The following is a 72,089-nucleotide window of genomic DNA, read 5'->3' on the forward strand; positions in this document are numbered from 1 at the left end:
TTCCTTCGTAGTGTGTCGTTACCTTTTTTTTTTAGATTGTACATAAAGCTAAGTAGTAGTACAGTCAAAGAATGGTAAACTTTTAATGAAAAAAAAGAAGATGAACGCAGATTCTGGTGGAAGGACATTCTACTGCTCAAAAAGATCAACTACAGGATACACAATCTCATGTGGGCGCTTACATTTCTTCTCAAGTTTCATACAAAAACATCATTTTTGTAGTTATTTAAGAAGACCAGAAAAATAATGCAATGGATGTGTTCATCCTATTTTTAGTTGAGAGAGAGAGAGGTTGAATAACACCAGCCCTCATGGCTATGTTAGTCGAAGCTAGATATCTCCATCTTATTCGCTATATGGTTCCAAACTGACCACTGAGAAATGCTCACTTTCATTAACATTCGAACAAATTTACGACGCGAGAACTTACTCTGTATGAACTTGACTCGAAAGCAATATGAAACGAAACTGATGTTCGTGGAATGAACAGATTATGCCAAAAGCATACAGCGATCCTCCCCAAACACACGAGGCACCATTTTGAAACTGCAGATCTGCATCCTCCTTCGTACAGTATGAAATCCAGCGCCAGGGTGGCTTCCTGTTCTCACCACATTGTCTCAAATCAAAATTTTCGCGGCAAGCACCCTGATTGAATCCAGCAGTTCAGTGTCCATGAGATCCGTAAGGCATAGCACACTACGCGGCAGACCAAGGTAGTTAGAATATCTCCTTGAAGCAGATATACAATCCAAAGATAGTTTGCAAAAACAGACTGGCGACCAGCGTGCTGATACGCTTATGTAACAAGTGAGTGTGGGAAGAGCCGATATGTTTCGGACTTAATTTAGCACATTTGCTGTCTAATTAAAAAAAATAGTACTATCATTAGTAGCACACTTACTGTAACTCAAATAGTACCGGGGATGTCAAAGTAAATATCTTTCACCCGTCAATTCTCAATCTTATTTTATTTGGCAACCAGTTTCAAAATTTTACTACGCCATCTTCAGGCTCCTGACCGACATGCAGGAAGAATCTACCTCGGTTGTGTTCAGAACAGGGGCCGGTAATACGGTAACTTTTATAATGTGTAGTGTGCGCTAAAGAGAGCATCCTTGATGACTTATTCCTCTAGGATGGGACGTAAGGATACAAGGAAAACCTTTTATTTATTAGACATTCAGTTAGGCTTGGGCACTCAATGGGTCCTTTAGCCTGTTGTCTTTGGTGATGTATATCTCCTGTGGAGGGTGAGATGTGTCTAGGCTGTTATGTGTGACTGCTTCCTCGTGTTGTGACAGATGGCCTATGGGGGTTGAAACAATATTGGCTTCGGTACTTGACACTTGTGCCATCTTGCAGGGTTTACCGTTCCTACCGATTCTAATTGTCGAACTTCGTCCCTAAGGGCATCTTTTTTATAGTGGTCTCGTGGAGTGCGGTGCTGATGTCGATGTTTCTTGTCCACCATGGAGCTCCTGTAATCCCTCGGTAGAAAATGTTTTGCTGCGCTTGGCGTTTGTTGTAGTTGGAGACGCACGTAGTTCCCCACGAGGTGGAGCCATATAACATTGTCGATTCCACCGTTGCCTTATACAATTGGAGTTTAGACGTAGGGTTGATATCCTTACTCTTCAGGAACGGAATCAATGACCTCGCCATCTTCTGGGCTGCCGCCTTCTTGTCGTCAATATGCTGCGTAAAGAGCAATTTTTTGTCAAGGTAGACACCGATATACTTCACTCCCGAGACCATTGTAAAAATTGATCAGCTATTTGGAGCCTGTAGTTCAAAACTGGTTTCCTCCGTGTGAACATAACGGCTGCCGTCTTCGTCGGGTTGATCGTTATCTTATTTTGCAGCGCCCAGCGTTCCATTACATCAAGCTGCCGTTGCATCCTAGCAATTAGCTGGTCCAAGTGTCATCCAGTTGTCAGAAAGGCCGTATCGTCCGCTTAAAAACTCGCCGTAACAAGGGGTACTGCAGGGATGCCATTTATATATAAGTTGAAAAGTAGAGGCGAAATGACAGAGCCCTGCGGAATTCCCGCGGAGATCAGTTTCATTTCGGAGTTTTTATCGTCGACTCGGACATACAGTTTCCTGTCCTGCAGAAAGTTGTCTATGAGTCCAATGTAACAATCCGCAATAGGGGTAGTGTTATGTAGTTTGATGTTAAGGTTGGGCCGTCACACCTTATCGTATGCTTTTTCAGTGTCAAGAAATACACCAATCGTGAAGTGCTGCTTGTTGTATTCTTCTCGTATCCGTTCAGTGATCCGTAGAAGTTGAAGTTCGGCAGAAAACTTGTCCTTGATACTGAACTGTTCGGGCCGAATAACATCATGCGCTGTAAGTGTGCCGTGGAGCCTCTTCAACAGCACCCTCTCGAGCACCTTGCCAAGGGTCGGCAAGAGGTTAATTGGCCGGTAACTGCTGGGTTCTGCTAGGTATATACCTGGCTTTGGGACTGGAACTATTCGAGCCGTCTTCCATGCCGTGGGAAAACATCCCTCTAGGAGACAGCTGTTGAAAATTCGGCTAAGGAGCACAATTGGCTTCCTGGGTAACTGTTTCAAATCGGTGTTGCTTATGAAGTCGTTGCCTGGCGCGTTATTCCGAGTCTTCCGGATAATTTTACGGATCTCTGCTGGTGTGGTGAGTTGTGGGCGTACTGGTATTAGTAGATATTTGCAACAGTGATCACCTCAACCGTCACCTGCCGGCAGGTGTTACAGTCGCGTTTCGCCTTTTATTTTAAGGCATCTTCACCTTTTTCTTGCTGAAACGTATTTTATTTGTTCGAGCCGCGTTTTGCCTTTTGTGAGGAACAAATAAAATACATTGCAGCAAGAATAAGACGGTTTTTATTTACAAAACGAATACTGCAGTGCTTGTTGCGAATGATGGTCACGCAAACAAACTTGTCATGTAACAATAATTAGACGCCGGAATACCGCATGCCAAGCCACAATATGCACTACTCAGTAGACATAAAAAATACGAGAACGGAGTTCGAAAACGTGAAAAAATTGGTGCCAGCGTAATTACTAGCGAACTAATTAAATCTATTTACATGGGTACTACTGATTGCTTTCCGACTTTGAAACTGAAGATTTCTAGTGAGCAGTTTAATTAAAATTCTGAGTCAGCTTAATGAGCAAGAAATTTGATTTGTAATTACTACTGGGAACAAATTTAGTGGCTTATTTGCATAAACACGTAGATTATTTCGTTAGCCCGATAACACTGAATTGTAATTAGGATTAGGCATAGAAACTTACCCCTGATGATAATGACATGAGGATAATGAAAGATGCTATTGAGCCACAAGTACACCAAAGCCACTGTGTTTTTGCTGTCACAGCACAAAAACACGCATTGGGGCGTCTTTTACTTGCTGAGCGGTATAAACGATGTTACTTAAATTCTCGATGTTTAGATTATGATGGCGTGAGATGTCGATCGTCTTCAACAATCTTTCGGGCTCCCGTGTACATCTTTCTGGCTCTGACTACGAACCATACAGTAATATTTCCTGCAGCTTCTGGCCCACAGCAACTGGTTCGTTGCTGCCCGTAGAGATCTCTTACAACGGGATCTCCAACCGATTCTCAATTATTCCAGCGCGCCTCGCACCCGATGGTTAGCGCTGAGTGCCTCCAGTTCACCACTTCCAGATCGTCACCGGAACGTTTCGCGCAGGCTTTTTATGATGTTTCCAAACTGCCTAAGCAAGCTCCAGTGTACACATTTCTTTTTTCGTCATCTTTTTTTCAAGTTTGGAACACAGCGTCAATTAATTTTCAGAATCAAATTTATTAAATTTGTATCGTGCCAGCTAGTCTCCTTCCCTGTCAATTTCGAATTCACACCTTATGTCGTTCCTCTGTATTACACGGTGTGTTTGACATGCTACGTACGCACGTTGCTGTGCGGTGGCGCTAGCGGCGTCCGCGGTGGCCGCGAGGTGTGGTACTCGCATAGGTGGCTCTCAGTTCCTAACCGCTCGTGCTCAAGGGCAGGCAGGTTAAAATGTTGGTGTTGGCCAGTGTCGTGGGTTTCGATAGCTCGGCTGTAGTCTGTGATAAGCTCTGCAGTGTGGTGCTACTAAGCGCGTCGTTTTATGAATTCTAACGTTGTTGCTCGCTGTTATGGTTATTGCCGTAGCCATAGTCAAGATACAGGTTTGCGTAATTTGTGGCCAAGAAAGGTGATTATTCAGTGGTCGGTCGCTTTCTGTAGTATATAGTTTCGCCGTTGACAGAAAGGTGGTTAACTGTGCCTTAAGGCAGTGAAAGACGACTCGAAAACGTTTACATAAAGTTATAAGAAGAAAACACAGATATAGCACGCCCCCGTCAAGAAGTTGTGTGGTGCTGACGTTGTGGATTATTGTAAGGACAGGCTTCGACAGTAAAGTGTGTTGTTGAGGTCTATTATTTGAAATGGTGTGTTATATCGCTGACCTGCCGTCGCAGACTCGCAGAAACGACCGTTACTGAGTTAGCGGTCACCTCTCAAGAGTGTGATACGCGTCGACTTTCTTTGTCGTTTTGTTGTTATCGTATTAATCAAAACTGGAAGATCTGGTGGGCTGCCGCCTTGGTACGGTTTCCAGAATGGTGAAACTTGGTGTGTGGAACATTGGCGCATCCTTGTGAGGTGTTGTCGCATGGTCAGACTGTTCACGACAGAGGATAGAGTTGTGAGATTAATCGTCTTGTTTTTCATTGGTGTTGGTTTGGTGGAGTCGACTTTTAGTTTTATAGTGTAGTTTTTTCCCCTTTTGTGGCGACTGTTATTGTGGAGCACGTTGTGTGAAGTAGGGCGCTTCGCTTGTGTAGCCTAGTGAAGTGGTGCACCACATTAGTCATTTATTTTAATAAAGGGTGCTTGACCATAAGTACTGATCTGGGTGCAGTGGCTTCTTATTTGACTTGTTCTGCACATCGCTCTAGGGTCAGTTGGGCTAAAGCCTGCCTTGCCTGCGCGACCACGTCCAGTTATGATTTAGTTTATCGGCATCTGTGGCTGGTTTTGTGACCCTGTGGGCGTGCTGGGCAGCCTTTGTGCCAGTAACTTATTTGTATTTGAGCAGAGTAGTTATAAGCTCGGCCAACCTTAAATATTTTCTTAAAGTATAGTAAGTTTTGCAAGTTTGTTGCTAAAGCCTTAGCCCTGCTTCTCCAGCAATTTAGGTTGTACGGTTGATAAAACTAAGCCCTGGTATTTAAGTTACCTACTGCCCTTGAGGTCTTTGATGCATAAACATATAGTAGTGCCAAGTTGTTGGGTTCCTTAAGGAGCATACTCGTAATATTTAAAAGAGGGCGTGTTGAATAATATTTATCTGTTTATTGAATTTTAAGCCCTTATGTTTATATTAGAGGAATGCTAAGTTTTCTTGCTATCGTCATGTTTGGGGATAGATATTTAGACTGCACTAAATCACTTACAACTCAGCGATAGTTTCAAGGGTGCTGCCGCAGCCTGTTGCAGTTTCGCCCTAGGTCAAGTATCACCAGCCGGTCCTGCGGGATGACTCTCTGAGGTTCGACCGAGATTCAGAATTCCGCCAGCAGAACCGAGAGGGCGGCTTCCATCTTCCCATCATCCAGCCGGTGCCGGCCATACCGTAGAGCTTGACCTTTTTATTACTTAGAGCTGTTTAAAGAAGTAATGATTTTTCATTCATTTCAGCCTCGACAGTTAATTCCCAGACCTCTACTTACATCAAAATTATTATTTGCATACATCAAATACACTTTCTAATCGAAGGTATGCCAACCGCCTTGCCGCAGTGGTAGCACCGGTTCCCGTCAGATCACTGATAGCGCTGTCGGGCTGGGCTAGCACTTGGATGGGTGACCATGTGGTTTGCGCTGTTGGCAAGCGGGGTGCGCTCAGCCCTTGTGAGGCAAACTTGAGGAGCTACTTGATTGAGAAGTAGTGGCTCCGGTCTCGGAAACTGACATACGGAAGGGAGAGCGGTGTGCTGACGACATGACCCTCCATATCCGCATTCAGTGACGCCTGTGGTCTGAGGATTACACGGCGTCCAGTCGGTACCTCCGCGCCCTTATGGTCTGTGCGGAAAGGGTTTAGTTTAGTTTATCAAAGGTATCCGACAGTCCTATACAGTGCCGAATCGACCATTAGAGACCACGAAAGGCGAATCCGCGAATATAAAAGGATGTGTGAAATATTGTGCTATCTGTGGAAAGCAGGGACAGCACAATGGACCGGCCAAGAGAGATCAGCGACTTCGACCGGTTCAAATGGCTCTGAGCACTATGAGACTTACCTTCTAAGGCCATCAGTCCCCTAGAACTTAGAACTACTTAAACCGAACGAACCTAAGGACATCACACACATCCATGCCCGAGACAGGATTCCAACCTGCGACCGTAGCGGTCGCGCGACTTCGACTGTTGTAGTATATCGAGAGGTTGTAAGAATGGAAAATTGTACTGAAATGCAGGAGGATCTGCAACGAATTGACGCATGGTTCAGGGAATGGCAATTGAATCTCAATGTAGACAAGTGTAATGTGCTGCGAATACATAGAAAGAAAGATCCTTTATCTTTTAGCTACAATATAGCAGGTCAGCAACTGGAAGCAGTTAATTCCATAAATTATCTGGAGTAGGCATTAGGAGTGATTTAAAATGGAATGACCATATAAAATTAATCGTCGGTAAATCAGATGCCAGACAGATTCATTGGAAGGATCCTAAGGAAATGCAATCCGAAAACAAAGGAAGTATGTTACAATACACTTGTTCGCCCACTGCTTGAATACTGCTCACGAGTGTGGGATGCGTACCAGATAGGATTGATAGAAGAGATAGAGAAGATCCAACGGAGAGCAGCGCGCATCGTTACAGGGTCATTTAGTAATCGCGAAAACATTACGGAGATGACAGATAAACTTCAGACTCTGCAAGAGAGACGCTCAGTAGCTCGGTACGGCCTTTTGTTGAAGTTTCGAGAACATACCTTCACAGAGGGGTCAAACAGTATATTGCTCCCTTCTACGTATATCTCGCGGAGAGACCATGAGGATAAAATCAGAGAGATTAGAGCCCACATAGAGGCATACCGACAATCTTTCTTCCCACGAACAATACGAGACTGGAATAGAAGGGTAACCGATAGAGGTACTCAAGGTACCCTCCGCCACACACCGTCAGGTGGTTTGCGCAGTGTGGATGCATGTGTAGATGTAGAACGTGAGTTAATCAAGCTGTGTTAACTGACTAACAAATCCATCAGGGACATTTCAACCTATCTAAAGCTGCTTGACTCGACTATTCACCAGGGACATTTGAATGCTTCTAAAGCTGCCCGAATCGAATGTTGGTGGCGTGATTGTGGAAAAAAAAAAAAAAAAAAACGCGAAGTAACGGCCACAGCTAAACCATACCTGGTGTACGTCATATACACTCCTGGAAATGGAAAAAAGAACACATTGACACCGGTGTGTCATACCCACCATACTTGCTCCGGACACTGCGAGAGGGCTGTACAAGCAATGATCACACGCACGGCACAGCGGACACACCAGTAACCGCGGTGTTGGCCGTCGAATGGCGCTAGCTGCGCAGCATTTGTGCACCGCCGCCGTCAGTGTCAGCCAGTTTGCCGTGGCATACGGAGCTCCATCGCAGTCTTTAACACTGGTAGCATGCCGCGACAGCGTGGACGTGAACCGTATGTGCAGTTGACGGACTTTGAGCGAGGGCGTATAGTGGGCATGCGGGAGGCCGGGTGGACGTACCGCCGAATTGCTCAACACGTGGGGCGTGAGGTCTCCACAGTACATCGATGTTGTCGCCAGTGGTCGGCGGAAGGTGCACGTGCCCGTCGACCTGGGACCGGACCGCAGCGACGCACGGATGCACGCCAAGACCGTAGGATCCTACGCAGTGCCGTAGGGGACCGCACCGCCACTTCCCAGCAAATTAGAGGCACTGTTGCTCCTGGGGTATCGGCGAGGACCATTCGCAACCGTCTCCATGAAGCTGGGCTACGGTCCCGCACACCGTTAGGCCGTCTTCCGCTCACGCCCCAACATCGTGCAGCCCGCCTCCAGTGGTGTCGCGACAGGCGTGAATGGAGGGACGAATGGAGACGTGTCGTCTTCAGCGATGAGAGTCGCTTCTGCCTTGGTGCCAATGATGGTCGTATGCGTGTTTGGCGCCGTGCAGGTGAGCGCCACAATCAGGACTGCATACGACCGAGGCACACAGGGCCAACACCCGGCATCATGGTGTGGGGAGCGATCTCCTACACTGGCTGTACACCACTGGTGATCGTCGAGGGGACACTGAATAGTGCACGGTACATCCAAACCGTCATCGAACCCATCGTTCTACCATTCCTAGACCGGCAAGGGAACTTGCTGTTCCAACAGGACAATGCACGTCCGCATGTATCCCGTGCCACCCAACGTGCTCTAGAAGGTGTAAGTCAACTACCCTGGCCAGCAAGATCTCCGGATCTGTCCCCCATTGAGCATGTTTGGGACTGGATGAAGCGTCGTCTCACGCGGTCTGCACGTCCAGCACGAACGCTGGTCCAACTGAGGCGCCAGGTGGAAAAGGCATGGCAAGCCGTTCCACAGGACTACATCCAGCATCTCTACGATCGTCTCCATGGGAGAATAGCAGCCTGCATTGCTGCGAAAGGTGGATATACACTGTACTAGTGCCGACATTGTGCATGCTCTGTTGCCTGTGTCTATGTGCCTGTGGTTCTGTCAGTGTGATCATGTGATGTATCTGACCCCAGGAATGTGTCAAAGTTTCCCTTTCCTGGGACAATGAATTCACGGTGTTCTTATTTCAATTTCCAGGAGTGTACTAACAGACAGGGTCCGTCGATCATTACAGACGATGATTATACAAAAAGAGCATGATATTGGTGGAAGGAACCATTCGTGGTTTTCAAATTGCTACCTACAGTCCACCTAACATAATGGCTACGCCTAGGGAGTCAGAAAGGAGTAGGTGCAATGATCAGGCAGCTCCTCGTAAGGAACACAATTCTGAAGTCAGTTCTAAGCGACGCTTGAGGTGATGTAAAGAGCGTCGCCACTGGAAGATGGAGGACACGAGTGATTAGGAATGAGGAATCACGCTATACCCTGTGGAAATCCGACGGAAGAATTTGGTTTTGCCGAATGCCTGGAGAACAACTGCCTTCAAACGAAGCGCCAACAATGAAGTAAAGGGGAATGGTGTTTCTGTTTGTTTTTTTCTTTTTTTTTACAGTTAGGGCGTTGTGATTAATAAACTGCTAAATGCGGAAAGATATGAACCCTTTTTGCAGCATTGTGTACTGCGTACATAGAGGAACTGTTCGCAGACGATGACTGTGTCAGCATGACGATGGCCACTGTCATAAAGCAGCATCTGTGAGGCAATAGTTTGCGAGCAACAACGTTTCGGAAATGGACCAACCTGCCCAAAGCCCCAACCTGAAACCAATGGAACACCTTTGGGATGAATTAGAACATTGACTTCGCTCCAGACCCCAGCGTCCAACACATACCGTCTCTGGTTTTGGATCTAGAGGAAGAATGGGCTGTCTTTCCTCCACAGACATTCAATCACCCGACTTAAATAGTCTCCAGCTGCGTTCCAGCCATCATGAAAACGAAGTGCGAACACACCACAAATTACTGACCACTAGTAGGGTCCGGACACTTTTCATCAGATAGAGGACTTGAGAAAACAGGGTCAAATTTAGCAGTTGTGGTTGATTCGTCACAAATCAGGCAGTAGTCGGGGCAAGTTAGGTTACTTTCATACACTTATGTTGCGCTCTTAGGTGTCAGGCTAAACAGCTGGTTACTTTAACTCAAGGTAATTACACTAGGTGATCAAAAGTAGCCGGACACCCCCAAAAACACACGTTTTTCATATTAGGTGCACTTTTCTGCCATTTAATACCAGGTACTCCATATCAGCGACTTCAGTAGTCATAAGACATCGTGAGAGAGCAGAAACGGACTTCCATCGTGGTCAGGTGATTGGGTATCACTTGTGTCGTACGTCTGCACGCGAGATTTCCACACTCCTAAACATACCTAAGTCCACTGTTTCCGATGTGATAGTGAAGTGGATACGTGAAGGGCCACGTACAGCACAAAAGCGTACCGCCCGACCTCGTCTGTTGACTGACAGAGACCGCCGACAGTTGAAGAGGGTCGTAATGTATAATAGGCAGACATCTATCCAGACCATCACACAGGAATTCCAAAATGCATCAGGATCCACTGCAAGTACTATGACAGTTAGACGGGAGGTGAGAAAACTTGGATTTCATGGTCGAGCGGCTGCTCATAAGCCGCACATCACGCCGGTAAATGCCAAACGACGCCTCGTTTGGTGTAACGAGCGTAAACATTGGACGACTGAGCAGTGGAAAAACGTTGTGTGGAGTGACGAATCACGGTACACAACGTGGCGATCCGATGGCAGGGTGTGGATACGGCGAATGCCCGGTGAATGTCACCTGCCAGTGTGTGTAGTACCAACAGTAAAATTTGGAGGTGGTGGTGTTATGGTGTGGTGGTGTTTTTCATGGAGGGGGTTTGCATCCCTTGTTGTTTTGGGTGGCACAATCACACCACATGCCTACATTGATGTTCTAAGCACCTTCTTGTTTCCCATTGTCGAAGATCAATTCGTGGATGTGGATTGCGTCTTTCAACACGATCGAGCACCTGTTCATAATGCAAGGCTTGTGGAGGAGTGGTTACACGTCAACAACATCCCTGCAATGGACTGCACTGAGTCCTGACCTGAATCCTTTGGGATGTTTTGGAACGCCGACTTCGTGCCAGTCATCACCGACCGACATCGATACCTCTCCTCAGTGCTGCACTCCGTGAAGAATGGGCTGCCATTCCCCATGAAACCTCCCAGCACCTGATTGAACGTATGCCTGTGAGAGTGGAAGCTGTCATCAAGGCCAACACCAAATTGAATTCCAGCATTATCGATGGAGGGCGCTACGAACTTTTAAGTCATTTTCAGCCAGGTGTCTGGATACTGTTGACCACATAGTGTGGGTGAGCAAAAGCTGCGTTTGTTCGGTTTGAGAAAACCATCTGCGACACAGTCTCTGGCAGGCTGCTCGAATATGTGCGTGCGACGACTTGACTGGCTAACTTCAATGCTAAACAACTTATCGATTTTTTTTCGTAACGATTATTTATCAACACAACCTGACCTGCAATACCCTTACAATCATTTCAGACTGTTTCTGACCACCCTATACACCAATTTAAATATAAGCTAGCGTATAACGGCTGGATCTCCAGGAGGCTATTAGCAGATACCAATTCTACATATAAAAGACGACAAATCAAGAAATTGTAGTGAAGCGAGAGGTTCGACTTTTGATCGAATGACTGGTAGTTGATCTTCGACAAAAAAGTAATTTATTACACTTTAACAGACGGAAAGATTGTGATTGTTCAATTATGACGATGAATGGTGAAACAGTCACTACCAAAAATTATATAGTAACATGTGACGGACACGATTTAAGTTGGAAAACCATATAAAACTTGTTGTAAGGGTGGCAGACGACGGACATATACGTAGGAAGAATCCACTGGTAGCGCAGTTCGTTCAAGAGCTTACAAAACTCTTGTTCTATTCCTTAGTATTGCTCATTACTCTAAGACAAGTGAGATGTACTCACATCGTGTCAACTTAGTTTTTAGTTTTAGTTATGTCACATTCCGTAGATCATTTTCCCGATTATTTTATCGATATGATGTGGAACAAGCCAGACTACAAGATACATATACGCACATGAATCGTGTTAATATTACTGAAATTTTTATTTCTACCCATGCAACTACATTTAGAGGTACAATTTTTTTTTTTTACCAGTTCTGAAACAGAAACTCGTCCATGGAATAGAACGAGTTGTCCAAAAGAAATGATTTTAAACTAGATTTAAAACTTGATCTGCTACCTGCCAGACACTTTATGTTGTTGGGCAAATGATCAAAGATTTTTGTTGTTGAATAATGTACTCCGTTTTGAGCAACTGACAGTTTCAATAACGGATAGGAAAGGTCATTTTTCCGTCTAGTGTTGTACATATGAACATCACTGTTCCTCGCGAATTGAGATGGATTATTTGTAACGAATTTCATTAGGGAATATATGTACCCTTATGGTGCAGTTAAAATACCTAACTCCTTGGAAAGATTCCTACATGACGTCCTTGGGTGAACGCGTCTAATTATTCTCGCTGCTCTCTTTTGTGCAATCAATATTTTGTGTCTAAGTGGTGAGTTACCCCATAAAACTATTCCATAAGACATTATTGAGTGGAAATATGCAAAGTACGTTAGGAGGCTGATCTCTTTATTACCAAGACTAGCGATAATATGAAGAGCGAAAGAAACTGAACTTAATTGTTTGATAAGCTCAGTAACATGGTTCTTCCAGTTCAAGTTGTCATCAATGTAAACACCCAAAAATTTGGAGAAATCTACCCTGTTGACTGAGCCCTGTTCATATGCTACATCAATTGTCAGTATGACTCTATTCGGTGTACAGAATTGGATATAGTGAGTTCTTTCAAAATCAAGGGAGAGTCCATTTTGTGAGAACCACTTAATAATTCTTTGAAAAATATCATTAACCATCATTAACAATATCTTCAGCTGCTTTTTCTGGAATGGTATTTATTATAACACTTGTGTCATCTGCAAAAAGTACTAGTTCCGCTTGCTGAACGTTAAGTGAGAGGTCATTCACATGAATAAGGAACAGCAGAGAACCCAAAATTGTACCCTGTGGGACTCCCTTTGAGATAACTCCCCATTCACTAGAATTTACCACCCTCAAACATTATTTGTGCTATTCAGCACAACTTTCTGCTTTCTGTTCATTGAATCTGATTCAAACCAGTTGTGTGTATACCCTTCAATTCCATAAAACCTGAGTTTTCCTAAGAAAATGCCTTGGAGACATCACAAAAAATACCAACTGGCGATAATTTGTTATGTAGGGCTTGTACTATTTGATGGGTAAATGTGTAGGTAGCATTCTCAGTCGAGTAACCCATCCGAAATGCGAACTGTGATATGCTGAGTAAATTATTTTCACTTACATGTGAGACTACTCTCGAATACATAACTTTTTCTAATTAGAAAATGAAGTCAGCAAAGAGATTATTTGAGTCACTCTTGTCCCCTTTCTTATGAAGAGGTTTGACAAATGCGTATTTCAATCTGTCTGGAAAAATTGCTTATATCGCTAAGGACTACACTTATTAAATTAGAACAGCACTTCAAAATTCTGTTAGAGACTCCATCAACACCACATGAGCTCTTGTTTTTCAGTATATGTATAATTTCTTTAATTTCAGAGGGGGATGTTGGTGCTATTTCTAAAGGCCTTAAGTCCTGGGGAATGACATTTTTAACATATTTTTTGCTTCTTCAACTGAACCCTTTAACACTATTGCTGCTGCTACATTCAGAAAGTGATTGTTAAAAATACTTGCAACTTGTGAATTATCACTCACATCATCATCATTTAGCTTTATTGTTATGGTATGCTGTACACTGTCAGGCTGCCCCGTCTCCCGTTCGACAATATTCCATATAGTTTTAATCTTATAACCCGCATTATTAATTTCTGTCAGAACACATAAGCTTCTCGACTTCTTAATGACTTTCCTTAAAATATTACAGTATCTTTTGTAGTAAGCAAGTAACGTCGGATCCTGACTTATTCTGGCCTGTCCATATATTTCCCTCTTCCTCTTACACGATATCTTAATTCCCTTTGTAATCCATGGCTTACCTGACTTTGTAATAGCTTTTTTGGATAATGTTTCAGGAAAGCAACTCTCAAATATTGAGACAAATTTACGCTGGAATAAATTGAATTTGGCATCAGCATCATTTTCTGTGTATACTTCATCCAATTCTACCTCTTCTAGGCTGCATTTAAAACTCTGTATCCTGTTCGCATTAATAAGCCTCTCTGCCTTGTATGAACATACCTGAATCCTGTAAGGTGCTATATATATGTTATTTCCATTAACTGTGCATCATGATCAGATAGCCCATTAACAACTGGGTACATATTAATTGTTTCTGCCTGAGCATTATGTACGAAAATGTTATAGATAAGTGACCTACTATCCTGCTGCACACGAGTTGGAAAATTTACAACAAATACTAGATTGAAACAATCAAACAAAGATTCTAGCTCACTTTTCCGATCCTTATCTTTTAAGAAATCTACTTTAAAATCACCACAAACCACTGACTGCCTCTTTTTGTGTGACAGGTAGCTCAATAATGCCTCTAGATTTTTCATGAATAGCTGAAAGTTACCTTGAGGGGATCTGTAGATTGTTAGAATTACTATAGAAGTATATTGCAGTAGCAACTCACAAGCACGTGCTTCAAGAATCTGATCTACACAAAAACGATTTGTTTCAATATTTTTATGTAAGTAGCAAATCCTCCTTTTTCCATGTTGACACTACATGATTAAGATGCTAATCTGTAATCGCTTAAATTTAACGTCTCCATCCCTGCCGTTACATGGTGTTCAGAGAGACACAAAACATCTATACCTTCAAAATTTACCCCATTTTCTAGGCATACAAGAAGCTCATCTATCTCATTTTTCAGTCCTCTAATGTTCTGATGAAACACACAAATTTTATTTCTTTGGAGACTGCTACAAACATTATGGCACTGTACTGTTTTACTCTCTTTCAGTACTCTCTGTCTTGTAACCTGACTAACCTAAAAAATGTGTCCCTCTGACTCCAGTAATCACAGGTATTTTGTCTTGTGTGCATGTAGCCCCCCTTACATTTTCTGCAAGAAGATCAGCTAATCTATCCATCCCCCTCCTGTACAGGTGCAGGCCCTGACTAGTGTAACCCCACCACCCAATTGCATTAATAGGCACAGCACAGATACGAGATTTAGTTTTTGCCAACAGTACCCCCACCCCCAGCTCTCTGTTAACACGGTTGACAGCCGTATTAACCCAGTGCTTGTCATGGCGCTGCAGCTGTTGCTGCACTTATTACATCAGTGAAAGAATTACAGGTGTTATATAATATTTACTGCTAAAATATATTAAAACTCTCTTTTAATACTCCTCAGTCTGTTGGAGATGAAAGCTGAAAAGTTATACAAATAAAGAAGAAAGCTACAGAAAATTTTGATCTGATAATATGGATATAAACTGCCATCTGTTCCTGTAATCGCAGCTGCATCAGTGAATCTACTGGAATACACTTGATTTGACGACCAGGCGCGGCGGCATTTGATACGGTTTACGACGTAACGTAGACTTGACTTCACATTAAAATTAAGGGTAGAACATATTGAAAGAAATAAAACTGCAAATCAAACAATGAAAAAAATACACTAACGAGTAATTGGGATGTTAAATAGGCTTTTGGGACCTCAGTCTAGTCCGAGAAGTTACTAACACGAGTACAACCCATATTTTTCGCAATTACTGCTGTAAAACCAGAACGTTGAATAAACTTCTCCGTATCTCATCTTGACATAGCCCGATTTCTTTTCTCTTGACTATACAAAACAAAGACTTGTCAGACGTGACCGCAGTACAGCAACGTGCAATAGACAATTAGACATAAACATCTTCTCTTACGATACCGCTGTGCAGGAGTTAACTCGCGATATTTATCTCGTACTGCCCTATGAGCTGGTACGCAGGATTTAGCCGTGCCCGTAATGCGCGCGCGCACACACACATACAATGTCTCTGCATTTAGTGGCGAATAAATGTGGATTCAGGCACGCGCCACTTAATGAATGCACCCCGTGGGCAATCTACAGTGTTGCCAACCTGCTAGCTTATCGGAGCGCCGCTCGGGTAATTTACTCCTCTCCCGGGAGCCCTCAGCTTCGGTCTGCGAAGGTTCTCACACAATAATCGCAACGTGCTGCATTTTGGTCACGGCTGCAACTAATCAGCAAAACGGGTAGGTCTGGAGAATGAAAATGAACGTACGCAGGTCTGGGGTGCCAACTTGTACATATATATTCCTGTCGTCTGAACGAATTAGCATTCTCTCGCTAACTCGCCCGAACATTTAAGCGGAACAGTTTTTATCTTTCTTGTGACTACTTTTCGTATGATCCGCTTGTTCCCTTGTATGTAGCAATTTTCTTCTTGTGTGCAATAAATATTTGCGAAGGTATACGTTGCAAAACGAAATACACACACACACACACACACACACACACACACACACAAAATCTAGCGCGCTCAAGCGAAAAGGTAATTCTATGAGCATCAACAAAGCGATGAGGCTAAGTACAGCATATGTTACCTACTGGGCAATGCTTTGCCTATATTGTGGTTCCTTTCTTGCTTGTCTTTTATTCAGTCTCCTGGCTGGATTCATGCATCCCATCGCAACTTACAGTCCCATCCCAGTCTCTCAATCTGATCACAAAAAATGGTTCAAATGGCTCTGAGCACTATGGGACTTAACTTCTAAGGCCATCGGTCCCCTAGAATTTAGAACTACTTAAACCTAACTAACCTAAGGACCTCACACACAACCATGCCCGAGGCAGGATTCGAACCTCCGACCGTAGCCGTCGCGCGGTTCCAGACTGTAGCGCCTAGAACCGCTCAGCCGGCAGTCTGATCACAGAGTAGCACTTATACCCAACATCCTCTATTATTTTTGGTAATATTCTAATAGCTCTCGTCCCTTACCGTTCTTGTCATCTATGGCTCCCTCTTGTACCCATATTGTATTCCCTGATGTCCTCGCATTATGGCCCTGTTCCTTCTTGTAGTTACTGCAGTATTTTCCTCATATACCTGTTCTTGATCTCATAATTTCTTAACAGTTCATTTAACTCCCAGCGTTGTTATGTAACACCAGATCTAAAACGCTTTGACGTTCTCCTTTTCTTTCCCATAATTCACGGTTCACTTCCGTACAATGCCGCGATCCAAACACACATACTCAGAATTGTTTTCTCCCATCAAGGCCTATGTTGGATGCCACTAAACTTCTTTTAAAGAAAGAATGATTTTATTACTTGTGCTGTCCGTCCCTGGCAGCTGAATGGTCAGCGCGACGGAATGTCATACCTAACGGCCCGGGTTAGATTCCCGGCGGGGTCAGGGATTTTCTCTGGCTCGTGATGACTGGATGTTGTGTGTTGTCCTTAGGTTAGTTAGGTTTAAGTAGTTCTAAGTTCTAGGGGACTGATGACCGTAGATGTTAAGTCCCATAGTGCTCAGAGCAATTTTTTTGAATAACATCGGGGAGAGGCTGCAACCCTGTCTCACTCCCTTCCCAACTGCTGCTTCCCTTTCATGCCCCTCGACTCTTACAACTGCCATCTGGTTTCAGTACAAATTGTAAATAGCCTTTCGGTCCCTGTAATTCACCCCTGCCACCTTCAGAATTTGAAAGAGAGTATTCCAGTCAACATTGTCAAAAGCTTTCTCCAAGTCTACAAATACTAGGAACATATGTTTACCTTTCCTTCATCTATCTTCTAAGATAAGTCGTAGGGCCAGTATTGCCTCACGTGTTCCATCATTTCTACGGAATCCAAACTGATCTTCCCCGAGATCGGCTTCTACCAGTTTTTCCATTCGTCTGTAAAGAACTCGCATTAGTATTTTGCAACCGTGACTTATTAAACTGATAGTTCGGTAATTTTCACATCTGTCAACACCTGCTTTCTTTGGGATTGGAATTATTATATTCTTCTTGAAGTCTGAGGGTATTTCGCCTGTCTCATACATTTTGCTCACGAGATGGTAGAGATTTGTCAGGACTGGCTCTCCCAAGGATGTTAGTAGTTCTAATGGAATGTTGTCTACTCCCGGGGCCTTGTTGCGACTTAGGTCTGTCAGTGCTCTGTCAAACTCTTCACGCAGTATCATATCTCCCATTTCATCTTCATCTACATCCCCTTCGCCACGCGGGATTAGCCGGCGGTCTAAGGCGCTGCCTTCATGGACTGTGCGGCTGATCCCGGCGGAGGTTCGAGTCCTCCCTCGGGCATTGGTGTATGTGTTTGTCCTTAGGATAATTTAGGTTAAGTAGTGTGTAAGCTTAGGGACTGATGAACTTAGCAATTAAGTCCCATAAGATTTCACACGCATTTGAACATTTTTACATCCTCTTCCATTTCCACAATATTGCCCACGAGGACATCGCCATTGTATAGACCCTCTATATACTCCTTCCACCTTTCTGCTTTCTCTTCTTTGCCTAGAATTGGGTTTCCATCTGAGCTCTTGATATTCATACAAGTGCTTCTCTTTTCTCCAGAGGTCTCTTTATTTTTCCTGTAGGCAGTATCTGTCTTACCCCTAGTGAGATAAGCCTCTACATCCTTAATTTGTTCTCTAGCCATCCCTCCTTAGCCATTTTGCACTTCCTGTCGATCTCATTTTTGAGACGTTTGTATTCCTTTTTGCCTGCTAAATTTACTGCATTTTTATATTTTCTCCTTTCATCAATTAAATTAATATTTCTTCTTTTATCCAAGGGTTTCTAGTAGCCCTCGTCCTTTTACCTACTTGATCCTCTGCTGCCTTCACTATTTCATCCCTCAAAGCTGCCCATTCTTCTTCTACTGTATTTCTTTCCCCCATTCTTGTCAATTGTTCCCTTATGCTTGAAGATCGGTAAAACTTTGATACATGTATCCGTTTTGTGTAAGTTGTAAATAAATAGAGGGAATTATTAACGTTCCCACCATCGTACGTGTAGATTTGGTAAAGCTTCCCTCCTCTCTGAACTTGAGGTGACTATTTATTTTACTGTTTTTCCCGCAATAGTGATAGAAAGTATTCTCAGTAACCATTCGGCTAGGAATCATTTGTGTACTCAACACAAGGATCGTCTTTGTACCACTATCCTACAATTCAGACTCAATGTATGAATATTACACATTCCCTCCTGCTTAGACTAATGAAGAAAATCGGTTGGTTCTTTTTCCATTTAAGGTTGTCTACGGTTTGCCGTAAGGGAACTGTGAAGGAACCATTAGTTCAGGGATGGTTCCCTGGAAAAATTCCAGAAAAAGGCCTTTTACAATTTTTTTCGTATCAGAATCAAGCCGCGGATTCCAAAACGTCTATGCACAGGAAATAGCTGAAAGTTTGACGATATTTTCCTAAAATCCCGATCACGAACAACCTTGAAAATTTTCTTGATGTCTTTATCCATTTCCGAGTAACAGAGGTCCAAAGTTATTACCTCGTTGGTGTTTCCTTAGAAAATCCCAAAAACAACCTTTTTTTACCTTTTTTTGTGCCAAAACCGAGCCTCGGTTCCAAGACGGATATACACAGCAAATTTCTGAATTTTTACAATTTATTCCTTTGATGCTGACTCGAATAATCCTGAAAATTTTAAAATCATTCTATTTCATGACTACTGCTGTGGCACTGATACAGCAACCGCAATAGATCTTTAGATACAGAAAAAGCAGTCTTCATTGCACAAGACAGGTTTACTTAAGCTTCACATGTGACGCGTTCCGCCTGTTCTAGACATCATCAGATAGTCTGAGGAAATTACAAAATGTCTGATGATGCCTAGAACCGGCGAAACACGTCAAATGTGAAGAATACGTAAACCTGTCTTGTGCAAGCTAGTCTGATTTTTTTTCTGTATCTGAAGATTTTGTTGATATCTTTATACGTATCCGAGATACAGAGATTGAAAGTTACGTTACAAGTACACAAAAAATACGAACGTAAAATTCGTTGTGAGGCGAAACCTGAATAATAAATAAAGGCAAAAAATTGCTCAAATTTTAACTTTATATCCTCTAGGGATTTATATAGGGGTGCCATTTTCACCTTTTTCAAAACTCATTATCTGTTATCGACAAACACTCCAAAAATATGGTTTTTTTGTACCAAAACGGAGACGAAGATTCCAAGATCTCGATATCGACAACTTCGAAAATTTTACTAACGTCATTATCCGTTTCAGAGATAAAGATGTTCAGAATTACCCTACGTGTACAAATTACGGAAGTAAAGCCCGAAGTGAGACGAAAATATAGTTCATAAAGTGACCCAGTACTGAGAAACATGCTGTAAAGTCTCTTCGTTATCATCGGAAGGGTTCTTGGAACCACATGTTCTGAGGTGTCAAATTAATTTTGTGTTATCTCAATTTCACGTTAGTAGACTACCAAAATTTTACTAACCCGTACAGTTCTTTCCGTCTGAGTCACATGCTCTACTGTGGCATGGTAAAAAAGAAAACCAGCGGAAAACTGTTCCTACTGGAGGACAAAAAGGCGTAAATGCTCCTGTTAAAATGATTCTGAAAAGTTTAAGTACCTGCTGCCTTCTTCTATATTCCTCGGCACCTATAAAATTTTTCCCAAAAATTTCGGCATACGAACTTATTCGCACTTTTTTATGCTCAGAGACGAGACAGTAGCTATGGGAAAGAGACAGAAAAGTAATAAATACCGGGAGGTAGTAGACAACGGTTCTGGTATAGAAATGGCGAAGGGAAGAATGATAATGTGAGAGAAAGAGAAGGACACAGTGGCAGTGGCACGTAGTTGACACTGAAGAACAGCGCCAGAAGAAGAGTTAAGAAGACAGTGCCAGTGGGAAAGGAATAGAGAGACACAGCAAGTTGAAGTGGTTGAAGCCACTGATAATGAGAGACAGTGCCTCTGTGACAATGACAATGAGGAAGAGAGGGACAATGACAGGAAGAAGAGACAGCAACAGTGGGAAGGAAGGAATGAGACAGTAGCAATAAGAGAGAGCAAGAGTGAGACAGTGACATTGAGAAGAGACAGTAGTAGTAGGACAGGATGAAGAAGACCGTGGCTGTGAGGCAGGAGGCAGTGACAGAGAGACATGAAGAGATAATGAGAGTGAGTTGGGCTGAATGAGTGAGCGATAACGGGCACTCAGGAATGGATGGGTATGAGCGACTTGCAAGGCGAAGGCCTCAGACACGGCCAACCGATTCGGCTCGACTTTGGCAGGTCGCTTGTGTACAACTTAAAACGAAGGACTCTAAGATATTTTGGGTCAACACCCCCGCAATTTTGAGAAAAACACCCCTAAAGGTTATGACGAGCAATCGGCTCAAAATTGGAGGGATCGATAGATAACTGTAAATGGATCATTTTTCATCATCAAGTATGGGGTCCGCAAACGCATACTTTTCCAACTGACGCTTCGGTATCCACATGGTAAACGCTTTTGACCGGCAGCGCCGATAGAGCAACGGCCACTGTAACTAGTTGGGAACCGGAAAACCCGGGTTCGAATCTCGAAGAAACCTAGCGGATGTTTCTCTTTTCGTTTTTATTTTTCCATATCTCAATTTATAGGGATAGGAGGGTTTATACGGTAAGCATATCAATAAGGAATGTTGATAATAAAGTAGGCAAATAAATTTCTCAAACCTCTTGGGATAGTAAACAACTAAAATGTTACTCCAGGTCGCTTTAGAATGGCTCTTCCAGTCCTTGTTATGTGTCCTCACTTTTCTTCGATCAACTAAATGGATGGTACTTGTCATATAAACGTTCGAAACAATCATATTCACGGCATCTCAACCAGTTACCTTGGCCTTTGCTCTATCTGTGTTGTCGGCAAAAAGCGTTTACCATGTGGGTACAGAAGCGGCAGTTGTAAAAGTTTCTTTCCTCGATTTCTGGAAAAGTATGCGTTTGCGGACCCCATACTTGATGATGAAAAATGCTCCATTTACAATTATCTATCGATCCCTCCAATTTTGAGTCGATTACTCGTCATAATCTTTAGGGGTGATTTTCTCAAAATTGCGGGGGTGTTGATCCAAAAATCTTAGATTTCTTCGTTTTAGTTTCTACACTAGCGACCTGCCAAATTTGAGCCGAATCGGTTGGCCGTGTCTGAAGCCTTCCCCTTGTTAGAGCGACAGACTAGTGGCGGTGAACGAGTCAGTGGCAGATACAGAAAAACCTCAAGGAGGGGGTGCTAAAGATATCTTGAGCTGCCTTTACTTTTACCACAATAAAAAATAACCAAGTCACATGCAAAATTTAAGAAAGTCTTATTTAAACTGGTTATACACATATACAAGACAATGCCATCTTATGACATAAAAAAGTTACAATTGTGGTTCTCTTCCTTAAATGATGAATTCAATGTGCCTATTCTTCCTGCCAAATTGGTTAATAACATCGTCATTACGGCACTCAATGCCAGGGTGGGTGTTCAGCAGAGCTAAGCCATTAAGTCGATCCTCCTCCATTGTCGACCTCAGCCATGCTTTCGTACGCCACAATGTTGGAAAACTTCTTTCTGCTGTAGCAACAGATGCAGGTAGACAAGCAAATATTTAGCACTGCGTGTGCAAAGTAGGATAGTCAGATCTGGAACAAACAGACAACGCCTGTATAACAGAATCACGATCATTTAGGGCGTTTATGTTCGTTTGCTTGTGCTGAAGAATCTCTCCCATCAGTCTCTCTTTAATCACAAAACAGTGGAATTTTTCTCGAACAAATGCCAGACAGAATAGCGTATCGAGATCACTAGAATGGCCGCGACTTTCCTCGTAGGTATGTGTTACGCTATCTATGTGCCGTATAAAATACGATGACGCGGACATGCGCGCTGCATAGGAAAGTACAACTACTCGATAACTAGATTCAGTCGAGTCGACTGACGAAAGAAACGAACGAATAGCGTGCTGGCTGATTGACGGGGCGGCGCGGGTGGCAATGCGTGCGGCCCCGCAAAAGGGGGGGGGGGGGCGCCCCCCCATATGTATCCACCACTGGAACGGGTTACTGTTAGAAAGCTTGAGGGAGGGAGAGGTGAGTTGTGTGACTACTCCTGGCAAGACATCGGTGTAATATACGTATTTAAAAAAAAAAAAAAAAAAAAAAAAAAAAAAAAAAAAAAAAACCCTTTATCTGTGTTATTATATTTCATTTCTGTATGAACAGTTATCGAGTAGTGGATTATGTAAAAAGAGGAAATTATTATTTTTCATTTTTATGTTTGTGTAATATTATGAATGACCATTTTGCAAATAACATCTGTGGTCGGCGAGGATGAAAATCGAATCATATTAAATTGCTTATAAATAGTGGAGGTTTAGACATTACTCTGTCTTCTTGCAGCCGTGAATGTTGTAAGAGCCTGCGACGCTCTCTCAAACGCTTAGTTAGCTTCTTTTGTTCTTTCATCGAGAAAGACGCCATTCGATACTGATGTATAAAAAAGCCGTTTCCAACGAATTTAGAATTTTCCGTGACGCAGTGCTGCGCCACGATCGCGAGAGCCGCTGCTGCGGCAAATTCAAATTGTAATTGAATGAAAGCAGTTTTCCCGCAACCAAGCGGGCAGGTAATGGTAAATTGAAATTATTTCTTTCAGCTTCCTGGAGACCCCAGAGGAGAACTGTAGATTTTATTATGTTATTTTCATATGGACATGGGCAACTGCTATTACAATATCAATGACGTAAATAATTTATGTAGATCAGAGTGTTAAAATTTTACTTGTGTGATATCAAGGACTGCTGTGTTGAAACCTGGTCTGGCTAATAATATTAAAATCAATTTTCATTTTCAGTTTCATGCACTCGTGTTAGCCGTGGCAATATTAAAAAATCCACTGCAACTTTTAAGTTTGGCAAACACTGCATACTGTAACTTCTGCCCGTATAATAAGAGTAATTTTCAGTGCATTTCAGAGAGGAAAGTAGGGAAAGACATGTTTAATTTCGTAATCAGTTACAGTAATGATACAGTGTTCTATTTCTAACAGGCCAGATCAGAATTAAACTTCATACATCCACAGCAGGTAATCTTTCAGTGTTGTGCGTATGTCCACATAATAGATCAGAGGACACAAAGTTAAAATTTTCAGCTACAGAAACCAGTAGCGAGAACCGCATTTTATCTTCTGTGTCCGCAACAATAATCAACATATAGTTTACTTACAGTGCTATGCAACATAAACTGTATAAATCAAAGTGCGTGGGTATACGCGACAGATGCATGTTAACGAAAAGCGCTAATACGTTCGTCGCCATGCCAAAGTCTTTGGGGGACTTTTTAAAGGTCTGAGGAAGGTAGAATGATGCAGCTGGAACCCGACTTTTCACTAAGAGTACTTTAAACAGGAGCATATTCATTTTTTGTGCTACGATAGGACCTTTCCTTTGCTGGTGTGTTATAGACACAACCCTTCATCGTGAATCAGTCATCTGTTACTGAACGCAGATCAAAATCCACAAACTAATTTCTGATACTAGCGTTCTCATAAGAACAGAAAAACGCGCGGGAGGAAATCAATTCAGTAACGTGTGGAGGCGTATAGATATTCTATCATATTCTTATTATTTTTTCTTGAATTTCTCTCCTGTTTAATAGCTGCCTTCTTTTTGTTTGAGATTTTTTTTCTTTTGCTTTCTGTGTGCCTACCGCATGTTTTGATGTTTGTCTTCATCCAACAAATAATATTGCACGTATTCAACAGACAGTTAACAAAATTGAAAATTTTACGCTCACGGAGTTTCAACAAATAAAAATAAAAATAATAATAATATAATAATAATAATAAATTGTAATAATAATAATAATAATAATTGTTTGGGTAAGTAATTGAAAGATTAAAGTTGGTTTCGCCTTTAAGATTGGAATTGAATTTCTTAACGTTTCATAAAATCTTACGTAGCATTGTTCATTGAGGTCACACAATAAAGTAAATGCAATTTACGCCGTGAATTTATCGAGCTTCGCACGTCCGAAGATGTACGGAACCTAGTCAGGGCTCATTATATATTTTTTGTAGACAGAGTCTGATATCTGACCTTAGCTTCAATCATGACAATGGGGTGACTAAAACTACTAAAACAGAGAAAAGCATACGATTAAATAAAACATGTATTCATTTCAACATATACATTACGATATGAATGACACTCACTTAAAATTCTAGGTAAATAATTGCAGATAATTCACAAATGAGAGCGACTTATTAATACTGCGCCTCTTTTCAGGAAATAAGTATCAATATGGCTAACCGTGGAGCCACACAAAATATTACGTCCTTCTAGGACAACGAACGACATAAGAGAGATGATGCCTACTGGCTGCGACAAGAGAGCGGTGATAATTTCTTTGTTTTGCTTTCTCTTGTCTTAAAAAATCGATACATATAATCTAAGTTCAGTAAATTAAAAATCGTCTGTGCTCGAGTGCAAATGGTTCCTTAAAGAGTGCTGCACATTATTAGTAAATTTTATCATTTTCTTTTCACTGATCCTCGGCGCTTTGGATGATCAGTTACAGCCCGTAAATGCTCGAGAGGACCGCCTAGTGAAATATGACCAGAAAAAGTATTCATCTCTTTTAGAGCTGCAGTCATTCTTGCTGGCGGAGCATAAAACGCCGGGAGGCAGCCGTAATCTCACGTAATGAGACCAGGCGGCGAGCAACCGCGGTGGGACGACGCGACGATGGCGGATTAGCGCGCAGCTGCGGAAACAGAGCGGGTGGCCGGCCGCGATATTACGACGCGGAAAGATGGCGCCACGTCCCCAGAGCTGCTGCGTCCGCAGCTGCATCCGTCTTTTCTCAGGATACGTTACTCTTCATTCCTCAGCAACAACTACTTCGGTAAGTGATTCGGTTTAACACCCAGCAGAAAGCAGGTAATTTACGTTCATTGGCAGTATTTTTTTAGAATTTGCCATTCCTCTTCTATATTGTCTTTAGTTTGAAAGTTTGCTAGTTCTTCATATAATCTTCTTTGGTACAGGTGTCTGATACTGTCCTCTTTAAGCAAGCATGCCTTATAAACGCTTTGATCTTGTTGACTTTAAAAAACGTCTGACAATGTCAATAGAAACTTTGGGAAATAATGACAAATCATGGATATCCAAAACATCTAGTAAATTCAATAAAAATTTTATATCAAGATACAAATATCACTCTAGATCTCAATGGTAAAACAATTAATGAGATACCATCTAACAAAGGGGTACGACAAGCCTGGTGCATCTCTCCAACTTCGTTCAACATCTACACTACTGGCCATTAAATTTGCTACACCAAGAAGAAATGCAGACGATAAACGGGTACTCATTGGACAAATACATTATACTAGAACTGACAAGTGATTACAGTTCCAAGCGATTTGGGTGCATAGATCCTGAGAAATCAGTGCCCAGAACAACCACCTCTAGCTGCAATAACGGCCTTGATACGCCTGAGCAATGAGTCAAACACAGCTTGGATGGCGTGTACTGGTACAGCTGCCCATGCAGCTTCAACACTATACCACAGTTCATCAAGAGTAGTGACTGGCATATTGTGACGAGCCAGTTGCTCGGCCACCATTGACCAGACGTTTTCAATTGGTGAGAGACCTGGAGAATGTGCTGGCCAGGGCAGCAGTCGGACATTTTCTGTATCTAGAAAGGACCGTACAGGACCTGCAACATGTGGTCGTGCATGATCCTGCTGAAGTAGGGTTTCGCAGGGATCGAATGAGGGGTAGAGCCACGGGTCGTAACACATCTGAAATGTAACGTCCACTGTTCAAAGAGCCGTCAATGCGAACAAGAGGTGACCGAGACGTGTAACCAATGGCACCCCATACCATCACGCCGGGTAATGACGAATACATGCTTCCAATGTGCGTTCACCGCGATGTCGCCAAACACGGATGCGACTACCACGATGCTGTAAACAGAACCTGGATTCATCCGAAAAAATGACGTTTTGCCATTCGTGCACCCAGATTCGTCGTTGAGTACACCATCGCAGGCGCTCCTGTCTGTGATGCAGCGTCAAGGGTACCGCAACCATGGTCTCGGAGCTGATAGTCCATGCTGCTGCAAACGTCGTGGAACTGTTCGTGTAGATGGTTGTTGTCTTGCAAGCGTCCGCATCTGTTGACTCAGGGATTGAGACGTGGCTGCACGATCCGTTACAGCCATGCGGATAAGATGCCTGTCATCTCGACTGCTAGTGATACGATAAAACTCAATCACGTTAGGCTATAATCCAACCTTTATCAGAGTCGGAAAGGTGATGGTACGCAATTCTCCTGCTTACACGAGGTATCACAATACAGTTTCACCAGGCAACGCCGGTCAACTGCTGTTTGTGTATGAGAAATCGGTTGGAAACTTTCCTCATGTCAGCACGTTGTAGGTGTCGCCACCAGCGCCAACCTTGTGAAAAGCTAACCATTTGCATATCACAGCATCTTCTTCCTGTCGGTTAAATTTCACGTCTGTAGCACGTCATCTTGGTGGCGTAACAATTTCAATGGTCAGTTGTGTACATTAATGAACTAATACATGTATGGAAATCATAATTTTAGAAAGGCATCTACCTAGAAAGGAACAACCTTTTAAATAATTTACTATATGCCGATGATGCAGTGATCCTAGCAGATAAGAAAGATGACGTTCAGAAAGGAATCTACTTGCTAAAAGAAATAAGTGCAAAATTTAACATGGAAATTTCGAAAGAAAGAACTAAGACAATGCCCTTCATGGGGAAAGAACCAATCAGAACCAAAATTGTGATCGATCAGAAGATTATAGAGCAAGTAAACCATTTCAGCTATCTCGTATGTGAAATGGCATATGGCTACAGCAGAGATATTGAAATTAAGCTTAGTAAATTCAGCAGGGTATGTGGAACGATGAACAGAAACCTACAAAAAAAACCATGAAAGACAAATTAAATTTCACAAAACTGTTGCAGTTCCCATACTATGGAAGTGAGATGTGGATGATTACCAAGAAGCAAGAAAGCCGGATTCAGGCACAAGTAATGAAATTCCTGAGAGGTGTTAAAGGTTGCATAAGAGAAGACAGGATGAGAAATCAAGAATTAGAGAAGAACTGCAAATCTTTAGTCTCAATGATAAAATTCGAGATTACAGAAGAAAATGGAACGAACATCTACAAAGAGTGGAGAGAGAGAGAGACTTCCCTTAAAGGCAAGAAATTATAAGTGCCATGGGAGAAGAGACAAAGGAAGACCCCGACAGAGATGGGTACCGTAACAGGCAAATCCTGCCTAATACCTGAAGAGTAGATGATGATGATGATGATGATGATGGCAGTATTCTGCCTGACCAACAACGATGTTCTATTAGCCTGATCGTTTCTTACATGTATTTGCATGAAAAACGGATGAAGTGGATTCTGAGGTTCACGAGAATAATTTGTCAGATACGAGGGGTAGCCATAAAGTTTTCTGTTATGACTTCGCATACACAAAGCTACGAAACATGTTTGTTTGCGTGGTCATCATCCGCAGCAAGCGCATAAATATTATAATAATAACTTTAAACATCTTGATCTTGCTGCAATATACTTTATTCGCTCCACAGGCGCTTAGCCTTTTATATTAAGGCATCTTCAGTGGATTTAATCTAGAATGTCACAGTTTTGTTTTTGTGTGTGATATTTGGTGATTATGCGTGTACGAGGTGCGTGAGAAAAGTAATGAGCTCACGACATTGGAAACGATCTGGCAAAGCTGTTTTGTTGTATAGTATTTTATTTCTCCATATGCTAAGTCTTGGTTTCTGCTCCGTGCAGTCATCACTTGAGTTTTCAGAGCGCCATCAGTGAAGTCGTGTTTTGTTGTGTGTTACGAAATGGAATTATGGAATTTAGAGCAATGTTATGCCATCAAGTTTTGTGTTAAACTTGAAGAATCCGCAAATGTCACCTTTCAGAAGTTGAAACAGGCCTAAGGGAACATTCGTTATCAAGAGCACAAGTTTTCCGCTGGCACAAATTATTTTTGGAAGGCCGAGGACACGTTGAAGGTGAACCTCGCTCAAGGAGACCTTCAACTTAAAAAACCGACGAAAACATCGAACGTGTGTGTGCTCTTGTGAGATCAGACCGACGTTTACTAATAAGGATAATGAGTGACTTGTTAAACTTAAACACTTTCACAGTACTTCAAATTTTGGCCGAAGCTTTGCACTTGCGTGCCAGATGGTGAGGAAAAACCTAACAATAGAGCGAAGAAATGTATGTGTTGATCTTATTAAGAGGATTGCTAATGACCACGAATGGTTCATTCCCGATGAATCCTGGATTTCTGAGCACGACCATGAGACGAAGCGCAAGGGGAGAAGTGGCACACTGCGACATATCCTCTACCAAAAAAAGCTCGAATGAGGAAATCAAAGATCAGATCAATGTTGATTTATTTTTTTGACGGAAGGGGTGCCGCGCATAAGGAATTTGTTCCTCCAGGACTAACTGCCAACAAAGTATTTTACAAACATGCCCTTGAAAGTCTCATGAAAGTGGTGAATCTATGTAGACCCAACATTGCAGACAAGTGGATGTTGCATCATGACAACGCCCCATTGTAAGGTGTCAGGCCAATCCATCACCTTCCATGAAAACCCTGACATGATAGCAAATCCGGCAGTATGTCACATAGCTCCGAATAAATCCTGACATTAAATCAACCAAAGTAATACGATCAACAAGTGAGCAAATGGAATACCACAAACTAACACAAGAACGCCTAAATGCATGTCATACCTTCCCAACGTGAAACAGACGCAGTTCCGAGGGGAGAAACGAGAACAGAAGCCGAGAGCAGAGCTGTGTAAGCTAGAAGGCCCTACGATAAGGGACGGACGCCCACATCGCCGGCCGATCGCCAAGAACAGTCCCCAGTCCATGTTAAAAGATAGAGCCCTCTAAAAGAACAGTATAGATCTTACGATAACACTAAAAGGGCCACACCAGCTGCAAGTTTTAGCGTGAGACTATACGCGTCTCTGTTACGTAGCAAACATTAAAAACATTGCCCCACCACGAAAAGTATAACGTTTCTCATTGGATAGACAGAATTTTTGTAGGTGGAGCTTACGGTTAACATTGAGACGCTGATTGGTCAGTTGAAAACACAGCCATATACCTTTTTATTAAACCAACTTCGGTAAATTGTAGTAAAAAGAAATTCGTGAGAGTTGCTTCCGAGACGGCGAGGTGTGTGGAGCTGCGCCGCCCGCCACTCCCTGACGCTGCCTAACCACCGATAAGGTAATGAACGCACGCGATGCTGCATAAGAGCGCATAAGGCTTCACTCAGAACTGCAGAAGTCCCATCTGTTACATCACCTATTTACGTACTACTCGTGTCGATCGTCAATTAAACTTCGTAGTATTCTCATTTGCTACTGTAAGTTAAAATCTGAAACGCGATGATTTTTCTGTTATATTATTACTGAGAAGCCACATCAGCCACTGTAATTTATGACAAGTTAAATAAGTAATTAAAGATAATTGAGGGTCACTGTAGACCATTTTAGATAGTTTTCTCTTTTATGAAACTTAATTTAAACCTAGATTATACATGTGATATGGCATAGGTCATCCTTCGATCCATTATGGAACTTGGAAACCCATTCGGGAAATATTCGTTCACATTTTTGTTGAACGCAGTTGGTTTTTATCATCCTGTATTAAAATATTTCCTTTTATCAATAGTGCAATTTATAAACAATGTTTTGTGAGTAGAATAAAAATTCCAATGGTAAACGTAACCGCTTTTTCGACGTTATTTTACCAGCTAACTAAAAATAGAAAAGCCTTGAACCCTTTCCACTATATTTAGTTAGTATTAAGATTCTTTTACAGGGAGTGCAGTGGAGCTGACGCTGAAATCAGTAAGTATTTGACCTATCATCGCTAATCTCATTGAACTCTTCTGAACTCTACATGTCATGTGTGGTCTGGCGTCTCCTTACCAGCAACAGGTCCCAGGTTCAAACTAGTCAATTCTCTAAAAAAACACGCTCAGAGCGTCGTTGCGCGAAAGTGGTAGGGGGACTCGACTTAGAACAAACAGACACCTCCTTATGCGCGGCACCCCTTCTGTCAAAAAAATAAATCAACATTGCTTTGATATTTGATCTCCTCATTCGAAAGCGCGAATGAGGAAATCAAAGATGAAAGCAATGGTGATTTATTTTTTTGACAGAAGGGGTGCCACTCATAAGGAATTTGTTCCTCCAGGACTAACTGCCAACAAATTATTTTACAAACATGCTCTTGAAAGTCTTATGGAAGTGGTGAATCTATGTAGACCCAACATTGCAGACAAGTGGATGCTGCATCATGACAACGCCCCATGTCATACTGCCCCCCCCCCCCCCTCCCCGCCCTCCTTGTATTCACCTGATTTGAGTCCTTGTGACTGGTTTTGTTTTCCAGAAATTGAAAACTGTCTTAAAAGGTCATCATTTTGGGACTCTGGAAAGCACCCAAAGGAATGTGACCGACATTTTAAAGGGCCCACTAGTTGAAGCCATTCAGTGCTGCTACCAAGATGGGAAACAATGACTCCACCGAAATATAGTTGCCGAAGGAAAGTACTTTGTAGGGAACAAATTTGTAATTTGAAAAAAATAAAAACTTTGGTAGATAAAAATCATTCTCATTACTTTTCTCACGTACCTCGTAAGTGCTACTCTGAGATGAAGAGGTTCTCATTGGAGAGGAAGTAACAAACCGAATAAATCACAGTTTCACTACTACTCTGAACGAGCCACCGAACACCACGGATCAAGTGTACAAAAATACTCATAAAATATTCCTGAAAAACTTCCAAATGTTTGTCTGCGGAGTTCGCATTCACCCTGTTCAAGCCTGCCTTCAAACTTGCCCTATTAATTTCTTCCACGCTAGTGAGAAACAATACCTTGTTATCAGCAACACGAAGGTGGTTCAAATAAGTTGAACTAAAACTTACTTCTGTTTACTTTTAGCAGTTTAAGGGTCTGAAAAGTCTCTCTGAGAGAACAGAGAATAGTTTTGATAACACAGAATACCCTTGCCTGACGCCTCTTTAAATTCTGAATTTTTCGCTACGCTGATTTGAAGTCCACATTGAATGGAATAATCCAAGTAGTGGGAAACTGTCTCGCTTCGCAGACACTCTGTGGATAATTCTGCGTGTTCTTCATCTTCGTCATTATCCTCCATCTTCAGTTTCTATTTAAACAGCTATAACGTGTCGCCCACTGAATTTTTATGTTTCATTTGTAAGTGGTTATTTGCGCAACGGATTTTTTAAAATATCTGTTTATGTGATGTAATCTGGCTGCAATTAAATGTTAATGATAGAATATGCGAAATGCACACTTCCTTCTCCTTTCATTGAAGCTCCTGAAACATTGTTCTGGTGTATCTTCTGCCTTGAAGAAGTATTCTGCCACACGTGTGTATAAGTGCGTAATGTACACTGTGTTATCACAAAGATGAAGGCAACCTCCGCTTAATTATCTTTTCTTGACGTTGATAATAAAAAAAGGTTAAATAAAATATAATACCTACAATTATTACTTTTAAGTTTCAATTTATTACTTTGACTTTGTTTTACTGCACCAAATGTTACCGTATAATATTACTACTAAGTGCTCCAGATATTTTACTTTGCGCAACACTTCATTAAAACTAAAACTTATTAGTTAATTTTCTTATTCAGCAGTGATACCTTCTTGTGCCCTCAGTATTCATTCAAAAACTGTTAATGACCTCAATATTTCTACAGCACTCTCATAACATTCATCGTCGTTGAGACTAAAGTCCACAATTCTCGAAGTCCTAGACCTCTGTGCTGTGCTGTGAAGCTACCTCGGCGTCCTCCAGAGGTTTAACGTCCCCAACGTCTCTACGTCGCACGATACGCTCTTCATCGATTGCACTGCAAGGTTCATGTGATTTGCCGTGATTACAGGGTTCTTCCAAACAATTCCCTTTTCTCGCCTATGCTTTTCATCTGATAACTGCTACATAAAAATGAGATTGAGTTAAGGGTGAAATTAAAATATTTATCTAGCTACTGCAACGCGCTCTTCAGTTATGAATATCGATTGACTTGTCCTCAGACCAGACGTTAGTCATTATTTAGAAGTGAGTTGCATCGTTAGACACATTCACATAAGAGAATATGAAGTTTGACTTAGCTGATTATCTTGTTGCTGGCTTTGTTGTTTTCTTTGGAGTTACGATAACGTCCTCAGGCTTTCTTCCGATACGGAAAAATAAGCTGATGAAGGTGTTGTGAAACCCTCTTAGTTCTCGATATTAGAGGGTTGCCCAGAAAGTAATGCACTGCATTTTTTTCTTCAACAATTCCTTATTGAACATAATGAGAATTACACACACAAAAGAATGATGTTTTATCTACACGCCCTATTTTTCCACGTAATCTCTATCACGTTCTATGGGCCTCCTCCAGCACAAAACAAGGGCGTGTATGCCCTGTCAGAACCAATCCCTGTCCTGGTGGCGGAGCCAGTGCTTCAATATGTGAACTTTCTTTGCTGATTGACAGATGCAACTCCAACTGCCAAGTAGTAATACGTTTGTGCTCGTCAATGACAATATCAGCTCGCTGCAACATGTCAGGTGTGACAGCCGTGGATGGTCTCCCCGACCGCTGCAAATCGTGGAGCTTCGCCGAACCGCCTTCTGATGACCTCACCCTCCGTGCCCAGCAACTAACTGTGCTTCTGTCGACAGCAAATGCTCCATAGACTTTGCACAAGCGTTTGTCAATATTTCTCACAGTTTCTTTCTCTGCAGTGAGCAGTTCAATGACTGCACCTTGTTTGTAACGTACATCTACAGACGCCATTTTGAAACTGTCCTGCAGTTACGCTATCTATCAGAAGTGGCGGAAACTTGGGGCGCTCACTCAGGAGACTTCAAATAATACATACGTAACGTTTCGCACTCGTAGGATTGTTTTCGGTTCAGAAAAAAATGGGGTGCATTACTTTCTGGCCAACCCTCGTACTAAATGAAGTAAAGTATCTGAACTTTTAACCGTTTGTATTCTGCAACATTTCACACGTTATACAGACATAATTTCAAGAAACAAAACAAAAGATACGAGGGGCGTTTGAAATGTCCGTGCAAAAATAAAAACTACTTACGTGTTTTGTGTAAACCTTTTTCATTTTTCAACATAGTCCCCTTTTAGACTTATACACTTGGTCCAATGGTGTTCTAGTACTAGCAATCTCACGCACCTTAACTCTTATGTCATCCATAACCATATCATGGATTTTATCAATGATTTCTGGAGTCGTAACCACCACAGGGCGTCCAGAACGTTCACTTGTGCCCATATGGCCACTCCAAAAATTTTGAAACCACTTATAATCTGTTCTAATCGAAGGTGCAGAGTCACTGTAATGTTTATCAAGCTGAGACGTTTTGCCTTTCATAAAGTAACGTTTAATCAAAACACGAAATTCTTTTTCGTCTATTTTTTGACAGTCACTCGACTTCCTTGATTCATACAAATGTCAAACACAAAGAAGTAGACCAATATGGCTGAAACTCGGTGTGCGTTCTTTCCAAAGATGCTACTAACTAAGTATGACCTCGATACGCACCGGTGGTGCCATCTCTCGGACTTTCCATGGACTTTTCAAACGGCCCTCGTACATGTGCTTTCCGCAGCCACACAAAACAACTTGACTTTCATTTACTACCACTTTCCGTCAGATCTCTACACTGTGACGGAAAGCACAGACACTACTCAGTCCAGTATAGTGTGACTACCTATCAAAAGCTTTAATAACCATCCTTTGCAGCGTGGACGTGCAGGAAGAAAGTCAGTGAGAGTCTGGAAGGTACCGACAGGGATCTGGAGCCATCTCGACTGCAGTGCCGTAACCAGCTGTCTAGTTTTCTCGGTTGAGGATCCATGATGCGAACATCTCGATTGATGTGGTATCATAGTTTCTCGATTGGGCTTAAACCCGGGGAATCTGGTGGCTAGAGTAGTATGGTAAACTCATCGTGGTACTTTTCGAACCACGTACATACACTGTGAGCAGCGTGACTCGTTGCATTGTCCTGCTGGTAGATACCGCCGTGATGAGGAGAAACAAACAGCGTGTAGGGGTGGACATAGTTCCCAAGTATAGATGCATACTTATGCTGATCCACTGCGCCTTCCAGAGTGACAAGGTCGCCCGGGGAATGCCATGAAAACATTCTCCGAACCATAAAACTCGCACCAGTCTTTGTTGCTATTGAACACCAATCAGCATGGGTGTTGAATCAAGCAATGTTCGCTGACCGGACGTTGACGAGGCACTGTTACCCCCTCCCGGGACGGAGCGCGTTTCCCCAAAGTGGAGCAATTCAGCGGCGCTGTGCGGGTATCATATCCCTTAGGTTCCTTTCATCGCTTATAAAATCTACAGTTTTTGACTTATCAGTGTAATTTTTTTTTTTTTTTTTTTGTAAATGAAGCTTAAAACACGCTCTTCACTGGCGTAGGCCCTACTATTTTCATTATTCCATATCGCGCACTTTTTGACCTGGCAATGGTGATGAAATAGAAAAAAATGAAAAATTTGATTTTTGTTACCTTTTTATTTGAGAGGTAAAGCATTGAATCAGACATATTAAAATCAGTTGTTTCTTATTTTTTTAAAGTTTTGTTTTTAAAACGGCATATAAAATACAATTTTATCTATATTTTAACTAAAGTTCCGTCTTGATCACAAAACTTATGTCTCAATAACATAGGTGACCGGTTTTGGTTATATTTATATAACCATCTTCAGACCTGTGAATCAATTTATGAAAATACTAGAGACCAATCTTAAAATAAAATGAAAAGTGTCTAATGACGACAAAATTTTAACAAGATAAAATAAAACTTATTATGCCCATGGCTTCCTTGGAGGATGGTAGGCGCAGCTCTCCTCAGCTGCTACGAAGTCAACTGATGGTTATGAGCGCTGAGCACGAGCTTAAATATGCAGAGGCTCCGCCTACTTCCTCTCACACTACTTCACAACTGCAAATCATCGTTCATAATATGGCAATATCGTCAAAGTACGAAATACACTAATAACATAAAATTGATTCATTTACAATGTCTGATTAACAGATATTTAGTATGTGTGAAGCTTATTTATATTTTAGATAAAAACGGTAAACTACGATGTGTAATACTATCACAGTGTCAGTTAAATCAAAGATGTAAAAGTCCTTGGAGTTGTGTTATATATCGATTATACCGAGTCGCCTACATCACAATTGCATCTTTGATGGATGTTGCAGAATCGTCTTACTTTAACTGTAGTTTTCATACTGACATCCTTTATAACAGTAGGGTAGCAGCCAAGAGTACGTTCTGCATTGTGTATGTCTGAATAACTGATGAGACCGCTGATCAAATATTTAAAACTCTTCGATCTAATAGTTTTTATGATAATCAATCTCAATGTACGAGGGTCGGTCAAAAAGTAATGCCTCCCATTTTTTTTCTACTTAAAGAAATTAAGTTAAGTGAAAAATTTGAATTTGGCGCCATTCCTCAAACCTTCTTCTCCAATCCACTGCAGTAGTAACTTTCTGTGTCAACAGGTGGCAGCACAGCAGAAGTTTGTAAGATGGCCGACATCGATGTTCGTTTGAGACAGCGTTGTGTGATTGAATTCTTGAATGCAGAAGGTGAAACGCCCATACGCATTCATGAAAGACTGAAGAAGGTGTATGGTGTTGTGACAGTGGATGTCAGCACTGTTATACGATGGGTTCGTCGTTGTAAGGAAGCTGAAGGGCAAACACCGTTGACTGACGAAAAGCGGAGCGGCAGGCCGGTGAGTGCAGTGACTCCACACAACATTCAGCAAGTTGATGACATCATTCGTGGTGACCGTCGGGTGACTGCAGATGAAGTGTGTCGCATTATTTCTCTTAGTAAAGGCAGTGTGATCACGATTATTAAACAATTGGGGTACTCAAAAGTTTGTGCACGGTGGGTTCCAAGAATGTTAACCGATCAGAATAAAGAGGCAAGGAAAACAATAGCCTCCCAACACTTGCAGCGCTTCCGTTTGGAGGGAGATGAGTTTCTGAAAAAAATTGTGACCGGGGACGAAACATGGGTGCATTTTTTTGAACCCGAATCAAAGAGGCAGTCAATGGAGTGGCGTCACACAAGCTCGCCGAGGAAGAAAAAATTCAAAACTGTGCGATCGGCAGGGAAAGTTATGGCAACAGTTTTCTGGGATACAGAGGGTGTGATTCTGGTTGATTTTTTGGAGCAGGGATGCACAATAAATTCTGTTCAATACGTCACAACCCTCAACAAACATAAAGCACGTCTTCAGCGAGTTCGCCCAACAAAATCAATGGCAGATGTTCTTCTTTTGCATGACAATGCAAGACCACACACCAGTCGTCACACCTCTGACGAGATTGTCAAAATTGGATGGGAAGTTTTGCCTCATCCCCCATACAGCCCTGACCTGGCACCATCAGACTTCCATCTGTTCGGGCCACTAAAAGAAGCTCATCGTGGGATTCATTTTGAAGATGAGGAGGCCATCAAAACATCCGTGCGTCAATGGCTTAGGAAGCAGAGCTGTGATTTTTACCGTGCTGGGATACATGCCCTTGTTCAAAGATGGACCAAAACTGTAGAGATGGGCGGAGATTACATTGAAAAATGACAAAATGATCCTCAATGTTGTGGTTTTCAACCTATGTAATTGCATTTAAATTTCCTGACAATTAAACGTAGAAAAAAAAATAGGAGGCATTACTTTTTGACTGACCCTCGTAATAAAAATTTTATATGCTATGTAGTATATTTTTCATACATAGCTTTTGCCATGGTTATAACTAATCTTATATTTTAAAACAAAAGAGTAGGTGCATCTTCATTGTAAAATATCGTCAAAACGGTCGTAAAAATATTTTAAATGAATCAATTTTGTGTTATTAGAGTATACGATACCCGTGGTCATAATCAAAAACGTCTTCGGTCCCGGGTTCGATCCCCGCCACTGCCTAAATTTTGATAAATAATCAGCATTGGCGGCCGAAGACTTCCGGCATAAGAAGTCAGCCTCATTCTGCCAACGGCCTTGTCAAAGCGGGCGGAGGAGCGGATAGAGGTTCAGGGCACTCTCTTGTCCTAGGGATGGGAAATTGCCCCTAAAGGCGGAAGAATCAGCAATGATCAACGACATGAGGATGCAGAAGGCAATGGAAACCACTGCATTAAAGACACGTAACGTGTATCCACAGGACATGTGACCTGTAATTGAAGGTGTCATGATGATCTCTCCATTGGCAAAAGATTCCGGAATAGTCCCCCATTCGGATCTCCGGGAGGGGACTGCCAAGGGGGAGGTTACCATGAAAAAAAGATTGAATAATCAACGAAAGGATAACGTTCTACGAGTCGGGGCGTGGAATGTCAGAAGCTTGAACGTGGTAGGGAAACTAGAAAATCTGAAAAGGGAAATGCAAAGGCTCAATCTAGATATAGTAGGGGTCAGTGCAGTGAAGCGGCAGGAAGACAAGGATTTCTGTCAGATGAGTATCGGGTAATATCAACAGCAGCAGAAAATGGTATAATACGTGTAGGATTCGTTATGAATAGGAAGGTAGGGCAGAGGGTGTGTTACTGTGAACAGTTCAGTGACCGGGTTGTTCTAATCAGAATCGACAGCAGACCAACACCGACAACGATAGTTCAGGTATACATGCCGACGTCGCAAGCTGAAGATGAACAGATAGAGAAAGTGTATGAGGATATTGAAAGGGTAATGCCGTATGTAAAGGGGGACGAAAATCTAATAGTCATGGGCGACTGGAATGCAGTTGTAGGGGAAGGAGTAGAAGAAAAGGTTACAGGAGAATATGGGCTTGGGACAAGGAATGAAAGAGGAGAAAGACTAATTGAGTTCTGTAATAAGTTTTAGCTAGTAATAGCGAATACCCTGTTCAAGAATCACAAGAGGAGGAGGTATACTTGGAAAAGGCCGGGAGATACGGGAAGATTTCAATTAGATTGCATCATGGTCAGACAGAGATTCCGAAATCGGATACTGGATTGTAAGGCGTACCCAGGAGCAAATACAGACTCAGATCACAATATAGTAGTGATGAAGAGTAGGCTGAAGTTCAAGAATCAATACGCAAAGAAGTGGGATACGGAAGTACTAAGGAATGCCGAGATACGTTTGAAGTTCTCTAACGCTATAGATACAGCAATATGAATAGCGCAGTAGGCAGTACAGTTGAAGAGGAATGGACATCGCTAAAAAGGGCCATCACAGAAGTTGGGAAGGAAAACATAGGTACAAAGAAGATAGCTGCGAAGAAACCATGGGTAACAGAAGAAATACTTCAGTTGATTGATGAAAGGAGGAAGTACAAACATGTTCCGGGAAAATCAGGAATACAGAAATACAAGTCGCTGAGGAATGAAATAAATAGGAAGTGCAGGGAAGGTAAGACGAAATGGCTGCAGGAAAAATGTGAAGACATCGAAAAAGATATGATTGTCGGAAGGACAGACTCAGCATACAGGAAAGTCAAAACAATCTTTGGTGACATTAAAAGCAACGGTGGTAACATTAAGAGTGCAACGGGAATTCCACTGTTAAATGCAGAGGAGAGAGCAGATAGGTGGAAAGACTACATAGAAAGCCTCTATGAGGGTGAAGATTTGTCTGATGTGATAGAAGAAGAAACAGGAGTCGATTTAGAAGAGATAGGGGGTCCAGTATTAGAATCGGAATTTAAAAGGCAGAAGGGATGGATAACATTCCATCAGAATTTCTAAAATCATTGGGGGAAGAGGCAATAAAACGACTATTCACGTTGGTGTGTAGAATATATGAGTCTGGCGATATACCATCTGACTTTCGGAAAAGCATCATCCACACAATTCCGAAGACGGCAAGAGCTGACAAGTGCGAGAATTATCGCACAATCAGCTTAACAGCTCATGCATCGAAGATGCTTACAAGAATAATATACAGATGAATGGAAAATAAAATTGAGAATGCGCTAGGTGACGATCAGTTTGGCTTTAGGAAAAGTAAAGGGACGAGAGAGGCAATTCTGACGTTACGGCTAATAATGGAAGCAAGGCTAAAGAAAAATCAAGACACTTTCATAGGATTTTTCGACCTGGAAAAAGCGTTCGACAATACAAAATGGTGCAAGCTGTTCGAGATTCTGAAAAAAAGTAGGGGTAAGCTATAGGGAGAGACGGGTCATATACAATACGTACAACAACCAAGAGGGAATAATAAGAGTGGACGATCAAGAACGAAGTGCTCGTATTAAGAAGGGTGTAAGACAAGGCTGTAGCATTTCGCCCCTACTCTTCAATCTGTACATCGAGGAAGCAATGATGGAAATAAAAGAAAGGATCAGGAGTGGAATTAAAATACAAGGTGAAAGGATATCAATGATACGATTCGCTGATGACATTGCTATCCTGAGTGAAAGTGAAAAAGAATTAAATGATCTGCTGAATGGAATGAACAGTCTAATGAGTACACAGTATGGTTTGAGAGTAAATCGGAGAAAGACGAAGGTAATGAGAAGTAGTAGAAATGAGAACAGCGAGAAACTTAACATCAGGATTGATGGTCACTAAGTCAATGAAGTTAAGGAATTCTGCTACCTGGGCAGTAAAATAACCAATGACGGACGGAGCAAGGAGGACATCAAAAGCAGACTCGCTATGGCAAAAAAGGGATTTCTGGCCAAGAGAAGTCTACTAATACCAAATACCGGCCTTAATTTGAGGAAGAAATTTCTGAGAATGTACGTCTGGAGTACAGCATTCTATGGTAGTGAAACATGGACTGTGGGAAAACCGGAACAGAAGAGAATCGAAGCATTTGAGATGTGGTGCTATAGACGAATGTTGAAAATTGGGTGGACTGATAAGGTAAGGAATGAGGAGGTTATACGCAGAATCGGAGAGGAAAGGAATATGTGGAAAACACTGATAAGGAGAAGGGACAGGATGATAGGACATCTACTAAGACATGAGGAAATGACTTCCAAGGTACTAGAGGGAGCTGTAAGGGCAAAAACTGTAGAGGAAGACAGAGATTGGAATACGTCAAGCAAATAACTGAGGACGTAGGTTGCAAGTGCTACTCTGAGATGAAGAGGTTAGCACAGGAAAGGAATTCGTGGCGGGCTGCATCAAACCAGTCAGTAGACTGATGACCAAAAAAAAAAGTGTATTTCGTACTTTGACGATAGCGTCATATTATGTACGTTGATTGGCAGTTGTGAAGTAGTGTCAGAGGAAGTAGGCGGAGCCTCTGCATATTTAAGCTCATGCTCAGCACTCATAACCATCAGTTGACTTCGTAGCAGCTGAGGAGAGCTCCGCCTACCATCCTCCAAGGAAACTATGGGTATAATAAGTTTTATTTTATCTTATTAAAATTTTGTCGTCATTAGACACTTTTCATTTTATTTTAAGATTGGTCTCTAGTATTTTCTAAAATTAATTCACAGGTCTGAAGATGGTTATATAAATATAACCGAAACCGGTCTCCTATGTTATTGAGACATAAGTGTTGTGATCAAGACTGAACTTCAGTTAAAATATAATACTCTATTGATCACTGTTTTCAAAAATGTTTACCAAAAAACAATTTTATCTCTTATGGGACGTCCGTTGAAGAAAAATAAAAAGTCCATTTTGAGGGTGAAAAATTTTATTTATGTCAATAAACTACAAAATTTCATAAAATTTGCTTTAAACAAACTTTACAACTTTGGCATATCGATTTGTCGATAGGCAACCATATTTTACAAGTCCTTTCGGTCGGAACTTTTCTACTTTGTGATAATAACTTGAAGCACTCAGGCACATGAAGAGAGGGGTTGAACGGCCAAATTTCGCAAAAAAAGAAAAAAAAAAAAAACAGGGGACCGTTTACGCCCTCCTGGCTTGGAGCGATCACTGCAAACGACACAGTCATGCTGTTTTCCGGTGTCTATTCTTGCGATAGCATGGTACGGGCCGTCCATTCTGTGTAGATCACGATCCTCAGATAGTGGCCTCTTCCTCGACGAGTTGGTTGAGCCCTGACGTCGCCCACAAGCTCCTTGACGAGACTCTTCCGAAACTGCAAATGACTCTTTGGTGTCTTTCCTCTCTTCTTTGCTATGATGACATATAGCAAGAAAGCGTTGACGATCCCCACCTGAAATTAGCTAGAACAATTACCCTTTTGCCAGGATGCGCCCCGTCCCTTGTCGATACTCCAAGCCAGTCCCTAGATACAGCGACGGGTGTGTAACACGACAATCGGGCCACGTACACGGGCCTCGCGTCCCGAAATGGTTAATGTTGTTCCTTGGTTAATGTGGGCGAACAGTTTCTAAACAGTCGCAGGTCTATTCGCCTGTGGACGTCTCCGTAGACATAGTTCACCTTTCATCTAAGGCCTGCGTTGCGCCACAGTTTCCCCGGCGCCGGGTTTGGATAGCACCATTTTGCCTTCCACGGAATATTTTTACCATGACAGCACGGGAACAACTTACAACCTTAACCGTTTTGGGAATGCTCCATGGTTAGCCCGAAAGCCAATGAACATGTCGTTTTGGACGTCAGATAAATTGCTCCGATTCCGCATTGCGACAACGACTGCTCGTTTCGACGTCCCCTCGACACATTTTATATACCCTCCACTGCTAGTGCTGCCACGTGCCTCTGTGAGTGGTTATTGCAGGTTGACTTCTGACATAGGCAGTGAACACAATAATGTGGTTGGGTCGTGTATATAGAGAAAAGGCTTTACGCATTTGTCAGAGGCAATCGCTGGTGCATTTTAGCAGAATTAAGGGGAGGTTTACTATCTTTTGGTTCAAAAAATCGATTTTTTTAAACTGCATTTTTTGATCCGTAAAATTGTTTAGAATCCACCCCTGAAACGGTTTTTCCGAATACTGAACGGAAATGTTTGTTATTCGCGGTTGAACAAAAAACTGCACCTGCCTGAAATCGGCCTTTTTCACGCACCAGTTTTTTTTTTTCTTTCGGAGGACGAGTTATTGTACCGGTGCTTGGGAGGAAACACACAAAATTCAAATGAAAGTTTGAACGTGTGTGTTTGGAAGTTAGCCCCCAAGAATTTGCATTCTGGAGTGAAGAATGTGGAGATTGCGACTTTCCTGGCAGTGAACAGCTTCAACGAAGGGTATTCAGCAATTCTGAAGACCATGGCAACGATGGACGTCACCCTGGGACTCTATTCGACACAGTTCGCCGAGCATTCGGACGACCACCGGATTCAAGCTGCCGAAAACCGCTTGTCACCGGCCGTACGAGCGGCTCTGGAGCAGCGCAGGATGGCCCAGATAGAGCAGAACGCCCTCTATGAGGAAGCACTAGTTTAATGACCCGGAGTAGCAGATCGAGCGTACGTTGCATAATATTGCATTTATATGTAGTCAAAACTTCAAACGCGTTTATCTCGAAATGTGGTTTTTTGTATCGCGCAGTATGTTAACTTCAAATCTACTGAACCGATTGGCATGATTCTTTGTTTCCGACGAAGCTAACTAAATTGTCTAGGAGTTGTACCACTTTTATTACGATCCATCAACTATAAATATTTTTATTTGGTCGACGAAGTCGAAAAATCGATGAAAGAAATCCCAATTTTTCAAATGGTTGTCATTTTGTTTCCTATGGTCCAAATAACTTAAGCGAGGCACAACTCCTAAAGAATCAACACAATTTTGATTTCAGACTAGCCGGCTGACCTCTGACATACCACACGTGGAGGTCTACATCGAAATTTTGTTTCGTTCCGACGACACTTATGCCTTTGCTCTTCGACATTTCCGGTCGAAAAAATTCCAGTTTATAGAGGAAATATCAATAAACATTTTGACAAAATTTGACATTGATATCTGCAACAAATCCCGAGAAAAAATTCTCAAAGAACATGCTTCTCTCGGGCCAAAGATAGTAAACCTTCCCTTAATGGACTTTCATTTTTCGAAATTTTATGATAAAACTTGAACAATATTTTAAATATATAAAATACGAAATTTAGGCGTGAAATAATTTATTTTCATTGACATAGTTTCTCAAGAATATTTCTTTATGCGAACGAAGATATCGATACCCGCTGGTATCGCTGGATTGCTAATGCAGCACTGGCTTGATAACATTACACTATGCAAAAGGTTTAATTATCTGCCAAGCAATAAAAATGTAAAGTGACATCGAAGTTTTCCGAATATTTAGTCACGTTGTACAGCTTTATTTCCCGGTACCTCGCTTATTATTGACAACAATGGCCTTAAATGAAACAACAAGTTTACTGCTACCAGTCACCGTTTTATTTATCTCCACGACGCCTTTCAAAGGTTTAAACCTCCATCACCAGGTAGATTTACATTAGTTAGTATGACATCTTTGTGTGTGTTGTGTTACGATTTTTTGAAAGAACTTGTGGCACAATCTAGTGGAGAAACAAGAATCTATTTCAGACCATGGTTTTGGGTTTCTTCCGACAAAAAATTAAACTTATATCTAACGGTAAACATAAAATAAGTAAAATAGAGTACCTCCAGTGGTCACAGGTTCCTTTCGCTGTCATAACACATCACGTGTATACTGTCATATTTGTAAACAATTATGGCGTCTGGAAACTGCTGGGTGCAAGGTTCGCATGTCATGGGTTGGGTTGTTTTGGGGGAGGAGACCAGAGAGCGAGGTCATCGGTATCATCGGATTAGGAAAGGAAGTCAGCCGTGCCCTTTCGAAGGAACCATCCCGGCATTTGCCTGAAGCGATTTAGGGAAATCACGGAAAACCTAAATCAGGATGACCCGACACGGGATTGAACCGTCGTCCTCCCGAATGCGAGTCCAGTGTGCTAGCCAATGGTTCGTATAACAGAAGAGAAGACATTATCGCAAAGTACAATGAATATACATCGTAACAACATTGTTACAGAATAATTTTTTAATGAATTTGGAGGTGTTTGTTTCGTGGTGTCGAATACATGTGCTGGAATAAATACTTCAGGTGGCACGACAGTGAAAGGAACCGGTGACCACTGAAGGTACTCTATTTTACTTATTTTATGTTTACCGTTAGATATAAGTTTAATTTTTTTATCAGAAGAAATCCAAAACCATGTTCTGAAATAGTGTCTTGTTTCTCCACTAGACAGTACCTCAAGTTCCTCCAAAAAATCGTAACACAAAACACATACAAATGTCATACTAAATAATGTAAATCCACCTGATGAAGGAGGTTTAAACCTCTGAGACGCGTCGTGGAGATAAATAAAACGGTGACAGGTAACAGTAAACTTATTGTTTCATTTAATGTCAATAACAGTCACGGTAATGCCTAACCTAAAATGGTCGTATTTAAAGAATGGCCGTTTGCAACTCATGTGGCATATACTCCAGAAATGTCATTCTTTTCACTGTGACTATCTCTGTTTCTCTGTGACCTGTAAAACAATACAAAGAGATATCCTCTGCAAACCTCCTGGACAAAAAGCACGTCAGAGAGAGAGAGAGTGTAAAGAGCCGAGTAAATGTGCGAGCAGTAAAGTCGACTTGGGGCCTGCTGACGGCTTGATTACCTGCGGCGCCTTCCGGAGGGGGCAAAAACCGTCTGTCGAGTCAGCGCTCCCCTTCTTCTCGCCGTGAGGGGAACAGCGCTGAGGGAGGCATCCACTCGATTTGCCGCTGCCGACGCGCAGATTGGATTCGGCTGTTGCTGCTGTAGCTCCGTCGTTTAAACGAACCTCGCGCCTCCTCCCGTACTTCTGCGAGTTTGCTATCCTCAGCGATCTCAAATTGCTGTGGCAGTATTTAACTCTTAACACGAGACCGTGTGCACACATCAGCACTACACTTCAAGATCGAGTGTTACACAGACATAGCGCATAGGTGGTGTCAGAAACGAGTTTCGTTTCAGCACTACACGGGATGAGGTACCTCGTTTCATCATCATCATCGTGGACAGTTTCCAGCCACTGGCTGGGTCTGTCGGGAACACAAGCCTCTCCATCGTGTTCTGTCTTTCCACCATTCCCCCTCTTCCACCTTCGTCCAGTTCTCTCCTCTTCTCGTCACACATTCCTTCACTCCCTTCACCCATCTATCTCTTGGTCTTCCTCTGGGCCTCTTCCCCTCCAGTTGCAGATCAAACATCCTCTTTGGAATTCTTCCCTCATCCATTCTCTTCATGTGTCCATACCACTGCAGTCTTGATTTTTCTATCCTGTCCTGTATTGGTTCCTCCTTTAGTCTTTCCCTCACATACACATTTCGCAATCTGTCTCGTCTTGTTACACTCAACCTGCTCCTCTGGAACTTCATTTCACTAGCCTGTATTCTACTTTTGTCGCTTTTGTGCATTACCCATGTCTCACTTCCGTATGCCAATATGGGGACAAAGTAGGCTCGTATATCCACATTCGGCCTATTCTTCTTCCTTGTTGTGACAATTATTTCACTTTCTTTGCAGAGAAATGCATTCCATATTGTGCTGCCGTTGCCTCCCATACATCTAACTGCTCTTGCACCTCCTTCTCGCAATTTCCCCATAACATCAGGTCATCGGCAAAAAGCACTGCTTTCATTTTATGATCTCCAATTGCATCTGATACTTGCTGTAGGATTTCATCCATAACAATAATAAACAATAAAGGCGAAAGTGCACTTCCCTGTCGCAGCCCATTTTCCAGCTTGAACCATGCAGTACGTTCCCTCCCCACTTTCACACAACTCTCACTTCCCTCATACATTTTTCTGACTTTTCGTGTTATTTCTTCATCTATCCCTTTTGCGTTCAGCACATCCCAGAGCTTGTCCCTACAGATACTGTCATACGCCTTCTCGTTTCCCCATTTCAAAAATATTCTGAAGCAATAAATACATTCGTCATATATAGAATGCTTCAGCACCTTGCCGATAAATTTAAGGGACGTCCATTATGCTGCCTTCTTTAAAGAGCCCGTAATTCTTTCGTCTAAAAAAATGCTTTCCTAAAATTGCAAATTCTCACTGCTTCTGGATTACTAAAACGCGGAACTCGACGCCTTTATTGTCTTTATCTCATCATCTACCAGATACTGTTGCAAGCTGTGGTGCATGTAGTGTTGTGTAGGGGTTAGCATATCCGGCTAGCGCGCTGCGGAGTGCCTATTCAGACGCGACACCAGTCCGCCCGCGGTAGCTGAGTGGTCAGCGCGACGGACTGTCAATCCTAAGGGCCCGGGTTCGATTCCCGGGTGGGACAAGGTGTTTTGTTGTCCTAATCATCACCATTTCATCCCCATCGACGCGCAAGTCGCCGAAGTGGCGTCAAATCGAAAGACTTGCACCAGGCGAACGGTCTACCCGACGGGAGGCACTCGTCACACGCCAGCATCTCACCAGCAATTACAATGAGGTGAACAAACGCATGTGCACTCCGTCTTCAGGCCACAAGTGGCCCATGGGGACTATCCGACAGCCGTGTCATCCTCAGATGAGGATGTGGATAGGAGGGACGCGTGGTCAGCACACCGCTCTCTCGGTCGTTATGATGGTTTTCTTTGACCGGAGCCGCTACCATGCGGTCGAGTAGCTCCTAAATTGGCATCACAAGGCTGAGTGCACCCCGAAAAATGGCAACAGCGCATGGCGCCCCGGATGGTCACCCATCCAAGTGTCGGCCACGCCCGACAGCGCTTAACGTCGGTGATCCTGCGGGAACCGGTGTTTCCACTGCGGCAAAGGCCGTTTCCAGACGAAATTCATGGGATACCTTCTAATTATTTTCAACATTTGGTGGCCCTGTCACCAACTGTATAAATATTAATTTTAGTTTTAATAACCAACAGCCTCAGTTGCACCGTTTACCTAGAATTTACCTAGGTTTCAGTCTGGATAACCCAACCTTCTTCAGAATTACAGTAAGTACCGTTTGTCCATAGTGCACATCGTCAGGCTAAAACTTCAAATCCATAAATTATCGTCAGACTAAAAAAACCTATCTGAAACTGCCTCGGCCCCACTTCGCCACCGCGATGCGGCAGCCACGAGTGGGGCCCAGGCAGTTTCAGATAAATTTTTTACAGTCTCACGATAATTTATGCATTTGTAGTTTTAGCTTGACGATGTCCACTATGGACAAACGGTACTTACTGTTATTCTGAACAAGGTTGGGTTATCCAGACTGAAACCTAGATAAATTCTAGTTAAACGGCGCACTGAGGCTGTTGGTTATTAAAATTAATACCTTCTAATGTCGCGTCGGACATTCGTCTGCCCAGCGTAGTGAACCAACGCGACGTGGCATGGACAGAACATCTCCTTGGAAGTCCTCTGCATAAATATTGTACCACATTCGCTGTGTAGCCATGCGTAACTGCGAAAGTGTTGCCGGTGCAGTACTTTATGCACGAAATGACCTACAAATTATGTCCCATAAATGTTACATGGGATACACGTCGGGTGATCTGGCTGACCAGATAACCCCCTCGAAGTGTCCAGAATGTTCTTCAAACCCATCGAAACAATTGTAGACTGGCAATACTGTCGTCCATAAAAATTCAATCGTTGTTTGGCTGCTGCCTCGAGCATGGATGTGTGTGTGATGTACTTTGGTTAGTTAGGTTTAAGTAATTCTAAGTCTAGGGGACTGATGATCTCAGATATTAAGTCCCATAGTGCTTAGAGCAATTTGAACCATTTGTTTGGCTGCAAATTGTCTCGAAGTAGCCGGACATACCCATTTCCAGTCAATGATCGGTTTAGTTGGACCAGAGGACTCAGTTCATTCCATGTAAACACAGGCCACACCGTTACGGAGTCATCACCAGCTCGCAAAGTGACTTGTTGACAAACTGTCCACGACTTCGTGGGGTCTGCGCCACACTCTAAACCAGGGCCGGCCAAACGCTGCACAGTGTGCAGACGTGCAGAAGTGCTGCACATGTGCGCACGTGTGCGACAGCGACATCTGTTATTAGACATGTGTCCTAAATGAACGGCGGCCTCTCCACTTCCCTGTTTATGTGGTACAAGCAAGAGCGCAACATACTCAGTCTCGTTTACCCCTGGTAACCGTAACCATAACAGAGAAGTACTGAGAAATGGCAGGTACTGTGAAAAAGCAAAGGACGGGAGATCTATGTTCTCAGTCGTTTAAAAATGACTGGGAACTGCAATTCTTTTTTGTAGCCGTTGGTGAAAACTCACAATGTTTGCTGTGCCGCCGAATAATAGGCGGCCAGCGTAATTTTTCAATTGAAAGACACTATAATACATATCACAAAGACGAGGGTAGTGTACTCAACAGTGAAGAACGGCAAGCAAAATTAAATGTCCTTAAGAAAATGGATGAGACACATCAACTCGATTATCATTTCTCATGACCAGTGATAAACGTGTTTGGATTTATTCCTATCATAATTAAAAATTATTGTTTACTAACTGTGCATTATTGCCTCATTCTGCTCCATGTTACATTATTATCAAGAAAGATGGTCATTAAACCGATTGTTCCAATGTATACTTACATTTAGGTTTTTTTTTAAAGTGTGAAGGCCGTAGCTCAGCTGAAGTCGATAAAACATAACGTTCATCTAATTGTCGGTTATTATGTAGATTTCAGACGTAGCTGATGAAAGATATAGCAATAATGGTATTCAAATAACAGGTGATCATCGAGAGGTCTGCGGTTTTCATTCTGTTCAGAGGTCAGTGAGACAGAAATTATGTGGGTGTAACTGAGGGCACCGAGAATTAGTTACAGGAAACCTTGCATTAGTTTAATGTTATTTGAAATCATGAATAGGGTTCGTTGGCAGTCGCTAAGTGCTCTCTTTCTTAAATACTAGATCAGAAACATTATTCATATTTATGTGCCGTCAGTCAAGCTGCCTTATTAAAAACCCACGGTTGTTAACTGTATTACTTGTCTTACTGGGTTAAACTGTTGACATAAAAGTAGACGTCTCATTGAGTAGACTGTGACAGTATTTTAAATTTTTAATACGCTAAACACCTTCCGATGGTTGGCTTGCAAGCTGTGGAAAGAGCACTAGAATGCGCCGGTACAGAGTATCCCAGCAAGTGGATAAAGCGACATCTGTGCATAGAAACATGCATTACATGAACGCTGACGGCTGCGGCGTGCACGCTGTGACCCGGAAGTTGCACATGTGCAGGAGCACCGCACGCGTGCAGAATTTCTGGCCGGCCCTGCTCTAAACCTACCATCAGCTCTTACCTAATGAAATCCGGACTCGTCTGACGAGGCTACGGTTTTCCAGTCGACTAGGGCCCAACCGCTACAGTTACGAGTGCAGGAGAGGCGCTGTGGGCGTTACTGTCCTCTTAGCAAAGTCACTCGGGTCCATCGTCTGCTGCCATGGCGCATTAACGCAAAATTTCACCGCGCTGTCCTAATGGATATGTTGTTCGTACGCGCCACACTGAGTTCTGCGCTTGTTTCACGCAGTGTTGCTTCTCTGTTAGCAGGAACTATTTCACATTATTGACACTCTGGATCTCAGAATAGTGAATTCCCTAACGATTTCCGAAATGGAATGTCCCACGCATCTGACGATTACAATACCACGTTCAAAATCTGTTAAATCCCATTGCGCGGCCATAATTACGTCGGGCACCTTTTCGCATGACTCATCCGCCTGTGCACCGCTCTTTTATACGGGGTGTTCAAAAAGTCTCTCCGCAGTGCCGTATGATTGTTCGCCTGCCTGGGTTACTTCCCTTCTAGTGGACTCTCCCAACATTCCACTGTTTCGTTTATCTCAGCCAGCGTCAGTAGCATCGTAGGTGTGTGTCGTTACGTGTTGACGTGAAAATTTAAGTTTAGTTCCTTTGTTCGTTTGATTCGTTTTTGTCACTGTTAAAATACTAACCATTGAAGAACGCGTGTTTTTAGTCGAACAAGTGTTCAAAGCTGACGGTAAATACACTGTTTCAGTTCGTCAAACATTTAATTCAGTTTTCCCGGAGACAACACACCCACATCGCGATACTGTGCGAGATTTGATTAACAAATTTCGAAGTACGGGTTCAGTGACAGATGCACTCAGAAGTGGTCGTATTAGCGTTTTGTCTGAGGATAAACTACTCCATATTTCCGATAAAATTTAGTTCACAAAATGGAAGGGGTATTCTTAATGAAACGTCTTTCACTGATGAGGCGTGGTTTCATCTATCCGGGTACACGAACTCGCAAAATTCTCGTATGAGGAGTACTGCAAATCCATTGTGTATTCATGAGGAACCACTTCACTGTGCGAAAATAGGAGTTTGGATTGCAATTTATAGACGTCGGATTGTGGGTCCCATATTTTTCAACGAAACAATAAACGCACAATGATACCGCAGTGATATTCTGTACCCGTTCATAGGAGAATTTTTGTTAAGTGAAATACGGAACGGTTATTTGCAAAAAGATGCTGCAACCGCGCATACAGCTCGCGTTTCAATGTCACTGCTTGCTGATGTTTTTGGTGATCGCATAATTTCACAGGGACTTTGGCCTCCACGATCGCCTGACCTAACACCACCTGACTTTTTCTTCCGGGGTACAGCGAAAGCAACTGTCTATAAAAATGGTCCAAAATCCATCAATGAATCGAAAACTGCAATATCCACTTTCACTGCTTCTGTTACTGAAGAAATGTTACATCTTGTGTTTGGAAACACGATTAGACGAATTGAATTGTGCATTCAACAACATGGGGGGACACTTTCAACATTTAATGTGAAAATTTGTAAGTAAAAATGAATATTCAATAAATTGATAACTTGTATTTCTTTGAGTTTCATTTCGGTATATTCACTGCGGCATACGGCACGCGTGGCTAACCATCATACGGCACTACGGAGAGATGGCGGTGGTGGTGGTGGGTAGTGTTTAACGTCCCGTCGACAACGAGGTCATTAGAGACGGAGCGCAAGCTCGGGTTAGGGAAGGATTGGGAAGGAAATCGGCCGTGCCCTTTCAAAGGAACCATCCCGGCATTTGCCTGAAACGATTTAGGGAAATCACACTACGGAGAGACTTTTTGAACACCCGGTATCTTGTGTAAGCGGTACTTTCGACATTGGTGCATGTGCATACCACAATCCCACTACTCTTGTCACCTCAGTGGAATGAGAAAGTGATACCTTCGTCGAAATGGCTACTATTTTATATTGCAGATGCTCACTGCATCTGATTTACTAAACGTACCTTTTCTATAAACAACCAAATTATTTAGAATGCGAAACTCGCAACTTTTATTTGCTTTATTTTAACATATGCCAACAACTGAAGTGTGGGCTTTAGCATCGCTGGCTGGTGTGCTGCAGGCCGGCTGTTCAGATCCGACCATGAGCAGTTATTAATTATTTAGTTTTTACCATTCCTGGAAGTTTCTTGAAATATCTTATGTTTGTAATGTTCGTGTAACCTAGAATATGCATTTTTTGTGTAAATACAGCATTCTGGAATATTCGATGTTTGTATACAGGGTGTTACAAAAAGGTACGGCCAAACTTTCAGGAAACATTCCTCACACGCAAAGAAAGAAAATATGTTATGTGGACATGTGTCCGGAAACGCTTAGCTGCACACTTCGTCCAAGAGACCGGGAATCGCCACAGGAGATTTAAACGCAAAACAACCCGACTGAAACTCACGAATACGTACCTCCAACGGCAAGAAACTATACGAACATGCACTAGGCCGAAACTACATTATACCTGGGCCAGACGTCCCCACGTACGTGCCAGCACAGGGCTCACTCAGGCCAGACGTGTTAGACATGGCCCTCATCAAGGGCATCATATGCATACTCAACCTTACGGTTGAAAAAGATGTGGACTCAGACCACATGTCTGTAATACTACACAAGGAAGAAATACTGCAGGACACAGAACCACGCAGAATACTGAACTACAAGCGCGCGAATTGGACCCCGTTCAAGGAAACGCTTGATAATCGTACTCCGGACATTCACGAAATTAACAACACGCAACAAATTGATCAGGCTGTGGAGGCTCTTACCACTACAGTCCAAGACACGATGACTGACTCCATACAATACCACAACAACACTCGACGGCCCTGGCCCAGGAAATCCCAGGCCTTATGTCAATGAGGAACCGCCTTAGGAGATACTGCCAGTGTACCAGGCGACCGTTCTATAAACTGTACGTCAGCAAACTCCAGGGTATAATACGGGACAAAATACAAACATTTAGAAACGAGCAATGGGGGCAGGAACTAGCAGGGATAGATACAACACGCCCCGGCGTGTGGAAGATAGCCAGACACTTCACCAGGGAGAAACATTACATTCGCACGCTACAAGGACCAGACAGCCCAGCTTACACCGCGAAGGAGGCAGAGCTTCAGATCCAGTATCCGCACTTGACACGGACCAGGAGGTTACATGACTTGTAGCCCAGCCCACTCGCGACGAAATCAGACGTACTAGTACAAACGATATTACTTGGGCTACCAAGCATACTAATGCTAGGAAAGCCCCTAGGCCAGATGGCTTTCAAAACCGTGTCCTCCGGGAGTTCACGGACAGAGCCATAGAATACCTTACAGACATAACGAATGCCATCTTAAAACATCAACACTTTCCTGACTTTTGGAAGGCGGCCAAGGTCCCTCCCACAAAATTGCCGACCCATCAGTCTGCTGTGTTCGCTCAGAGAGAAGGTAATACTAAGACGCATCACTAGGCACTGCATCGCCAACGACATCCTAAGATCGGAGCAAATCGGCTTTAGGAATCACCACACAACAACACAACACCTCCACGTAGTCGAACATATAACGCACGGCTACAACACGAACAAAGCCATAGGGGCCGTCTTCCTGGACATCGAAAAAGCCTTCGTCTCTGGCACAATGGCTTTATACGCAAATTATGCGACGCTGGTTTCCCCGACTCATACACTCATATCTCACGAACAAATGTTTCAACACGGACGTGCAGGGCAAACATTCGACACAACACTGTATCCAAGCTGGAGTACCCCAGGGAAGCATCCTAGGGCCCATCTAGTTCAAACTCTACATTAACGACTTTCCTGAAACACAAAACACGACGTTAGTCATCTACGCGGATGACACAGCCATCCTTGCGCAAGACTGGAAACCGTCGAACATAAACTCCAGAACACAGACAGCACTCAGAACTGCCGAAACTTGGTTGGAACGATGGCGTATGAAAGTAAACGTCGATGGGAAGCAGTTCTGTTCACACGCAGACCGAAGCTACTGCGCAAACATCAACACTGTTGGCAGGTAACGTTACATGCACGCCCAAAATAGCAGTATGTCAGCTTCACGTCAAGCATCCATCAATGTTTACCGGAGATGCTGGTCAGGACCCGACGATCTGGCTAAAAGAATTCTACTCAATCGCCAAATACGACAGATAGGGTGACATGATGTGTTTGGAAAATGTGTACTTTTATGTGGACAGCACAGCCCAGCGGTGGTTGGAGAACAACGAAGAGATGCTTCCAAAATGAGATTTTCACTCTGCAGGGGAGTGTGCGCTAATATGAAATTTCCTGGCAGATTAGAACTGTGTGCCGGACCGAGACTCGAACTCGGGACCTTTGCCTTTCGCGGGAAAGTGCTCTACCATCTGAGCTACCCAAGCATGACTCACGCCCCGTCCTCACAGCTTTACTTCTGCCAATACCTCGTTTCCTACCTTCCAAACGTTACAGAAGCTCTCCTGCGAACCTTGCAGAACTAGAGCACTTGCCCGCGAAAGGCAAAGGTCCCGAGATCGAGTCTCGGTCCGGCACACAGTTTTAATCTGCCAGGAAGTTGCAACGAAGAGATGCGGACAATCAACAGAAAGTCCGTTTAGAGGACGAGCAGTTGGATTTGACCCAATGTCGTGGGGAAACGCTGTAGTCCTGTATAGAGAACGTTTTGGCCCCATGCCACATAATGAATCCTAACGTGACAGAAGCCGACAAGCTAAAGCAGAAGACATGCAGCAAGCTCTTCTGGCAAAGGACGTGACAACAGCGGAGGAACTAATCAAGTAGGGACAGCTAATCGAGGAAATGCAACAGAAAAGAATCGGACGAAAGAGGTATGGTCGACTGGTCCCTATGGTAGTTGTTGAAGACCGCCATGAGATCGCCTCTCCCATTACCCAAATAATAAGAGAAAACAACAAAAATAATTAATGTAGACAATGAAATTTCGGGAATACATCTGTTTAGATAACATATTTAAGTTATTAGCATTAAAACATCACAGGTTAAAGTAAGTGCGAGATAGGAATGTGAATAGATGGTCATTAATAACCCGTGTACCTACTAGAACGTTGAATGCAAAGTAAAATGGCACACATTGTGTGTTACAGGTTCCGGGTGTCAGTTTGTCTCAATGCAGGGACAGAAATGCTGTTTGTGGATGACGCTGAAGTTGTCACTCGATGATGTCACCTATGTGCTCGACTGGAGACAGATATAGTGAACGAGTAGGCCAACGCAACATGTCGACACTCTGTAGAGCATGGTGGGTTACAACAGCGGGTTGTGGGCGGACGTTATCCTGATGGAAAACACCCCGTGCAATGCTGTTGATGAATGGAAGCACAACTGGTGGCATCAACAGACTGACGTACAATTTTGCAGTCAGTGTACATGCTCCTGCAGTCATACGAAATCGCACCCCAGTCCACAACTCCGCGTGTAGTTCCAAGGCGTCTAGCACGTAGACAAGTTGGTTGCAAGCCCCCGACGGGCCGCCTTCTAGCCAACACACGGCTATCACTGGTACCGAGGCAGAACCAGTTTCTGTCAGGGACCACAACAGAGCTCCATCCTGCCCTCCAATGGGCTCTAGCCTGACACCACTGAAGTCGCGAATAGCGGTGGTTTGGGTAGGTGGAATGCACGCTACAGGGCGTCTGGGTCGGAGCTGTCCTTGAAGTAATCGATTTGTAACAGTTCGATATGTCACTGTGATGCCAACTGCTGCTTAAATTGCTGCTGCAGATGCAGTATGATGCGTCAGAGCCATACGCAATGCTCTTCCTCTCGGTAGTGCCACGTGGTCGTCCAGATCTTCTTGCGACCATACGTTCTCATGACCACAGCTGACGTACCATGGCTACATTCCTGCCAAATCTTTCTGCAATATCGAACAAGGAACATTCACCTTTCCGTAGGCCTATTATACGACCTCGCTCAAACTGAGTGAGGTGTTGATAATGGCGTCTTTGTTGCCTTAGAGGCATTCTTGACTAACATCAACATACCACGTCCAATTTCTGACGATCATTTAAGCGCATATTTAAAGCAAACTTGGTATGTATCATCAAAATGGCGCCATTAGCGTACCTCTTATGCGACTGGCGCGAAATCTAAATATACGTCACCTGTCAGACTTAAAAACACGCCTACCGACTTTCGTTTATGTCGCACAACTCCTTCTTGGTGTGGCGATTTTTTTCTGTCAGTGTATTTCCTCTCAGATTGATCGATAGGATTTTATTTTCGGATTCGCTGAGCGCTTCTCGTATTACTCTCCTTTCGCCAGCTTTGGCATCGTACAGCGTACGAGGCTTTGGCTATGTTAAAATCTGCAAGAGAGGCTTTCTGTGTCAAGGGGTGCTTTACTGTTAAAGTTACGAGTAAGTAGGTTCCTAGAACAGCCAATCAATATATTGATTCGTCCTACGTAAAACCCACGAAAAGACCATGAAGATAAACTTGGAGAAATTCGAGCTCGTACGGAGAATTACCAGCAATCGTTCTTCCCACGAACCCTTCGCTGCTGGAACAGGAAAAGGGGAAAGTGACACTGATACGCAAGTACACTGCACCACACGCCGTAAGGCGGCTTCCGGAGTACAGCTGTACAGGAGTTGGACAAAAATATGGAAACATCGTGATAAATGCATGACTGAAGACAAATGCACATGCTCAAAAATGGTTCAAATGGCTCTGAGCACTATGGGACTCAACATCTGAGGTCATCAGTACCCTAAACTTAGAACTACTTAAACCTAAGGACATCACACACATCCATGCCCGAGGCAGGATTGGAACCTGCGACCGTAGCAGTAGCGCGGTTCCGGACTGGAGCGCCTAGAACTGCTCGGCCACCGCAGCCGGCTAAATGGAGATGCTATCCAAGCCTACAGGTTGCGCTGTTGTATTTCACCACGAACAGCACATGTACTACTCCCTCTTTAAGTTGCAAATATCACTCGTTGTCAGAACAGTGTCCTGTGTAGTTGTGCTTGCGTTATAACGGAGCTAAATTAATTCTAACGTGGGCAAATTGTTAGTGTCCGTATGGGGGATGCTTCCGTAAAAGAGGTAGCCGAAGTATTTGGTATTTCAAGAGGAAGCGTACTGAAGCATTGTGTCAAATACAAAGAAACCGGAAAGACGTCATCCGCTAAGTCACAACGCGGACGAAAGTGTGTGTTGAGTGATCGTGAGAGACGCTCACTGAATAGGACTGTGATGAAAAATAAGGGGACTACGGCTACAAAACTCACTTCAGAACTCAATCTCGCACTCACGAACCATGTCAGCACCAAATCAACAAGAAGGGGGACAAGCAGGGAATTCCAGGGCTAATTGGAATCTCAAAACCACTCATCAGTGATACATAAGCCCGTTACCGGAGAATGTGGTACCAAAGCGGTAAGACCTGGACTACGCAGCAATGGAAGATAGTCATTAGGTCGAAGGAGTCTTGTTGCGCACTGCTCGCAACATCTGGCCGAGTTTACGTCCCAAGAGTAAGACATGGCGGGGATCCAGTAATGATTTGGGCAATCATATCGTGATATGCCATGTGCTCCGAGTGTAGTCTGTAAGGTAGCAGTAATGCCAAGGATCAAGTAACCATGTTGATTGATCAGGTCCATTCCATAGCACAGTGTTTGTTCCCCAAAGCTGATGCTGTGTTCCAAGACGACAGGGCCACTGTTCACACAGCTCGCTACAAGCAGGACTGGTTTCGTGAGGACGAGAATGAATTGTCGCATCTTCCCTCGTCACTACAGCCACCAGACCCCAATGTTATTGACCATTTTAGATCTACGTAATTTGGAGAGACGTGTGCGTGATCGCTACCTACCTCCGTCATCGTGACCTGAACTTGCCAGTATTTTGCTGGGAAGAGTAGTATAAGTGTGGTGTGCGTACTGTAAGACCTTCGGTACACACACCATCAGATTATTTGACTTGTCGCTCTAACGAAGTAGGCGAGTGTCAGCAATATGTCTCGTGGTCTTATCGTGGCATGTTTATCTTCTGCCGTTAGGTCAGACGATAGAAATGCCACTTGCACGCTTAGAGTAGCAGATTGACGGTGACCAACTTTAAACAGAAATTGATTATTTTTCACACACATTTATTAAAATAACAAAAAGCGTAGACATTACATAACTTGATTCTGGATGCTGTTTACAATTGACAATCTGAAGTTCCTTTGGCCTTGGTACGTTAATCTTATTCTCACATATCTCTGATACCTGACAAAGTGTCTATACATTTATCTTCATGGCTATGTACAGGATCGTGCAGCCTGAAACTTGATTATAGACTGGTGCAGACTGGTAGAGACTAATGCAGACTGGTACAGACTGGTGCAGACTGACTAATCGGAGGTCTGTACACTCGTTATAATACCTCGCACGTTCAGGTATCACTGTGCGAGTGTGATCTGCGAGGAGAAAAGGTTCTACGTTAGCAGCAGTCTCATTGTCTGCGTTACATTTTAATACATGGATCGGCGGAAGCAGAATTTGGTCCGTCTCTAAGACAGCGCCATCTCGTACTGCGGAGACGGACCAGCGCTGCGCCAGCGCTGTTGTGCTTAGCGGGGCGCGCTCTAGTGTGAAAGCTGTGTACGCGCTGACTATGCGGAACTATGTACACAACAAAAATATCTTCTTGAGAACCAAATATGTCCCGTATTTATCCATTCCGAGATGTCTGGAAGCTGTTTTGAATGACAACGGGTCATCCACACCTTATTAAATATGGTAATGTGTGAGGTTCTTCGTGTTACCACATTTTAGTCCACACCCTATAGATGTAGATGCAGATGTAGAGGCTCCATTTGCTTTCGGACCAGCTTTGAAAACTAAGTGTTTCTGCTAAATCTATTCGTATAAAGACAAGGCACTATAAGAAATTTCAAAGTTAGGACAAGGAGTATCTTGCCAGACACATTTTTACCTTATTGTGATATGTTTTTACTATAGTAAGTGGCCACAACATCTTAAGTCTATAGTTCTCCTCCAAAAGTCACTTTGATGGTGTGTGGCGGATGGTACTTCTGGTACCACTGTCTTGACCATTATTCCTCTTGCGTTCACGTATTGTGAGTGAGTAGAATCACTAACAGTATGCCTTCGTTTGAACTGTGCTGTTGTAAATAGGCTGTTCAGGTTTTTGTGTTGGTAACGCCACGTAGCGCTCTGTATGAAAATCACTGACTGTGCTGTGTGCAGCCTGTGGCTGGTTAGCATTGTTGGAATTCGCCATTGTAGTGTTGGGCAGTTGGCTGTAAACAGCGCGTAGCGTTGCGCAGTTGGAGGTGAGCCGCCAGCAGTGGTGGATGTGGGGAGAGAAATGGAGGAGTTTTGAGAGCGGATGATCTGGACGTGTGTCCATCAGAGACAGTAAATTTGTAAGACCGGAAGCCATGAACTGCTATATATATTATGACTTTTGAACACTATTAAGGTAAATACATTGTTTGTTCTCTATCAAAATCTTTCATATGCTAACTATGCCTATCAGTAGTTAGCGCCTTCAGTAGCTAGAATCTTTTATTTAGCTGGCAGTATTGGCGCTCGCTGTATTGCAGTAGTTCGAGTAACGAAGATTTTTGTGAGGTAAGTGATTCATGGAAGGTATAGGTTATTGTTAGTCAGGGCCATTCTTTTGTAGGGATTATTGAAAGCCAGATTGCGTTGCGCTAAAAATATTGTGTCAGCTTAGTGTTGATCAGAATAAGTAAAGAGCGAAATGTCTGAGTACGTTCAGTTCTGCTCAGCTGTTTGAAAATCAAATAACGTAAGGGGTTTACCAGCACAGAAATTCAATAATTTTTCTAAGAGGACGTTTCACTGTGCTTGATTTTATCGTTGTAGCCGCTGTGCGAGATGTATGCAAAAGAAGCTGTATGTTGCCGGTCTATAACTGTAACGCACGATATCGTAACTTCAAGAACAAACCTCTCCGATTTGCACGACGGCGCTCTTGTAGCGTCCGCCACTAGGTTATTTGGAGCATCTCTCCATTAATACAGCCAGATAAGGGTCCCAGGCTGAAGCGCAATACTCGAAATTGGTCGAAAGAGTGGTCTATTAGCCACAGCTTTCCTGGATGTATTACCCTGAGTTGAAATAAGCCATAATACACGTTCTACACCACTGGCCGTTAAAATTGCTACACCACTAAGATGACAGACGCGCAATTTAACCCACAGGAAGAATATGCTGTGATATGCAAATGATTAGCTTCCCAGAGCATTCACACAAGGTTGGCGCCGGTGGCGACACCTACAACGTGCTGACATGAGGAAAGTTTCCAACAGATTTCTCATACACAAACAGCAATTGACCGGCGTTCCCTGGTGAAACATTGTTGTGATGCCTCGTGTAAGGAGCAGAAATGCGTACCAGAACGTTTCCGACTTGGATTGTAGCCTATCGCGATTGCGGTTTATCGTATCGCGACATTGGTCGAGATCCAATGACTGTTAGCAGAATATGGAATCGGTGGGTTCAGGAGGGTAATACGGAACGCCGTGCTGGATCCCAACGGCCTCGTATCACTAGCAGTCGAGATGACAGGCATCTTATCCGCATGGCTGTAACAGGTCGTGGAGCCACGTCCCCATCCTTGAGTCAACAAATGTGGACGTTTGCAAGACAACAACAGTCTGCACGAGTAGTTGGACGACGTTTGCAGCAGCATGGACTATCAGCTAGGAGACCATGGCTGCGGTTACCCTTGACGCTGCATCACAGACAGGAGCGCCTGCGATGGTGTACTCAACGACGAACCAGGGTGCACGAATGGCAAAACGTCACTTTTTCGGATGAATCCAGATTCTATTTACAGCATCATGATGGTCCCATCCGTGTTTGGCGACATCGCGGCGGACGCACATTGGAAGCGTGTATTCGTGATCGCCATACTGGCGTATCACCCGGCGTGATGGTATGGGGTGCCATTGGTTACACGTCTCGGTCACCTGTTGTTCGCATTGACGGCACTTTGAACAGTGGACGTTACATTTCAGATGTGGTACGACCCGTGGCTCTACCCTCCATTCGATCCCTGCGAAACCCTACATTTCAGCAAGATAATGCACGACCGCATGTTGCAGGTCCTGTACGGGCCTTTCCGGATACATAAAATGTTCGACTGCTGCCCTGGCCAGCACATTCTCCAGATCTCTCACCAACTTGAAAACGTCTGGTCATTGGTGGCCGAGCAACTGGCTCGTCACAATACTACTCTTGATGAACTGTGATATCGTGTTGAAGCTGCATGGGCAGCTGTACATGTACACGCCATCCAAGCTCTGTTTGACTCAATGCCCAGGCGTATCAAGGCCGTTATTACGGCCAGAGGTGGTTGTTCTGGGCACTGATTTCTCAGGATCTATGCACCCAAATTGCGTGAAAATGTAGTCACATGTCAGTTCTAGTATAATATATTTGTCCAATGAATACCCGTTTATCATCTGCATTTCTTCTTGGTGTAGCAATTTTAATGGCCAGTAGTGTAATATCATGCCGGGCCTCCTTTTGCCCGGCGTCGTGCATCTTCTCGACGTGGCATGGACTCATCAAGTCGTTGGAAGTCCCCTGCAGAAATATTGAGCCATGCTGCTTCTATAACCGTCCAAAACAGCGCTAGTGACGTCAGTGCAGAATTTTGTGCACGAACTGACATCTCAGTTATGTCCCAGAAATGTTCGATGAGATTCATGTCGGCTAATCTGGGTTCCCACATCATTCGGTCGAATTGTGCATAAGATTCTTCAGACCAATCGTGAACAATTGTGGGCTGGTGACATGGCGCATTTTCATGCATGAAAATTCCATCCTTTTTTGGGAACGTTAAGTCTTTGAATGGCTGAAAATGGTCTCCAAGTAGCCGAACATAAACATTTCCATTCTATGATCGGCTCCAGAGGACCCAGTCCATTCCATGTAAACACAGCCCATTCTATTATGGGGCCTTTCTCGACAACTCGGGGGCCGGCCGAGGTGGCCGAGCGGTTCTAGGCGCTACAGTCCGGAGCCGCGCAACCGCTACGGTCGCAGGTTCGAATCCTGCCTCGGGCATGTATGTGTGTGATGCCCTTAGGTTAGTTAGGTTTAAGTAGTTCTAAGTTCTAGGGGACTGATGACCTTAGAAGTTAAGTCCTATAGTGCTCAGTGCCATTTTTGACAACTCAGGTCTATGGTTTCGTTAGGCCTCCACCACATTAGAACCCTACCGTCAGCTCTTACCAACTGAAATGGGGGCTTACCCGCCCAAACCACGTTTTCCAGTCGTCTGGGGTCCAAGTGATATGATCGCGAGCCCAGGAGAGGCGCTGCAGGCGATGTCGTGCTGTTGATAAAGCCACTCGAGTCGATCATCTGTTGCCACAGCCCAATAACGCCAAATTTCGCCGCACTGTCCTAATGGATACGTTCGCCGTATGTCCCACGCTGATTTCTGCGGTTATTTCACGCTGTGTCGCTTGTATGTTGGCACTGACAACTCTACGCAAACGCCGCTGCTCTCGATCGTTAAGTGCATGTCGTCTGCCATTGCGTTGTCCGTGGTGCGAGCTAGTGCCTGACATTTGGTATTCTCGGCACACTCTTCACACTGTGGCTCTCACAATACTGAACTCCCAAAAGATTTCTGAAACGGAATGTCCCATGCGTCAAGCTCCAACTACCATTCCGCGTTCAAAGTATGTTAATACCCGTCGTGTGGCCATGATCACGTCGGAAACCTCTTCATACGAATCACCTGAGTACAAACGACAGCTCTGCCAATGCACTGCCCTTTCATACTTTGCGTACGCGATACTATAACCTTCTGTGTATGTGCATATCACTATTCCGTGACTTGTCACCTTATTGTACACTGCTGGCCACCGTAAATGCAACACCAAGAAAGACAAGAGGTAGCACAACAAAATTTATTTTGTAGATAACATGTTGACCAAGTATCAAATGATTACGTTTACAGACGTCTGTGACATGTGGTTCCTGCCAGAATCAGTAGCCAGAGTAGCCGCCATTGTTGGAGATCACCGCTGCCACACGTCTCGGCATTGAGTCAAAGAGACGTTGGATGTGTTCCTGGGGTACAGCAGTCCAAGCAGCTTCCACACGTTGCCATAGATCATCTGGTGTGGCAGCTGGGGATGTAATCTGGGTCACTCGTTGAGCAACCATGGACCACATGTTTTCTATCGGAGAAAGATCCGGAGAGCGAGCCGGCCAGGGAAGCAATTCAATCTGGTTATTGACGAAGAACCTTTGGACAATGCGTGCCACGTGTGGTCGCGCATTATCCTGTTGAAATATGGCTGTGGCCGAGCCCTGAAGGTAAGGAAGGACAACTGGCTCCAGCACCTCGGATATGTAGCGCCGGCTATTTAAAGTACCGGCAATGCGTACTAGAGGCGTGCGAGAGTAATATCCAATACCGCCCCATACCATAATACCCGGTGCAAGACCAGTGTGGCGGTGCATAATGCAGCTGTCCAGCATCCTCTCTCCACGGCGTCTCCACACTCGAATCCGACCATCGTGGTGCTGCAGACAGAAGCGTGCCTCGTCAGTAAAGACAACGTCACTCCATTCTGCCGTCCACATCCGTCTGTCATCACACCATTTGCGACGGAGACGTCTGTGGTTCTGCGTCAATGGTAGACGAAGCAATGGACGTCTTGCGGACACACCACTCTGCTGTAAACGGCGTCGAATGGTACGCGCAGACACTGGATGATGCGTTACAGACGCAATGTGCTGTGCTTTGGTTCGGGATGTCACTGAGCGATCCGTCACAGCCATGCGCACAATTTGCCTATCAGCACGTGCAGTGGTGCACCGAGGTAAATGCGATCGACCACGTCGGTCCGTCGTACCCTCCTGCATCCAACGGTCACACATCCGCATTACAGTTGTTTGGTTTCGTCCAACACGACTAGCGATTTCTCTGCATGATAATCCACAATCTCGGTAAGCCACTATCCTTCCTCTGTCGAACTCGGATACTTGATCAAACGATGTTCGCTGTTGTCTACGAGGCATAACTGATCGTCTTGTGAAACAACCACAAGGTAAACACACGTGCCGAACGTACACTCGTCGAAATCGCCAAGCCTTAAATGGCGCTATGAGGTGGCGCCACAGGCGCGCGTGATGTGCGTCTGCGCTGAAATTCTAATCAGTTGCATATCTCATCGCTGCAAACCCATGGTGTAAATTTCACTTGATTCGGATGCTTCCTTCAGGGTGTTGCATTTACGATGGCCAGCAGCGTATATTTCCTTAATATTCTCCAATTTCCAAACTGTCAACTACTTTTCCTAGATATAAGTTTTTATGATCATTCTTTAGGTCGCTGCATACTGTAACTAACAGATATTTTACAGTTGTTTGTTCCTAGTAATTTATCGACTGTAGCGTAATCGAACAGTAATTGACCAAAGCAGTCTAGACTATCCCGCCGACCAATCATTCCTGCGGACCTCGCATTTCGACCGCTTCTTTGGACACTGCCACAAATTGAAATACAGCCAACTGGCGTCTTTGCTCGATGCTTCACTATTTTCCATTGTATTTTACACAGCAACACGTTCCGCTCGCTGGTTCTCTCCGTGTTAATATGGGAAACAGGACTGTTGAGCAGATACTACAGTTAAGATCGCCCGCAGCTAAACGGCGAATTGTTTGCGATATTGACAGTAATTGCATTCTCGTTTCGCATATTAATAAAGTGTTGCGCTGAATAGAGCCGCAGTAGCCCCATACGACGTGTATTAATATTCAATTTAAATTCCAAAATTAATCTAGTGCCCCACTCTACAAGGAAATTTGCTGTAATTAACATATTGATCTCGCGATTTGTAGCAGCTGATTAGTTATAATGAATCTGTGTGTTTCTGATGCGAAACACAACACCCCACAATCCCTTAAACGTTGTTTAAGCAAACAAAACCATTATTTTAAAAAATGCCCCGCGAAAATGTCACATGAATGTAAAGTTTTGCATAGTGACTGGAGCATCAACCCTCGAATACTTAATACGTCCCTACCAACCAGCTTATTGACTTATTTTCCTATTTACTCTCATTTTTCAGTCTAGTGTTTTCAGTCTGGTGCTTCTTTCGAATAGCGTTCCCTTCTCTTTGTAAGAATATATTATCTGATTGTCGTGCGTCTACCTTTAATGCGCTGTAGAACACCGTAGTTCCCTGTAGCCTTAAATAAATATCTGTAAATAGGATGTATTTAGCAGTATGTAGAAACCCCTCTGCTCATGACAAGCTACTAAATATTCGTGCCCCCATCTTCCGTGTATTGTTCCTCGGTAAACCCACGACTCATCTTTATAGTTTCTTAAAAAGCTGCTGTGGATATGATTTAACACTGGCAATAGTGTTCGAACAGAAATTGTAAATGTTTCATACATCTGGTAGGCTCTTCCTACCGATTTTCATAAATGCCAATGTATATATAAAGTACAGTGTAAACAAAGTAAAATTGTGTTATGCAGCTGAAGCATAGTACATCGTTTACAAAACACCTCTCAAGCAAATAAAATTTCGTCACGAACTTCTGCTTGTATCAGCTGAACGAATCGACTTACCAGCAACCTAGGCCACAGAAAAGAACATGCATGAACATGTGTACTTCGAATTGCTACAAAAATTGCTTCAGCACAGTCAGTACAATACGGACACTGATACCGAAAATTGATTTTTCTCTTCGAAACAGAAAAATTCGCTATTTACTAGCCAAGAAAAGGAAATATTATCGTTGCATTTAAAGTCCTACATAGGCAGAAACTTTTTCCCTGTTTTACGGAACATTTTACTGAGAGCTGTGCGAAATCTTGTTAGACACAACTTTTTGTAAGCCCTCACGTATAACTTTTGCTTTCTGGCTAATGTCTACGCAGATGCACTCCACTGCACCCATGTAAGATGAAAACGAACGACAGTCAGAAAAGCCATACCTTTAGAATTTCCTTCATTCATCAAATTCACGGATTAGTGACACGAACACGATAGAGGAATATGGAATGCAACGCCTAACAGTGAAGTATTTAAGTACATCTACTTGGATTAAATGTATCTACATCGAAAACGTTTTACTTTTATCAGTCACTGGAAAACACAGCAGTACGAAAAGACAATATTTACACTGGCAGTTATCTGACAAAAGTACTTCGATGCACTTGGAGCAGGAAAATTTCGATGATTACATTCACTGCTTGGAAACTCAATACATTTGACTAAAGACTGTAGTGATCTTAATGCTTGGTGTATGTTTGCGATGGAAGTATATGTATTTCCAATAGGAAATCCTGATGCGAGAAACAAAAAACCAACCTTCGTGAACTATTTTACGAGAGGGAATAGCGAACCGGATACAATTATTAATTACTTGTATACTCAATAGTTTTAGCAATCACTTACCACAACTAATACAACAGTAAAGTCTTACGGTATATTGATAATTATTACTTTATGGACCGTCTGACAGCAACTAAATGAAAGACAATTTTAGTGCCATACGCGTTCCGCCTTTATTTTCTGCAAGCCATCTTCAGTGACCTGGAATATGTACATATGTTTGCTATTTAATTTACGTATTAGTCACTGTACCTGTAGGTTATAAACAGCTCGGGTGGTTGGTATTTCCTATAAAGTAGTAATATTTTGAACTGTACTTGCAGGTTACGTGGACGATTTCCTACGTATTACGCTCCTGTTGCCATTTTGGTGTTGATCTTCTTCTAAATGCCAATTTGCGGTTTTGTTCCCACATTTCACCGCACTATGAACTGAACACTTCTTTCAATGCAATGTTTTGGTTTGTGTTGCCGACTGTCAGACGTTATTGCCAAAAATCGAATGTTATTGCCAAACTTTCGAGTGTATTCCAGGCCACTGAAGATGCCTTGCACAAAATAAAGGCGAAACGCGTATAGCATTAAAATTCTGTTTCATTCAGTTGCTATCAGACGGTCCATAAAGTAATAATTATCAATATACCGTAATATTACACGCAACTGAGGAAGACAGGACTACGAAAGTTGAAGATATCAGTAAAGTCGCCTGCTTTATTTGTTTCGTCTGATTCTCGCTCTATGATATAATACTGAGGTGTTCTCTATTCATCAAAATGACTATCTTCTTACACATGCACTCCATGAGAATAGTCCACGTTAACAGCTCTTCAGTGACAGCTTCGCAGTAGATTAATAAATAAAATGTGTCGTTCCCACGCTCCAGTCTGAAATTGCCGTGCTTTTGATTCTATCATCGACATCACGAAAAGGAAATAATGTTTTATGTTCTACACTGACACTGTTACAAATGAATATCCTGCGTAACACTATGAAATATTTTGACCATAAATGATACAAAATTTAAAAAGTACCTAAAGCCTAAATTGTAGTTTAATGTCAGCGGCTAGACACGAATTGCGTACTACCAGTGGTGGAAAACTGAGACTATAATCATAAGAAAGTATCGCGCACGACGAACGAGGACAATAGAATTTGTAATTATTTTACACACAAAACTAAATGTTATGCACGACTGAGAACGTTGTAAAAGAGTCTTTGTGTAATGATTACTCTAACATATGCTAGGAAAATATATTTTTATCTCAACATATTTCAAACAAACAATAAAATACTCTAAACACATGAAGCAGCCACTGTTCATCCACACAGCTCTATGCCAGTTGTCCGTTTACAGAAACTCATGGTCAGTGTTTTTTCAAATCGAGGAAACATTTTGCTGCATTTAATGGTGGCGGGTGATTAGAACGTTGACCGCAAAAGTTATTAAGTGTATCTCCGTAATTAATGTTGTTGCGTTCTAGTTTTATCTCGCCTTTCTTACTGTAACGTTTGCGGTTATCAAGGTGGACGCTATCTTTAAAAATAAAAATATGATGCAAATCATCGAAGCTAACGTACATAAAAGCTTTATTTTTAGCTCGGAATTTACACTAGAACATGCCACTGACTGCAGAATAATTTAACGCAGTGATTTAAATAATACAAACTCCACCAGTTATTTATTTTTCATGCTTATCTCAATGCGTTTCGAGAATTTATTCTCAGTTTTAAGTGCATTTGTATATTTGTTTACATGAATTCCACGTTTATGGCGATGTTTGCATGTGTGATTTTCTGCCTCTCTTGTTCTTTTTGGCGTTATGCTGCAGTCGGAAAATCGGGCAAAATTGAATCTTTGAGTGTTTTTAAATGCTGGTGCTAGAAATGACATTTTTGTTTGAATATTTATAGGAATTGTGCCTCCATCATTATAAAGAACATTATGCACACGCAGTTCATCAATTACGCTATTTGTTTTAGTAATCAAAACATGCTACAAACATATTACGACACTATGATTTCACAAAGAGTGAGTACGCAGGCAGAGGCGTTACAGTGTTTCTGGGTTACATTATGTATAAGTTCTTCAGTTATAGAATATATTTTTACTATTATTGATTACCGAGTTATAGATTACTGAGGAGGTATAGATATTAATAAAAATTTCTACCCTTGTCATATGCAGGAGAAACAATTGGAAACATTAACTGATTCACTATCTACTTCGTTATTGAGAATTTTTTCCCCTTGCTTTTTGTAATGTACAAAAGCGTCAGTCTTTTCAATTAAAGCCGTTGTATGTGATTTTTGGAAGTGGTGGAGAATCGTAAGATCTTCTCCTATGTTTTCGATTGCGTCTCCAGTGCTATTTGTGTGTGTTGTTAATGCTGACCTTGTAAATTGATTATGTGTTTTGCTGAATCTGAGAATTCATCTTTTTTATTGTTTAAGTTGTGGACTAATTTCTTTTATAGTCTATTGTTCGTGAAGAAAGTTACTTTTACTTTATGTGACGTAAGGGAGTTTGCTACTTTTTAAAAAATGTTATCTATATAAGTTATGCTTAGCTGTACAATTGATTGTACTGCTGACATCACAAAAAGGAAAAAATTATTAGTGACAAATAAGATAGTGTATTAGTTAATGTTTTCAAATGTTTCTCCTGCATATGACAAGTGTAGCAATTTTCATAAATAAGAGAGAGAGAGAGAGAGAGAGAGAGAGAGAGAGAGAGAGAGAGAGAGAGGTGGGGGTGAGGGGGGGGGGGGGAATATGGAATGCAGCGCCTAACAGTGAAGGATTTAAGTACATCTACTTGCATTATATGTATTACCATCGGAAACATTTTACTTTTATTAGTCACTGGCAAACGCAGTAGTTAAGAAAGACAATATTTACACTGCCAGTTTATATTTCATGCACGCCATATCACTACCGTATTGCCCAGTCGCTACCTTTGATAACATTATCGCCGCATCTTTTTCATAAGCTGGTATTCTCGTTTGCGAGAGGTATACTTGACATGAGTCAAGTCTCGTATGTATATATCCCGAAAACACAGGAACACCTCTGACTGCATACAAACCCGTTCTGAAATCATAGTGTTGTAATATCTTTGTAGCGTGTTTTGATTGCTAAAATAAACAGTGGAGGCGATGATTTGTGTGTGTATGATATTCTGTATAAAGGAGGAGGTACAATACCTGTAAGAAGGCAAACAAAAGTATCATTTCTAACATTGACATTTAAAAACATTCGAAGATTCATTTTGTCCGACTTTCCGATTGCAGTATAACCCCAAAACGACGCAAGAGAGGCAGAAAACCAAATATGCAAACATCACCGAGAATACGGTATTCATGTAAACAAATGCACAAATGCACTTAAAACTGAGAATAAATTTTGGAATGCGTCGTGTTAAACATGAAAATATAAATAACTGATGCAATTTTCATTATTTTAAATCACGAATGACACAACTGTAGGCTCCTCTGAAACATCAGATATAATAAACAAAATTAAATTTAACAGGCAGGACTAATGTACAGTATTTCGGAGAAGTCTGTCATCAGTTATTCGGGAGAAATGACCCGATTAATAGGACTCAGAAAAACGGGAAAGGAGCTAGCACACGTAAAATCTCATTGAGCACAAGCGTACATTTGGGTACAAGCAACAACTCACAGAATGGTCTTAAACAAAGAGAGAGATTCTCAGTTTCTGACTGACGTAATATAACAGAGCAAATCAAATAATATTTAAAGAATGTTGATGAGAATGTACATTTCGTAATTTTAAATAATTATGGCATCGGAAACAGTAACAACGTAATTAAAAATACTTTTTCGGTGATTATCATGTAATTAATGGAATTAAATGATGAATTTGTACTTCGAAATATTTTTAAATTACAATTAATTGTCATGTTTTGTCTTTAAAATTTCTTTTTTTTATTTCAGATTATTAGCGCGTGGCACACAATAATACGAAATTAAAAATATTTTTTGACGTCATTAACTAAATACTGGAATAAAATAATAAGAAATAGGAGATAAAATTATATGGACACACATGCAGGATGAATATGAGAGAATAACAGATCACATATTTGACTTATTAAACAAATATAAACACAAAATAACGTGACTGAGAGAAGTAGGAAGAAATATGGAAAATGTTGGAGTCTAGTCGGAAGGAATAAAAGCAGAATAATTTATAAAGAAGCAATAGAAAAGCCAGGCTCTCAGTGCAGAAATATATTAAGAACTGGAAGAAAGTGGACACAAGAAGAGAAGGAACAATATTCTCGAAGAATGAAAGAAGTGTGCGCCCAGAGGAAAACTACAGTTGAAAACAAAGAAAGAGAAGCAGTGTTATCATACCCTCCAAAAGGATTATTCTGAATGAAGAAAATAAAAAAATAGGAACTCGGGGGATTTATATTTGAACATACTTTTCTAATGCAATTAAGTGCTATGTTTTGTGACCAATGTTACATTATTATTCATAATCAGTTACAGATCAGATCAGGTGGTGTACTACGTAACATTGTTTTTTAGATGCTAACGACGGACATTAGAATTCTGCTTGTGATAAGCGTAAGTAGGTAATTATCTAGTGAAATGCGACACGATGGAAGTAGTTGCATTCCTGATACAATAAAGTAGATGGTTCGATAAAAGCGTAGAGCTGTGTGCAACATCGAAAGAAGCTGGTAGAAAAATACTGCAAGGAACATAGGTAGACGGTACTCATGTCAAGTACATCTCTCGCAAACGAGGATACCAGCTTGTGAAAAAGGCACGGCGATAATGTTATCAAACTAAAGTTGGGACTGTGCAGTATGGTGGTGGTATGGCGTGCGGCGGTGACGGTGGGGTAAGGCGAGGCGTGGCAGAGGTCTTACCTGGCAGGAGAGACGTGTGGAGCCCAGGGGAGGCCCGTGTGGCGACGCCGGACGGACGCCGGGCGACGCCGCCGACGCCTGCTGGCGACTCCCGCGTGGGGCGCCAGCGGCTCTCGGGTATCGATTCGGAATAACCAGCTGTGACCCGCATCTCGCCGCCTGGGCCGCCGGACGGGAGATGACTGATGTGCGAACCCGCTTGGCGCCTGTTCAAACCGCGACTCGCCGCCACTGAGAGACCGCGGATCAGATCTCTTCCTTCCACGCCAACCTTTCGAAGCAACTCTTCAGTGCTACGCTGAAGAGCCAAAGAAACTGGTACACCAGCGTAATATCATGTAGGCACTCAGAAGTGCCGCAACACGACGTGGCATCGACTCGCCTAATGTCTGAAGTAGTGCTGGAGGGCAGCGTGGAGGGTAAAAATCTAAGAGGGAGACCAAGAGATGAACACACTAAGCAGATTCAGAAGGATGTAGGCTGCAGTAGGTACTGGGAGATGAAGAAGCTTGCACAGGATAGAGTAGCATGGAGAGTTGCATCAAACCAGTCTCAGGACTGAAGACCACAACAACAACAGTGCTGGAGGGAACTGACACCATGAATCCTG

The sequence above is a fragment of the Schistocerca serialis genome, chromosome 4, assembly GCF_023864345.2.
Source record: "Schistocerca serialis cubense isolate TAMUIC-IGC-003099 chromosome 4, iqSchSeri2.2, whole genome shotgun sequence".
NCBI lineage: Eukaryota > Metazoa > Arthropoda > Insecta > Orthoptera > Acrididae > Schistocerca > Schistocerca serialis.